The sequence below is a fragment of the Akebia trifoliata genome, chromosome 8 (assembly GCF_017979445.1).
Source record: "Akebia trifoliata isolate Shusen 1 chromosome 8, ASM1797944v1, whole genome shotgun sequence".
NCBI classification, from domain to species: domain Eukaryota; kingdom Viridiplantae; phylum Streptophyta; class Magnoliopsida; order Ranunculales; family Lardizabalaceae; genus Akebia; species Akebia trifoliata.
Genome location: NC_141382.1, coordinates 19,986,147 through 20,058,235, shown reverse-complemented (window position 1 = coordinate 20,058,235; position 72,089 = coordinate 19,986,147). Strand labels below are relative to the sequence as shown.

At 37.2% G+C, this 72,089-nt stretch overlaps 2 protein-coding genes across 4 annotated transcripts; one reads left to right on the top strand and one right to left on the bottom strand.

Annotated features, from left to right (window-relative positions):
- The first annotated feature begins 44,137 nt into the window (after positions 1–44,137).
- On the top strand, positions 44,138–53,930 carry LOC147396352 (Protein kinase superfamily protein). Its single transcript, XM_086450004.1, has 2 exons — positions 44,138–44,276; positions 51,259–53,930. The coding sequence occupies exons 1-2, from the start codon at positions 44,270–44,272 to the stop codon at positions 53,373–53,375; spliced, it is 2,124 nt and encodes a 707-aa protein (XP_086306130.1). The 5' UTR covers positions 44,138–44,269; the 3' UTR covers positions 53,376–53,930.
- A 1,644-nt stretch (positions 53,931–55,574) lies between these two features.
- Positions 55,575–71,326, bottom strand: LOC147396351 (proteasome subunit alpha type-3). 3 transcript variants are annotated; one of them, XM_086450006.1, is made up of 10 exons: positions 71,141–71,326; positions 71,008–71,047; positions 70,830–70,913; positions 65,971–66,044; positions 64,937–65,023; positions 64,734–64,818; positions 64,474–64,520; positions 59,064–59,090; positions 58,274–58,364; positions 55,575–55,884 (listed from the first exon to the last, which is right to left on the bottom strand). In XM_086450006.1, exons 1-10 carry the CDS (start codon positions 71,242–71,244, stop codon positions 55,813–55,815), a joined length of 711 nt encoding a protein of 236 aa, XP_086306132.1. In that variant the 5' UTR covers positions 71,245–71,326; the 3' UTR covers positions 55,575–55,812. The 3 variants fall into 3 exon arrangements, with proteins under 3 accessions (XP_086306132.1, XP_086306131.1, XP_086306133.1); XM_086450005.1 differs by having other exon boundaries at positions 59,064–59,129; positions 71,141–71,324; XM_086450007.1 differs by lacking the exon at positions 59,064–59,090.
- Positions 71,327–72,089: the final 763 nt, after the last annotated feature.

Genomic DNA, 72,089 nt, shown 5'->3' with positions numbered 1-72,089 from the left:
GATGGTGTTGGGAGCCATGATTTGACCCATTGTTTGTTCTAACTATGCTGGCGAAGTAGTTGTAGGTACATGCGATTTTCCCAGAATTCTCAACAGTGGTTCTTGATGTTCTTCTGACTTTTGTAGCAGACCCAAGATGCTGATCTGAGCTAGTTGTTTGTTCAGTTGATCCACGACATTGTGTTCACTTTTGCGAATGAGCCTAATGAAGTCTGATGCTTCCTTGTCTGTCACCTTCCCTATTTTCTCTTCCTTTTCCTCTTTGTTTATCTTGCCCTTCCCCTTTTCCTTTTTTTCTCCTCATCCATTGTTTCTTCTGCCTCCTCCTGATGCTTACCCCTTTTATCGGTACTCTTTGACACTTTCTTACTCTTGTCATATGGCCAATGTCGACCACCATTGCCCTTTTCATTGTTTCGACCCCTGCAGTCGTAGTGACAATGGTTTCATAGCTCCAGGGAACCGCTTGGTTAGAGCTATATGGGAATGGTTTTGGTGAGCATATAGTTATTGGGGATGGATCAGGCTTCACATTGAGGATGAGAGGTGGTGGTTGCGATTTGGATGTCATAGGGATGGGAGAAGCTACTTGAAGAGTCAATGGAGTGTATAGAATGACGAGTGGTGGACGTAAGGATGAGGTGTTGAAAGCGCCCTCGATCCGCTGGGTGCGCGGATCCGCTTTGGACCCTTGAGGTTTGGGAGTCGCCACCTAGTTATTGTGGTCTAGGAACCAAACTGACTCTAAAACGGATAATGAACTAATCTACTACAGAAAATCTGAATCCGGGGATCATGTTACGGGGTTGGAAGGTGTTAGGCACCAACCCCACCCGGCCATTGCCGGTCTCTATTTATCCCAAATAAATCTACATCGCTAATGACAAACCTAGATTAAAAAATAATGAAAAATCTTACCTTCGATCTGCAAAAGTGATATTCTCTCAGATCTGGTGAAAACGGCTCCTTGTACCGTATTCCTCACTTCGCTTTATCTCCGGATCTGATTTCTGATCTCCGTGGTAAGGTATCTCCTTCTTGGATTTAGGTGCTTCGAATTTGTTGTGAATTTTTGAGATGTTTTTGAGAGGTTTTTGGGTGTTTTTTAGGCTAAAATCGGAGTAGGGGTGTTAGGGAAGGAGTTGGGGCTCCAAAATTAGGGTTTTGGAGAGGTTGTGGAGGCTTTTTCACCTACTTTTTCTAGGGTTTTTTCTTTGATACCAAAATAGAGTGTGGAGGCTCCTATTTATAAAGTTTTTAGAAGCATTAGGGTTTGATTAGGGTTTCTTTTAAGGTTTCAATTAGGGTTTTGACTTAGTCTTTAGGGTTTTAATTTAGGGTTTTGACTTTAGTCTTATGAGATTGATTTGATTAGTTTAGATTAGGGTTTTGATTTAGGGTTTTGACCTTGGTCTTATGAGATTGACTTGATTAGATTAGGGTTTTGACCTTAGTCTTATGAGATTGACTCGATTAGTTTAGATTAGGGTTTTGATTTAGGGTTTTGATTTTAGTCTTATGAGATTGACTTTAATACTTGACTCTAGTCTTACTTAATTGACTTTAATTTTGACTTTGGTCTTATTTGATTGACTTTAGTATCTTGACTTTAGTCTTGCTTGGTTGACTTTAAATTTTTGGAGAACCCCCCTCTATTATATCTTTGATTCTTTGGACCCCCAAATGGAGGGGTCCTTAAAGAAATATCTTGCGAACCATCAATTTTTTGGTTTAAATTTTATAATTAATTTTATTAATATTTCACTTTACATTATTTAATGATTTATTTATTAATTTCAAAAATTTTAATTACTAAAATTGTGAAATTACCATTTTGCCCTCGGAGAGGATTTTTTACGTTTTAAGTCATTTTTCAATGTTCCAGGATGTTTTGGAATCAGTTTTTCGTAAGGAATTCAATGGGAATGTTGGTTTTTGTCATTTATGAAAATTTTTTGTATGAAATAGTCGTGAACTTTATTAGGGGTATTTTCATAATTTTGCCAAATTTTGTGAAAATTGGCGAAGTGGTTTACTTGGTTTCGATTTGTTGTTTTATGTGTTTGAGTGGGTTTTCCTAAGCGTAATTTAGGCTCTAGGGTTGTTTTGATGTTAGGGGTATTTTGGTAATTTGGTCATTTTTAGTGATTTTTATCGTGAAGCTTCTTTTTGGTTTGCAAGATGATGATTTATATGTTTCTGGGGTCGTATTTACCTAGCGTAGCGTGGTTTCTAAGTTTTGTTAGTTCGAGATACCTCATCCGGATTTCTGAAATATATCTGGTAACAAAATAAAGCATTAGAATAGACATCCATCATTGGCAACCTTTGCGATCGGGTTGACGACTTGATTAATCAGGCGGATGCAAAAATGGGGTGTCTACAGATGCCTCTCTTTGGTAGAGGATTGAAGCAAACTAGATAGCAAATCTATTTTGGTAGGTAGTGCGATATCCGAATGTCAAAGCTAGTGACAGTTCATTTTGCAGCCTGATTTAGCAATTCGTCCGGGTGTTCGGATTCTTGAGCGTAAAACTCTCCCCGAACTAGAAAAATGTCAGGTCCTTGAGCGCGAGCTCTCACTGACAGTATCAGATCCTTGAATTTTAGAAAATTCTCCTTGACTGATGTAACAACTGTGCAAGTGTGTGGGCTCAAAATCTGAGATAGATTTCATAGAGTTTGAATTGGAAATAAGTCAAAAATGAAGTAAATTTAAACTGAGCATAAATCCAAGAAAAACCTTAGCGGCATCTGAGCATAATTTCGAGAAAACCCTCGGCGGTAACTGAGCATAGTTCCGAGAAAACCCTCGGCGGCATCTGGGCATAATTCCAAGAAAACCCTTGGCGGCATCTGAGCATAGTTCCAAGAAAACCCTTGGCGGCATCTGAGCATAGTTCCGAGAAAACCCTCGGCGGCATCTGAGCATAATTCCAAGAAACCCTTGGCGGCATCTGAGCATAGTTCCGAGAAAACCCTCGGCGGCATCTGAGCATAGTTCCAAGAAAACCCTTGGCAACATCTGAGCATAGTTCCGAGAAAACCCTCAGCGGCATCTGAGCATAATTCCAAGAAAACCCTTGGCGGCATCTGAGCATAGTTCCGAGAAAACCCTCGGCGGCATCTGAGCATAATTCCAAGAAAACCCTTGGCGGCATCTGAGCATAGTTCCAAGAAAACCCTTGGCGGCATCTGAGCATAGTTCCGAGAAAACCCTCGGCGGCATCTGAGCATAATTCCAAGAAAACCCTTGGCGGCATCTGAGCATAGTTCCGAGAAAACCCTCGGCGGCATCTGAGCATAGTTCCGAGAAAACCCTCGGCGGCATCTGAGCATAATTTATGAAAACCCTTGGCGGCATCTGAGCATAGTTCCGAGAAAACCCTCAGCGGCATCTGAGCATAATTCCAAGAAAACCCTTGGCGGCATCTGAGCATAGTTCCGAGAAAACCCTCGGCGGCATCTGAGCATAATTCCAAGAAAACCCTTGGCGACATCTGAGCATAGTTCCGAGAAAACCCTCGGCGGCATCTGAGCATAATTCCAAGAAAACCCTTGGCGGCATTTGAGCATAGTTCCGAGAAAACCCTCGGTGGCATCTAAGCATAATTCCAAGAAAACCCTTGGCGGTATCTGAGCATAGTTCCGAGAAAACCCTCGGCGGCTTCTAAGCATAGTTCCGAGAAAACCCTCGGCGGTATCTGAGCATAATTCCAAGAAAACCCTTGGCGGCAACTGAGCAAAATCCAAGATAACCCTTGGCGGCAACTGAGCAAAATCCAAGATAACCCTTGGCGGCATCTGAGCAAAATCTAAGATAACCCTTGGCGGAAACTGAGCAAAATCCAAGATAACCCTTGACGGCATCTGAGCAAAATCCAAGATAACCCTTGGCGGCAACTGAGCAAAATCCAAGTTAACCCTTGGCGGCAACTGAGCAGAATCCAAGTTAACCCTTGGCGACAGCTGAGCAAAATTGACAAAGGAATGAAGGACTTTTGGGAAAGAATGAATGAATTTGGAAAAGACTGATCAGAGTGAATTGGATAAATCTGGAAGATACTAAATCTGGAAGAGAAATGATCGAATCCGGGAATGATTGGATCTGGGAATACCATATCAGTTGATCTCTGGACACAGTCAAATGTAAGATCCGAAGTGCTTTTGTTTGAACCTCAAGGATTTATACAAAAGTTTTATGAATTTAAAACCTCAATTTTTATTTCTTTTGAACCTCAAGAGTTTTTTTTGAAGAACTGTTATCAAGAGGGTAACCTTAAGTTTGAGGTTTTTAGGATTAACATTGCTCCAAAATAAAATGTCCCTAGTTTGACAATAAACATGGCATTGAACACATCATTAAAAAATGCCCCTAGTATAAGGGGGAGAATTACATATTTAGAGGAAAAAGAAAAATGCCCCTTATATGAAGGTTTGAAATATTTGATTACCACAAGCGCAATAAAGATCCAACTTTTAATTTTGATTAATTTTATTGAAGATTTTGAGTCAGGCTCAAGAAAACAAAATATTTCCTTTTGAGACTCATCATAGAATTCACCCTTTTCTCCATTGGTTCACTTGGGGAAGTAAGAATTTTCAGATCGATCATAGACAAGATACTTGTGGCTTCTGAATCTATGCCTGGTTTAAGTCGAGTATTGAACTTGATGATTCGAACTTCTGATGTTTCAGCTCGGGCCGCTTTCAACTTGGGATTTTCTTCTATTTTTCTTTATTGCTCTAAATTTTGCCTAGATCGCCTTTTCAGGTTTTCAATCTAGCGAGCTTGCTCTAGCTTTTGCCTATATCGCCTTTTCAGGTTTTCGATCTAGCGAGCTCTTTCTTTTTTTCTTTGCTCTGATTGTTGCCAAAATTGTCCTTTCAGATTTTCAACCTTGCGAGCTTGTCTTAATTTTTGCCTAAGTCGCCCTTTCCGGGTTTTCAACTTAGCAGGCTTCTTCATTTTTTTTATCTTTTTCTTTTCTTCTGAAGTTCTAGAATTATTGTCTAATCATGCTTCGCTACCCTCCTTGACTTTTTCACACGGTACTTAGGAGGACTTTTATAGGTAGGCTTGGGACTAGGCATAAAAAGAAAGGAATTTTGAGGCTCAAAAACCCAAATGCCCCTTGTGTGGCATTTCATTTAAAATTTTTTCTTGAACTTTCTTCCCCATTTTGGATGATATTTCTTTTTCTTTTGAATTTTTTTCTTTTTAGATTTTTCCTTTGTCGGGGAATCTATATATATTTTTTTATTTTGATGTGGTCGGGCCTGAAGTAACTTCTCAGGTTGCCTACGTACCCCAAATTTTTGGGATCAGACCAAAACGTAGTTCAGATATTCCCTCCCCTAGGTTAGGTGATCGGGCTAAGAAATAAAAGGCACAATTTTTCTCTTTTTGAACAGACTGCAAAAGGGGTTGAGAAAGGAGAATAAAGAACTAGGTAATAGAAAAATTGATTCGACCAAAAATGGCCTCCTTAAATGTAGTACCGTTTGATTTGGTCAAAGTTAGTTGGTTCTGGTAACTCGATTCATCATGATCTTGAAGTCTGACAGCTTTTCCTAACAGTATTTCCTTAATGAATGAATTTCTCCAATTGGGTTCAGATTTTCTCCTATAGTCGAGGAGGAGTGTTCAATTTTCTTTGAAGTCTGATAGTTAAATCCTTGACTTGTAAATGATGAGCTTTGACCTTTTTGTCAAATGCACGGGTGACTCTTCTTAGATAAACTTGCACATGGTACAGGACTTTAACTCATTTTCTTCGATCAAGTTTAATTCTTCATACTGCTGTCGAACCCAATCTGTTTCTAACAAATGATTTCCCAACAAGATCCTGAGAGACGAAATTTCAATTTCAACTAGCAAGACTACTTTCATGCCATACACTAAGGAGTAGGGAGTAGCTCCAGTAAAGGATCGAATTGAAGTTCGATATGTCCATAGCGCGAATGATAATTTTTCTAACCAATCTCGATGTGATTGACATATTTTCCTGATGATAGTCTTGAAACTCTTAATAACTGCTTCAACCGTTCCATTGATCTGAGGATGGTAGGGGGATGATTTATGCTTCCGGATCTTCAACTTTAAACATAGAGTAATGATTTATGCTTTGAAGTACGACCCATTATCAAAGATCAGTTCAAAAGGTACTCCTATATCGACTGATAATATGTGATTTGAAACTCGAGATGTAGTAAGGATAGTGTTGATACATTTTATAACATCTTCTTTGATTCCATCGATATAGACGAGTATCTATTCCTTGTTGAACAACACCCAAGCTTGTACCTAACAAACCCTCATATGATCACACGAACAAGTCTTTTGAAATTTCTGAGTAAATTCATTATCCCCTCGTGTTCCTTTAGGGATAAGATGGTTTCTATTTGAATCTCTTTAGGAATTATTTTTTGTTTCGAGGTCAAAGACCTTCCTTTCTCGATTAAAGGTTGAGCCCGACTCTTATCTTATTGTTCAGAAACGAAATCTATTAAATTATTAGTTAATTCGTTAATGCGCTCCAGGTATTCAAAAATTTCCTTTATCCGATCAATTTCAGATGGGGCAACAGACACCTATAGACTCGATGAACTATCCTGACTCAATAGGAAATAGTAGACTCAATCTAAGGAAAACATGACCTTGCTGGAAAAAAAAGACTCGAGCTAACCCAAATGACTCATGAAAACTCAAGACAAGTACCCACACGAGTTTGATTAGGACTGAGGACTGAGATATTACTTACAACCGATAGGATTGAAGCACTATAATCTTCAAAGAATAACTGAACGATGTTGAGAAATTTTGAGGTCATTTCTAACTGTTGACTTGATATTGATGTTTACTCTAACTGACCGGATTTACAACCCTAGCTAGACGATAGACGATTGAGCTTAGATACAATGATAACCCTTAAAACCTCTTTGAATGTGAATTTAACCAATTTCAGTGTCACCCCCTTGGTAACATTTTAAATGAACCCTGAGATTTTATAGAATTTTGTACACCAATCCGTTAAACAATTCATCCATTCAATTATCATTCAGAAGAAAAATAATTTTATTGCACTCTTGAAAATAATGTTTTTATTGAATAACAATTTTCACAATACTGATTATTTTTTGCAATCATTTTCTTTTTAGAAAAACATATTTTGATAATTTTATAAGGTTTATGCAAAAAACATATTTCAAAAAAATTTCATGCAAACATAGATCTTTTGTAAATCATTTTCTTTTCTTTTGGAAAATATTTTCTTCTGAAAAATACTTTTTTATTTGGAAATCATTTTCTCTTGGAAAATCTTGTTCTTATGAAAAATATTTTTTGCTGGGAAATATTTTGCCTTAGTAAACTATTTTTCTTCTTTGAAAATTTGATTTCTATTTCGATTTAAATGGCCCGGTCCATCAGGACTGTTCGATCGGGATGGACTGGGTAATTATTATAAAAGAATGGACTCTTTATTGGGTCGGTGCACCCATTTTGATTTTCAAAAACAATATTTTTGATCCTTGAGGACAATCATACACTCTGATCTCACCATTCACATCACTCACATACATTCATCAATCAACGGACTCCATTCAATAAACAACCCGGGAACACCCACGATAAGTTCGAGTTGTGACCTACTGGGAAGGTTTCTAGACTCTAAGCTTACTACGTGCAATGCATTTTTATCTAGCCACCCTTGCCCAATCACACCTATATACCTTTCGATACGTGGTGACTTGGTTTGATATACCTTATAGGTGATAATCTAAAACCTCAATTCACTTCTCTAAAGCCAAAAACAGCCAGTTTGATCTCCAGTTGAGAGGTGGCGCACAATGCTGAGCAAGGGCCCACTTAAATACCTCTCGTCTAGAATAGACATAGTCTATCCCCCTCGTACAGTAGGGTACAGCGGGGCAAGATCTGCTTAGGCACTGGTTTTGACCAAGAAGTGCAATTGATACACTTAGATTATCTTCTTCGTACTAGTACTACGTTGGCAATCGGGACATGTGACTGTGTGGCTCACAATAGGTCAAAGGCTCAGGTCGCTCCAGCCTGGGTGCATCAATATACCTCTCAGAATCACCTGATCAGACGGTATTGATGCCCCCAGTTTGATATACCCTAAGGTACGTGACTGGAGTTGTGGTTTTCATGAATGACGTCGCATCTCCGAAGAGACCGGGCCACGCACTAGTGCCACGTTGGTTATATGGGACGTGTAAGTGGGTAAAACAGTAAACGTGCTTGTGGTGTGTGCAAAATAGGGTGGGGTGTGCCCGGGGCCTTTTTCAAACACGTGGGCCCATGGGCCAGATTATGTCATCACATATGGATATCAAATGAATATTGATCAAGAAAATAATCCAAAACCCATCACATCGAAATTAAGATGAAATCAAACCCATCACAAATATATCTTCAAGATCATGGCAAATCAATTAATGAGCATGGCATATAATAATTGATCAAACAAACATTGCAATAGGCATAATTTTTATAATTTTTAAGGTCCAATCAATGATCACTTTTGAGTGATCCAAAATAAATCGAGATTCCAATAGTTGTTACATTGATGATAGAATGACAATGGTTGAGATGAGCTCACTCTCAAGAACATTAATTGTGCCAACATTAGATAAATTCAGATTTTCTATGAATTAGGAAAATACAATCTGAACTTGCATCCATGATATCTAAGGCTCCCGATAATGAAATCGAGTGAACTCAAGTTCTAAATTAATCTACGCGATGAGATCTACATTTTATTAATAGGTGTCCAGACTTAGTTCTCACTAGAATGTTCTGTAAAAACGTTTTAACGTTGCTGTCCCAACCTTCATTCAGAAACAATTCCAGATTTACAGATTGAATTTGCATCGATGATATCTAAGGCTTCTGATAACGAAATTGAGTGAACTCAAGTTCTAAATTAATCTACTCGATGAGATCTACGTTTTATTAAAGGTTCCCAGACTTAATTCTCACTAGAATGTTCTGTAAAAAAGTTTTAACGTTGTTGTCCCAACTTTCATTCAGAAATAATTCCAGATTTACAGATTGAACTTGCATCGATGATATCTAAGGCTTCCGATAACGAAATTGAGTGAACTCAGATTCTAAATTAATCTACTCGACGAGATCTATGTTTTATTAATAGGCTCCCAGACTTAATTCTAACTAGAATATTCTCTAAAAATGTTTTAATATTTCTATCCAACCTTCATCATTCCATCATTTTCATAGGTCAATTTGAATCTTTCATTATTTAGGGTCATCAAAAAGTGATCCTTAATTGGAGAAAAAAAATGCAATACCCAAAATCAACTACAATCAAGATAAAAAATAAATAAACAAAAAAAATAAATAAAATAAATCCAACTAAATAATAAAAAAAAACTAGGTCATCTTGGCAATGCTTCCATACTTGGGGTTTTTCAAGTTTGATCCTCAATAGTCCCCAGTGGAGTCGCCACTGAAAGCGCCCTCGATCCGCTGGGTGCGCGGATCCGCTTTGGACCCTTGAGGTTTGGGAGTCACCACCTAGTTATTGTGGTCTAGGAACCAAACTGACTCTAAAACGGATAATGAACTAATCTACTATAGAAAATCTGAATCCGGGGATCATGTTACGGGGTTGGAAGGTGTTAGGCACCAACCCCGCCCGGTCATTGCCGGTCTCTACTTATCCCAAATAAATCTACATCGCTAATGACAAACTTAGATTAAAAAATAATGAAAAATTTTACCTTCAATCTGCAAAAGTGATATTCTCTCAGATCTGGTGAAAACGGCTCCTTGTACCGTATTCCTCACTTCGCTTTATCTCCGGATATGATTTCTGATCTCCGTGGTAAGGTATCTCCTTCTTGGTTTTGGGTGCTTCGAATTTTTTCTGAATTTTTTAGATGTTTTTGAGAGGTTTTTGGGTGTTTTTTAGGCTAAAATCAGAGTAGGGGTGTTAGGGAAGGAGTTGGGGCTCCAAAATTAGGGTTTTGGAGAGGTTGTGGAGGCTTTTTCACCTACTTTTTCTAGGGTTTTTTCTTTGATACCAAAATAGAGTGTGGAGGCTCCTATTTATAAAGTTTTTAGAAGCATTAGGGTTTGATTAGGATTTCTTTTAAGGTTTCAATTAGGGTTTTGACTTAGTCTTTAGGGTTTTAATTTAGGGTTTTGACTTTAGTCTTATGAGATTGATTTGATTAGTTTAGATTAGGGTTTTGACCTTGGTCTTATGAGATTGACTTGATTAGATTAGGGTTTTGACCTTAGTCTTATGAGATTGACTCGATTAGTTTAGATTAGGGTTTTGATTTAGGGTTTTGACTTTAATCTTATGAGATTGACTTTAATACTTGACTCTAGTCTTACTTAATTGACTTTAATTTTGACTTTGGTCTTATTTGATTGACTTTAGTCTTGCTTGGTTGACTTTAAATTTTTGGAGAACCCCCCTCTATTATATCTTTGATTCTTTGGACCCCCAAATGGAGGGGTCCTTAAAGAAATATCTTGCGAACCATCAACAATTTTTCTTGAAACCCTGATTGATCAATTTTTTGGTTTAAATTTTATAATTAATTTTATTAATGTTTCACTTTACATTATTTAATGATTTATTTATTAATTTCGAAAATTTTAATTACTAAAATTGTGAAATTACCATTTTGCCCTCGGAGATGATTTTTTACGTTTTAAGTCGTTTTTCAATGTTCCAGGATTTTTTGGAATCAGTTTTTTGTAAAGAATTCAATGGGAATGTTGGTTTTTGTCATTTATAAAGTTTTTTTTTATATGAAATAGTCGTGAACTTTATTAGGGGTATTTTCGTAATTTTGTCAAATTTTGTGAAAATTGGCGAAGTGGTTTACTTGGTTTCGATTTGTTGTTTTATGTGTTTGAGTGGGTTTTCCTAAGCGTAATGTAGGCTCTAGGGTTGTTTTGATGTTAGGGGTATTTTGGTAATTTGGTCATTTTTAGTGATTTTTATCGTGAAGCTTCTTTTTGGTTTGCAAGATGATGATTTCTATGTTTTTGGGGTCGTATTTACCTAGCGTAGCGTGGTTTCTATGTTTTGTCAGTTCGAGATACCTCATCCGGATTTCTGAAACATATCTGGTAACAAAATAAAGCATTGGAATAGACATCCATCATTGGCAACCTTTGCGATCAGGTTGACGACTTGATTAATCAGGCGGATGCAAAAATGGGGTGTCTACAGGTGTATGGTATATGAAGGGGGGTCGAGTCATATTTTGAGGACTTGGCAATGTGTACGGTATGATGAGAGGTGGCCTGGTAAAAGTATTTTGATGAGTAGGATGGATGGTGAGATCAGCCATTCTTACTGGCGGTTACAATCTTTGAGGTGGGTTTGTTGTGTACTGGTTGGTGGTGTGGACTGTTGGTATCTCTATTTTTTTATTAAATGGATCCTGATTTTCAACCTAATGGTAGCTATCAAAGTTGATGGGTTAAAATCGGATTCCTCAAGAATGACATTTACCCTATGCCCACTTCCCCCTCCATTGTGGGTAGGTAGGGGGTTTTGATTGATATTCTGTTTTTGAGTGGGGTTTGCAGGTCCATCCAGTATGAGTGCTTTCTTGTCTATCAAATTTTGTACCTGGTGCTTGAGTTGCCAGCACTGATCTGTAGAGTACCCCGATACATCCATGAAATTCACAAAACAAGTTGGGGTTATACCCTGGTCCTTTCGCAGCCTCTGAATTTGGTGGTCGTTTTGTGAAGTACTCTCCTCGGAGCAAGATCGGAAGCAATTATGTCAGCGTCATAGGCAATCTGGTGAATACCCTGTTTACCCTGTTGGGTCGTGCTTGTTGAGTTTGCCCATACTACGGTGCTGGTTGTACTTGCGGAGGAACTATCCGAAAGGGATTCTGTGGTGTTGGGGCCCAGCCGGCTCGAGGTACCGACATCCAAGGGACTTGTGGTACCGGTGGTCTTTGAATTGGTGCCTGAATAAAGAGAGGTTGGCTGGGTTGTACATTGTTGACCTGTATCTCTTCTCTTTTATTTGTCACAGGCACTGGCTTTCTCTGAGAGGGGATCCCTGTCGCTACCCCCAAACTTGTAAAATCAAATATCAAATCGGTTCAGATCCCGTCCTCGACCCGATCTGCTACTTGTACCAGATTTGAAAATGTGCCCGTAGTGTGCCCCACCAGATGGGTATAAAAGGCGTGCTCTAGGGTCGAGATAAATGTGGTATTCATCTCTTGTTCAGTCATTACGGGGCTTACTTGTGAAGTAGATTCCCACCACCTCTGGGCATACTCTTTCACCGTCTCCCTTTACTTCCGTGTCATTTTGGCCATGTCATTTCGGTTTAGACCTACATCCGTATTGAACCGATAATTATGCCAGAACATTTCAGTTAGGTCCTGCTAGTTCTTAATGAGTGTATGGTCCAATCCAGATAACCATTTGAGGACTGATCCCGTTAAGCTTCTTTGGAACAGCTGCACCAGTAGCCTGTCATCTTCACTGTATTGGCACATAGATCCGCAGTATAGTTTTAGGTGCGACAAAGGACACCCCACCCCCACTGTACTTCTCAAACTCCGGACATTTGAACTTGGCCGGTAATTAAGCATTGGGGTAAAAACAGAGGTCCTTGAACCGAGTTCTACTCATAGTATTAAGGCATTTCATCCTCCTCATTTCTTCTTGCAGTGACTCGATTTGCTGAGCCAATTTTTCATCTGCTACATTTTTAGCCTCTGTGGCCCTGTATTCGCATTCGTCATCAAGAATGATCCCAGGGGGGTGTAGACACCCCATTATTGCATCTGCCTAATTCGACAATTCGTCACCTGATTTTGGTGGATTCCTAATGATGAATATAAAAGAACTCGAAGGCTTGTGAGTACTGTTTGATTCCTTCTGTTTCTAGTTTCTTTTCATCCCCCCTACTTGTCACGACTCGACCTAGAAATTTACACATGCTTAGGATCGCTACATCTTACACCCGACTTAGCAAGCACGTACGCATAGATTCGCTACACAGTTCGATAACATAGAGATCTCGCTACGCTAGGAAAATATGGATTTGAGACTTAGAAATAAACACACAGGGACTAAAAGAAATCTCACGCTGAAATCCCTACAAATCTGTAAAATCACAAACATGATGAAAATACCCTTCATAAATTTTTGATGTCCGATAAGTCTCAAAAGTAACCCCATTGTACTCAGAACGTGATTTCGAGTCTAACGAGACCCAAATCGATGAAAACAAAGAAATTTGTAAAAATTTGTAAAAAAATCATCAAAATGACGAAAATACCCCTCATAAATTTTGGATGTCCGAAAAGTCTCAAAAGTACATCCATTGCACTCAGAACGTGATTTCGATTCTAACGGGACCCAAATCGATAAAAAGAGAGAAATTCAAGAAAAATCGTCAAAAATCGTAAAAATGACCTTGATCCCTAGGAAAATAAAATTCAAATAAAAAAATTAAACCAAAATAAAATTCAAATTGAAAATTAAACAAAAATCCAAAATTTAAAATTAATTTAAAATCGTCAAATCAAATTAAATTTCAATACAAAATAAAAATTACATTTTCAAGAAACTGATTAAAATACAAAATCAAAATCAAAATCAAATTGAAAATCAAGTTAAAAATCACTCAACCAATCAAAATTCAAAATTGAATTAAAATTTTAAATCAATCAACCAAATCGACCAACCAAAAATGTAATTAACAAATTAAAATCCATTCGATCACATTTAAATCGAAATCCAATCAACCGACCCATTAAAAATTAAAATCAATTTAAATTTCAAATTAAAACGCAAATTAATCAACCCATTCAAAATTTAAATTAAAAATTAAGTTCAAATTAAACAATTAAAACTCAAATTAAAATCGAATCACCCAACCAATTAAAATGTAAAAATAAAATCGAACGATCAATCAAACAAAAATCAAAATCAAATCAACCAACAACCAAATTTAATATCAAAATTCAAATTAAATTCTAATCGAAATTCAAAATTTAAAATCAAATACAAATTCAAATGTAATTTAAAACATCAAATTAAATTTCAAATCAAAACATCGACTAAACTAAAAAAAATTTCGAAATCAACCAATCGGAAGGAAAATTAAATCGACCAATCACGACTCATTGGTGAAGAGTTACCGTAGTACGAGTAGCGTAGGATCCTCCTCTCTCATTCTTTTAAAAAATAAAAAATAAAAATTTTAAAACAAAAAAGAAGAAACCACGTTAATGGCTGTCAACCATGAAAATGTTTTTTCTTTTTTTCTTTTTTTCTTTTTTTCTTTTTTTTCTCTAAAAGAACGTGAGACAACAAGGATAGATTTGGAGGGAGGGAAATGAAGTGAAGATGAGTGAGATCAAGTGAAGATGAGGGAGGCTACAACAGATTTTTAAATGGAGAAGAAGAGTTGCAGGTTTTTTTTCTTCAATGGCAGCTAAGCAAAAAAAAAATCTCTCTAATTCGTTGCTTCCCTTCTCTTTTATAATAGTGTTCCTCATCAAAATATGATAGAGGGAGAAAGGGAGAGAGTGGGGAAGAAAGTGGGTGTTGTGTGGGTGAAGAGAGAAGTTGGAGAAGAAGAAGTGGAACACGTGGGGAAGAAGCAACTCATCTCTTTCTCTCACGTCTTTGATCTCCACGTTTCCTTCTCTAATATTCCTTCCTCTCTCTACCTTGCACCTCTACCCTTCCCTATCTTCTTCCTCCCCATAAATTAGAAAAAAGAACGTTTTTTGGGCTGCCTCCATTAAAAAACAGCACCCCTTCATGTCCATAAAAAAAAAATAGCAACTTCTTATTCTCTACATAACTTGCAACATTGCTGATTCCTAAACGCACCTAACCTTATTGTAACGATTCAACTCTTCTGTGAAGCTTCATTACATGTCCAAATACAGCCCCTTAAAACGTTTTACATCGTCTTCTTAACTCACTGTCCATTCCATCACCTCCATTAAACCTGCAACACAGCAACATTCAGCCATTGCTACAGCCCTATAGCAACCCCTTATCATTTCTCTTTCACGTTCCTCACTTCCTATAACATCTTCTCCATCTCCAAGCCTTTCTCTAATTTTTGCATCCCCTACAAATAAACGATATTGCCTCACTCCTCGTCAGTTCAAGGTCCGTTGCAGCCTCTTCACTACCTTCATCTTCCACAGCTAATAGTCACGAGTTTTGGAGATCATACCTGAAGGAATCGACCCTTGTCATCGCCACTTAGGTGAGTTTATTTTTCTAGTTCTTATTTATTTCTATCTGTTTTTCTTTTTCTTTTTCTTTTTCTTTTTCTTTTTCTCTCTCTTTTCATGTTCTCCTCAGTTTATTTTTCATATACGGGTAGGATTAAGGATGTAGTGTTTCTGTAATTTTTCTCTTTTATTTATGTTGCTTATTGGTAGGATAGAGGTTATATATATTTTATGTTTTTTTTTTAATTTTTAATTTTTATTTTTTGAATCAATTCACCGATTTTTAGGGTAGGCGTGGCACTATGGCAATCTTTACGATTTCGAATTATTAGTGGATCAATTCGCAAATTTTGTTGATAAATTGATTAGTTAACTTGTTAACATCAAGATAGTGAACCGGCTCATTGTTGATATTTATCCGGTCGATTTGTCGATTTTTGAGGTTTTTGGGTCAACTCATCAATGTTGACATTAATCAACTCTTTTTTTTTTTTTTTTGTACATGTAAAATTAAATCGAATTTTCCAATAAAAATCAACAAGTTGACTCGCTGATTTTTTGTGTGCATTGAAAATTTCAAATCGAAATATTCTATGAAATTGGGCATTTGAGTCAACTCATTGATTTTAATGTACATGGCGATTTTCAAAAAAAATCAAGATCCTTTTGATTAACAAATTGCAAGTCGATTCACTGATTTTAGGGACATTGAAGATTTGAATCGAATTTATTTTTAAATTAGACACGTGGGTTAAATCACATATTTAATACATGTAGCGATTTTAAAAAATAATCAAAGATTATTTTGATTAATAATTGCGAGTCGACTCGCTGATTTTTGGTACATTTGAAATTTGGTTCGATTTTTTTAGAAATTGTGCACGTGGGTTAAATCACATATTTAATACATGTGGTGATTTTAAAAAATAATCAAAGATTATTTTGATTAACAAATTGCGTCGACCCACTGATTTTAGGACATGTGGCAACTCAAAATTTGTGTGTTAACCCACTGATTTTAGGACGCATGACAACTCAAAATTTATGATTTAACCCACTGATTTTAGGACACGTGGCAACTCAAAATTTGTGAGTTAACCCACTGATTTTAGGACACGTGACAACTCAAAATTTGTGTGTTAACCCACTGATTTTAGGATGCGTGGCAACTCAAAATTTGTGAGTTAACCCACTGATTTTAGGACACGTGGCGATTCCGAAAAAAAAATTGTGATTCTTATGATATAAAAATTGCAAGTCAACTCGCTGATTTTAGAGACATTGAGAATTCGAATCGAATTTTTTAAAAATTAGGCACGTGGGTTAAATTACCAATTTAATACACGTGGCGATTCCAAAAATTAGGATTCTTTTGGTTAACAAATTGTGAGTCGACTCGCTGATTTTGGGGACATTGAAAATTTGAATCGATTTTATTTTAAAATTAGGCACGTGATTAACTCACTGATTAAATACACGTGGCAACTCAAAATTTGTGAGTTAACCCACTGAATTTAATACACGTAATGGTTCAAAAATCGAATCTCTTTGATAAAATATCGTCAATGAGCCAATTCACTAATCTTATATATGCGGCATTAAAAATCGATTTTGTATTTTCAAAATATGATCGAATTGATTCATAAAATTGTTGTGTCATGTATGCCTCATTAAATCATGTAATTATTTTAACCGTAGGATTTGTTTAGTAAATCTGATGCAATTTGATGATGATTGGACCCTAGTTTGACTTTTAGTCTTTGAATGTTGACCGTAGGATATTTTTGGATCGCAGTAGAGACTGATTATCTTGATCAGGCGGATTCGGTGCCTAACACCTTCCAAAATCCGTAACCTGACTCCTTACCCATTTCTCTGATCCACGGACCGACTCATATCCATTTGGAGTTAATTTTGGCTCCTAGACCTAAACTAGGTGGCGACTCCCTATTCTTTTAAAAATTCCCGAGATACATAGATCGGACCCCTAATCTGCTATTTAGCGGACTGTCGCGGGGGTCGAGGTGATTTCAGTGGCGACTCCGCTGGGGAACTAGGGTCAAACTTGACCCGATCCAAGACTACCCTTAGGTTGACTTTTTCCTCCAGTCAACCCAGTTGACTCAATGAGACTCTTATATTCGGTTAGATTTGGTCTTTTTTTTCATTGGCATGTGATTAGATGTATTCAATTATTTATCTCTGTTGATTGGTTTGATGATTGGATGTATTTAATTTGAATGGTTGGATATTTGCGAAAAACGCCCCGGGTGCACTTTATCCTTTTGCACACACTCATGAGCATGCATACGCACATCATGTCATGTCCTTATAAACCCAGTAGTCGGATCTAAGCTAACCTGGTCCTTCGGGACACGGGGGACGCCCGTGAACGCTACAACTTCAGTATAGCACCTTCGGGTATATCAAACTGGAACACCACGACTGCTTGACTAGGTAAAACTGGAATAGTATATCGGTGTTTCAGACTGAAGTGACCTAAGCTTCGTCCTAACCTAACCTCAATCATATAGAAAGCTTAGAACTTAGGCATGGTCCTACTAGGCCACGACTCGAATCGACCATAAGTGCTCCCTGGTTGCTTTTCTCTAAACTAACCAAAATGTAAGCAAGTGGACCGATCCACACCACTCAAATGGAACCCGCAATATCTGTCCAACCCAATAAATGTAATTGAAAAAGTTACGTTGGCCCATCATTTTTCAACCCATTAGCCCAATTGGTACGTTGATCTTTTGGATTAATATACAAGCCGATCGAGTTAATTGGTTCAATTAAATGTTAATGAGGTGATGTATTATTTTTTTTAATCCATTGGATAGAATCAGTCTGAATGTGATAACTGAATTTTTTTTCTGACTAATTCTATTCAATGGATCGGACCTTTCTTTAAATTAAAATGGTTGAATTACATTAAAGATCGTACCAAAATATAGACGTGACTTAATGTGTCAGTAATGAGAGTTAGTTTCTTTTGATTAGATGACTCATGATGATGTACAAGTGTTGATGAAAAGAGCTTTAGATGCGTGCACCACCGTCGAAAAGTACAATTTTGGTGCATATGGACTTCAAAGTGTATTCTCTCTCAAGTCAGTAATTGTCAATTGGAACCTTTTATGTGCTGCAGCCAATTTCTAAGATCCGAATTACCATGTATTCGTTTTGGTTCAGTCACACTTTATCCAACTCACGAAGACTATTGTAATATTATGGGGATAAGCACATTGGGTCCGATGATTCGTCTTCCATCGAAATCCAAATTCACAAAAGAACTCTCGAAAAGGTTAGGAGTTAAGCCAAAAAAAAGTAGGAAGATTCACAGATCATGGTTTACTAAACATGCAGAGACTTCTAGAAGTACACCAAACTCCTGAACATGAAAATCCTGGGGATTTCACTCCAGAACCTCATAGGAAGGCCAGGGATTTTACTTTATGTCTGGGGGTATTGTCAACATATTTTTTAGTTTCATTTAGGATGGGTCATCAGTTACCGAGCTTCTTCGTAGATATTGCCAGATAACTTAAAAACAAGGTTAACCCAGTCCCCATAATACTCGCTGAGACTTTTGAGGGATTATCAAATGAGAATGCACCAGGAGGGGCAGGATTTCGAGGAAGTCCACATTTGCTTTATCTGTGGTTATGTATCCGATTTCGCATCGCAGAGTTCCCGCAAATCAAGGAAAGTAAATGGGAAAAATTCACAAGAAAGGAAACATTGGTGGACTTTGCATCCATAGAAGACTGAAAGGACTGGCTCTCAAATTTGACTACACAAGATGTAAATTGGGATAGATTAGGATCAAGAATAGATGAAGGCACCGTGCTTGCTTCAAAAGGGTCTGATCATGTACTGCTCACTGGTCTGCTAAATACATCTTTTTATTGCCCAAGGATGATATCAAGACAGATAGGATTCCCTTCATGGATCCCAATGCTTCCTAGGAATCGACATCCTATTAAAAAGCTGACTGTGCACTTGGTAGAACATATAGCTACCGCTTAGGACCATCGGTTACTTATTGAATCAGAAGATCAACAAGCATTCAAGAAGCAAGAGAGAAGTAGAAGAGCATGTAGAGTCCTAGATCGAGTCATCTTTGCTTTAAGAAGAGAGTCTCCTCATTTCTTTTGTGTTCGCATTTGTCTCATTGGTACGATTTTTAATGAGATGTCTTTTTTTATAAGGCCCTAATTAATAATAAATCACCTTATCAGACATAAGTTCGACCAACACAACTCATCAATTATAATAATAAAAGCAAATGCTATCAAAAGGGACCAATTCTTAATTCACCTTTGATGGGATTTCAGGATACTATTGGGCCCAAACTTAAGCGTCCGCCACCTGGTTGGAGTCGAGAGTCAGGTCGTTTGGAAAGAACATCAGCGCCAAGTGAACCATCAAAAATGGCTTCTCAATATGAACTCGTGAAAATTCGTAAAATCCTAGCAGTTTTTGCAATGGATATGAACAACATAAAAAGTAAGGTAGAAGTGCTAGAACAGATCTCTGAGTCAACAAGAGACCAGCCTGATGATCAAAGGGGCAAGGGATCGGAAGGTAGCACAGCTAAGAATCTAGATGAGGTTTATGAGCTTGATGGAAATAAGGAGCATTTTTATGAGAATCCAATGTTGGCCAACAGAATGACTCAGTTGGAAACAACCGTGAAAAACATAAAAGGAATTGATGAAATCGCAGCAAGAATAGAGGCTTTGAATCAAATTCTTAAGATCCGTCTACCAGAAAAGTTTGTAATGCCGAAAATGGAAAAATTCAATGGAGTGGGCTGTGCAAAAACGCATCTCAAGGTATATGTCACCAACATGCGCACAATGGGCCTCAGTGACGAACAGATGACATAATTGTTCCAGCGTACTCTATCAGGATCAGCGTTATGATGGTTGATGTCCCAAGATTCAGTTGTAATTGAAACATGGAAAAATATGTCAAGGATGTTCTGGCACCAGTACAAGTACAGCACTGAAATCGAAACTTCTCGAAGGGATTTGGAATCCACTAAGCAGAAGAATGGGAAAACATTTACCGATTTTATTAGTCGCTGGAGGGCTAAGGCTGCACAGATGTGGGATAGACCATCAGAAAAGAAACAAGTGGCAATCATCTTAAAAAATCTCTCATAAGGGTATGCTCAGCATTTAGTTGCCCAGTATCTCCCCACATTCGAATCCCTGTTACAAGCTAGAAGCCAACTTGAGGATGCCTTTGCCTTTGGGATCCTTTCCAACTCTTCTGACAACAAAGCCAAAAAACCCTTCATTAATTCCAAACCCAACATCAACCATGCCTATATAGCCCACACTTCCACTACCCCAGCTCAACCCCCAGCTCGAACCAATAATAATGGCAAATTTGGGTAAAGCCCTCCCTCGACAGTTCACAAATCTAGGGATGAACCTTACTGCGGCCTTCCAGAAACTGTTAAAAAAAGGACTCCTCACCCCTCTCCAACCTCGACCTCTGCCAAATCCCCTACCAACTTCACATAACCCTAACGTCTTTTGTGAATTCCATCAAAGCCCTGGTCATCATACTGACCGTTGCATCTCTCTCCGTCATGCCATCCAAAATCTCATCGATGATAAAAAAAAAGTCATTATTCCTACCCCAATACCGCCAAATGTCACTACCAATCCATTACCCGCATATCAACCTCCACCAATACTGAATATGGTCTCCAACACCCAACTACCATTCGATCCAGTCTCTCTCATCCACCCAATCTACGCCAAACCGCCTAGTTATTCTCTTGTTGGAATAACTTTCAATGATGAGGTCTATGCCACAAGCCATGAGCCATTTGATCTAACTGAAGATGAATCATACTGTCTATCCCCACCTCGCTACGATAGTCCATCATATACTAGCCACCTCTAGGCACAAATGATCTCAAAAATTCCATTCTCTGTAACAGATGAAGATCCTTACCTATTGGTCGACGAAGACGAGCCATTTCCACTCTCTTGTGATGAAGTTAAGCATATGACACGATGAGGGAGAGTCTTTAAGCCACCAGAACTTAGTGTTGACAATCCAACGGCCTTGGCAAGGAAGGAAAAAGTAGACCCCATTCAGGAAACTATTGAAGAGGATGATATCGTGATCAAACAGCTAAAAAAGGCAGGGGTCAACATTTCAGTTTGGGATTTGCTCATGGCCTCCACAGCTCATAGGGAAGCTGTTCTCAAAGCACTAAATGCAGCCCAAGTTTCCTTCGACACATTTTCGGATCAACTAGCTAGTATAGTAGGGGCAACCCATGCTGAAAATAGTTTATCCTTCTCAGACTCAGATCTCCTGAAAGAATGGCCAAGCCACACAAAGCCGCTGCATATCACTGTTGACTGCAACAGAATGAGAGTCCCTCTAGTCTTGGTAGATAATGGAAGTGCATTAAATGTCTGTCCTCTAAAGACTGTGACTTGCCTCGGGTTCAAGACAGACGACTTCAAACCAACTAGTCAAGGCGTCAGAGCTTATGATAATACGAAAAGGGATGTACTAGGGACTTTGCAGCTACGAATATCCACGGGTATAGCAGACTTCCCTATGGAATTTCAAGTCTTGGATATTCAGTCATCCTTCAACCTATTACTAGGAAGACCGTGGCTGCATCAGATCAAAGCCGTACCTTCTACTTTGCATCAGAAGATTAAATTCATCAAGGACGGTTTGGTGATCACACTTCATGGGGATGCCAAAATTATGGGGATTGTGAACGAAATAGAAACCAAGGATAAATCGTTGTCTGAAATTCAACCCAAACAAAAGAAATACAACTCAGCGGGTTTGAATTTGAAAATATTCATGATGTTCAGTGGGATGATTCTACGAAAGAGTTGGTACCTATCGATAATACGTTCAATTGTTGCGTGGCCAGTATGTTCAAAAGCATAAGATTTTTCCCAGGCATGGGCTTGGGTCGTAGACAACAAGGGATTAAAGCTGCACCAGCCATTCAAGAAGTAGTTGGGACATTCGGATTGGGGTACGATCCTACCAAGGAAGACTGGGCTCGATATTGGAAGATAAGGAAAGATAAGGCGAATGCGAGAAAGCAAGGGCATGTCATCGATCTAATCAACATGAAGCCTTATTGTAAAATCCTTAATGGACGCTTCGTGAAAGCAGGAGAAGATTTTTCTTATTGTGATTTTTCATAACCTTTCATCGATCACCTCACGGGTACCCGTCAGTCGGGATTTGAGATTTTCTTTGGAATGAGTTAGCCTGACAAGGAAGAAAATAAAGCATCTAAAGAACTCGAAGGAGCAGATGATTGGCAGACAACTGTGGATTCACTCAATATTACTCAGATGTTTCTCGAAGAAGGAAACGTGTCAGTCTTGTCAGTCAAAAGTGGTGCTCAAAACCCACAGTCTGTAATCAAACCCACAGTCGGGTCTCTTTACAATTACCATGTAATGAATCATTTGCTGTATGTCGAGTCTGGTCGTGCTGAGTCTGTCGGGTCTGTAGTAAGTCCTGTCACCCCGTCTATCTTTAATGAAATAGAATAAGTTTCTGATTACCCCAAGTACAATAATGATTTAACTGATAATCTGACTTCGAATGATGAATCTTCTAATGAAGAAACTTCTATCAAATTAATTAAACAACTTGAACAAGAAGATGAACATCGGGCTCAATCTGTAATGGAAGAAATAGAACTAGTCAATCTCGGGACTAAAGATATTCCTCAAGATATTCAAATTGGAGTCACCTTATCTCTCGAGGAACGCGAAGGGATAGTGGATTTGCTCAGAAAGTTCAAGGACGTATTTGCGTGGTCATATGAGGACATGCTAGGAGTAAGTACGGATATTGTTCAACATCGGATTCCATTGTATCCCGATGCTCGGCCAGTAAAGAAGAAACTCCGACGTATGAAGCTAGAATGGACTTTGAAGATTAAAGAAGAGGTCACTAAGCAGATCAATGCTGGATTCTTGGAAGTGGTGGAGTACCCAGAATGGATTGCTAATGTAGTCCCAGTTCCCAAAAAAGATGGGAAAGTGAGAATGTGCGTAGACTTCAGAGATTTAAATAAGGCCAATCCAAAGGAAAGCTTTCCATTGCCTCACATAGATGTATTGTCGATAATACAACAGGGCACGCCATGCTTTCATTTATGGATGGGTTCTCAGGGTACAACCAGATAAAGATGGACCCTCGTGACATGCAAAAGACATCATTCATCACGCAATGGGGAACATTTTGCTACAAAGTCATGCCTTTCGGTTTGAAGAACGCTGAGACTACCTATCAGAGAGCAGCTACGACCTTATTGCACGACATGATATACAAGGAGATCGAGGTCTATGTGGATGACATGATAGTGAAATCTAAAGAACGATCGGGACACGTCGTTGCATTAGAGAAGTTTCTTACAAGGATCCAAAAATACCAGTTACGCCTTGACCCTCAAAAATGTGTATTCGGAGTGACTTTTGGAAAATTACTTGGATTCGTAGTCAGTCAAAGGGGAATCGAAGTAGACCCTGGAAAAATCAAAGCTATACAAGAAATGGCACCTCCTAAAACTGAAAAACAGATACGGGGGTTCTTAGGCAGAATTCAGTATGTCAGCAGATTTATCACTCAGCTCACCAATGTGTGTGAACCTATATTCAAGCTTCTCAAGAAGAACGAGCCGACAATATGGAATGAGCAATGCCAAAAAGCTTTCGACCAAGTTAAGGAGTATCTCTCAAATCCACCCATTTTAGTTCCACCTACTTGTAAACCTCTCATCCTTTACTTGTCAATCACGGAAGAAGTTATGGGATGCATGTTGGCACAGTACGACAAAGACAATCACAAAGAAAGGGCCATCTACTATATCAGCAAGAAGATGTTAGAATATGAACGAAAGTATTCAGCTCTCGAAAAGACTTGCCTAGCACTACTATGGGCTACTCAAAGGCTTCGGCACTACATGCTCTCTCATTCAATTATTCTGTTATCTCGGATGGACCCTTTAAAATATCTCTTCGAGAAGTCGGCATTGACAGGTAGAACTGTACGCTGGTTGTTGTTGTTATCAGAATTCGATATTATGCATGTTACGCAAAAGTTTGTCAAGGGAAGAGCAATAGCAGAATACTTGGCTGATCACCTAGTGGTAGAAGGAACAAGACCTATCGATCAATTCCTAGATGAAAATATCCTGAACCTTGAAGAAGAATCGCGAGATAGAGTATGGCAGTTATACTTTGATGGAGCAGCGATTCAGAACGGGTACGGAATAGGGGCAGTCTTGTTCTCTCCTGAAGGATGTCACATTTCGATTGCTATTAAGTTAGCTTTCAACAATACTAATAATACAGTTGAATACGAAGCATGCATTGCCGAGCTCAAGGCTGCTTTGAATCTGGGTATCACAAAAATTGAAGTATTTGGAGATTCAGCCTTAGTTATACATCAATCGTTGGAAGAATGGAAAACTAAGGATGTGAAACTAAAGCCCTATCACGAGTATCTGCTAAATTTAGTAAGGAAGTTCAAAGCCATCTTGTTCCAACATCTTTCAAGAGAAAAGAACAGATTCGCTGACGCTCTGGCTACTCTTTCCTCGATGATCTATTTACCTTTAGGCATGGAACTGATGCCTATCACAATTAAAATCAAAGATAAACCTGCATATTGCCATCAGGTCGACATCGCTGCTCGACTCCCTGACGGAAAGCCATGGTACACTGACATTCAGAAAGTATTGGAAAAACAAGAGTTCCCAGTTTAAGCATCAAGGAAAGAACGACAAATCCTACAGAGATTCGCATCCCAATTCATCCTGTGCGCAGGAAACTTATATAAGAGGTCTTATGACGGAATTCATTTGTCATGTGTTGGCGAAAATCAAGCTGAACAATTAATGGAAGAGTTGCATTCCGGAGACTGTGGACCGCATATGAGTGGGAAGATGTTAGCCAAACGAATCATGAGACAGGGATATTATTAGCCAACAATAGAAATAGACTGTCATCACCTGGTCAAGACCTGCCATAAATGTCAAGTACATGCTAACTTCATACATGTACCTCCATCTCAATTAGTTGGTTTGACTTCGCCGTGGCCATTTTCTGTTTGGGGTATCGATATAATTGGCAAAATCACACCTAAAGCATCGAATGGACATGAGTACATTCTCGTGGCCATTGATTATTTTACAAAATGGGTGGAGGCCACTTCATATGATGTTTTCACTGCATCCAAAGTTACCAAGTTCGTCCAAACTCATATTATCAGTCAATATGGGGTACCTTCTGAATTGATCTCTAATAACGGGTCACATTTCAAAGCTGAATTTATTTCCCTATGTTCAAAGTTCAAGATCTGATACCACAAATCATTACCCTACCGTCCCAGACTAACGGAGCAGTTGAAGCAGTCAATAAGAATCTCAAGACAATCATCAGGAAGATGTGTCAATTGTATAGGGATTGGTCTGAAAAATTACCATTATTTGCGCTCTGGGCATACCGTACCTCGATACGATCTTCCACCGGAGCCACCCCTTATTCACTAGTGTATGGAATGGAAGCTGTCTTGCCAGTTGAAATGGAAATCCCATCCCTCAGGATTCTAATGGAAAGTCAGTTATCAGAAGCAGATTGGGTTCGTCACCGGTATGAAGTGTTGAACTTAATTGATGAAAAACGGCTTAAAGCATTGTACCACGTGCAAGCCTATCAGAGAAGAGTCGCTCGGGCATTTGATAAAAGGGTTAAAGTTCGCGACTTACAAGCTAGAGACCTCGTACTTAAAGAAAATCGAGCACCCATCTTCAACCCTAGAGGCAAATTCAAACCCAATTGGGGAGGTCCTTTTATTGTCAAAGAGGTACTGCCTGGGAAAGCTGTCAAACTCCAAGATCACGATGGCATCGAATTACCAGAACCAATAAACCTTAACCAGATCAAGCAGTATTACATTTGAGGAGGCCATCTTCGGTCGAACCAATTTTCCTGTCACCCAATTAAATATCTCCTTTCTCAGTCCCTAGCAGCCATTTTGAAAAAAAAAAAAAAAAAAACTTTCTTCTTTTTTAGCCCGTTCACCTAACCTAGGGGAGGGAAATGTTTGAACTACGTTTTGGTTTGATCCCAAAATTCTGGGGTACGTAGGCAACCTGAGAAGTTACTTCAAGCCCAACCAGTTCAAAAAATAAAAAAATATATATATTCCCCGCAAAGAAAAATTCTCAAAATGGGGAAGGAAAAGAAAATTATTTTAAAGGAATGCCACACAAGGGGCATTCGGGTTCTCAAGCCTCAAATCTCCTTTCTTTCTTAGCCTATTCCTAAGCCCACCTATGGAAGTCCTCCTAAGTACCGCATGAAACGGTCAAGGAAAATAGCAAGCGTGATCAGACAGTAACTCCAGAACTCTAAAAAAAAAAAAAAAAACGAATAGCCGAAAGGGCGGCTTCGGCAAAAATTAAGGCAAGCTCGCAAGGTTGAAAATCCGAAAGGGCGGCCTTGGCAACAATCAGAGCAAAAAAAAATTTGTAAGCTCGCTAGATCGAAAACCTGAAAAGGCGGTCTAGGCAAAAGTTAGAGCATGCTCGCTAGATTGAAAACCTGAACAAGCAATCAAGGCAAAAGATAGAGCAATCAAAAGAAAATCTCCGTCGAGTCGAGAATCTGAAAAAACGAGCCGAGTCAGAGCATCAGAAATCTGAAATGACCAAGCTTCAATATCCAGTTTAAGACAGGCAAAGACTTAGAAGCCACATGTATCTCGTCTACGACTTATCTGGAAAAGTTTACTTTCCTAAGTGAACCAAAGGGGAAAGAACGTGATCTCCAAGATGAATCTCAAAAGTGAATATTTGTTCCCAACAGATGAGCTTGACTCATAATCTTCAATAAAATCAAAATTAAAAGTGAATCCTTATTGCACTTGTGGTAATCTAAGACTTCTAATTTTCATATTTAGGGGCACCTCTCCTTTTGTTTGGAAGCATATTTATTTTCCCCTTACAGTAGGGGCATGTCATTTCAAAATATGTTCAATTATCCCCAGTGTAATGTCTTATCAAACTAGGGGCATTTTTTTTTGTTCTTAAGCCTGATCAATTCCAACCCCAAAGGATAAGGAAAATCTGAAATTAAAGTTTACCCTTTTGATAGCATTTTTTGAAAATCCCTGAGGTTCAAATGTTGACCTGACCATCTAAAAAAAATGATTCCTGTGGAGTGAGATTTTTATTCCAGTATTTTACTCAGACCTGCTCAGATTTTGTTCAGACCGTCGAGATTCATTCTCGGATTTTGCTCAGATACCGCCGAGGGTTTTCTCGAATTTTACTCAGATTTTGCTCAGACCTGCCAAGATTCTTTCTCGGATTGCTCAAACACCGCCGAGGGTTTTCTCAAATTTTGCTCAGATATCCCCGAGGGTTTTCTCGGATTTGCTCAGATACCGCCAAAGGTCATCTCGGATTTTACTCATACCTACTCAGATTTTGCTCAGACCTGCCGAGATTCTTTCTCGGATTTTGCTCAGACACCGTTTTCTCAGATTTTGCTCAGATACTGCCGAGGGTTTTCTCGGATTTGCTCAGATGCCACCGAGGGTCATCTGAGATTTTACTTAGACCTACTAAGATTTTGCTCAGACCCGTCGAGATTCGTTTCGGATTTGCTCAGATGCCGCCGAGGGTCATCTCAGATTTTAATCAGACCTACTAAGATTTTGCTCAGACCCGTCGAGATTCATCTCGGATTTGCTCAGATGCCGCCGAGGGTCATCTTGGATTTTACTCAGACCTACTCAGATTTTGCTCAGACCCGTCGAGATTCGTCTCGGATTTGCTCAGATATCGCCGAGGGTCATCTTGGAATTTACTCAGACCTACTCAGATTTTACTCAGACCCGCCGAGATTCGTCTCGAATTTGCTCAAATACCGTCGAGGGTCATCTCGGAATTTACTCAAACTTACTCAGATTTTACTCAGACCTACCGAGATTCTTTCTCTGATTTTACTTAGATACCGCCGAGGGTTTTCTTGGATTTGCTCAGATACCACCGACGATCATCTCAGATTTTACTCAGATCTACTTAGATTTTACTCAGACCTACTCAGTTTATTCTTAGATTTTACTTAGTTTTATCTGATTTTCTACAAAAACATGTTGCACGGATTTTATGTTGACCTTACACAGTTTGCTATCCTCTCAGCATGAATGTGCAGAATGAAGATGCGCATTTTCAAAATCATCATTACACAATGGCACACACGTGCACCCACATTGCATTTGCATTAGTCAAGGAAATTTTTTTTTCAAAATTCAAGGATCTGACATTTTTCCAAAGAGAGGTTATCTCAAGGATCTGGATACTTTGACAAATTGTCGAATTAGGCTGCAAAATGGACTGTCACTAGCTTTGGCATTCGGATGTCGCACTATCTACCACAATAGATTGGGCATCTAGTTTGCTTCCACCCTCTGCCAAAGAGGGGCATCTGTAGACACCCCATTATTGCATCTACCGAATTCGACAATCTGTCACCCGATTTTGGTGGATTCCGAATGATGAATATAAAAGAACTCGAAGGCTTGTGAGTACTGCTTGATTCCTTCTGTTTCTAGTTTCTTTTCATCCCCCCTACTCTTCACGACTCGACCTAGAAATTTACGCACGCTTAGGATCGCTACATCTTACACCCGACTTAGCAAGCACATACGCATAGGTTCGCTACACAGTTCGATAACTTAGAGATCTCACTACGCTAGGAAAATATGGATTTAAGACTTAGAAATAAACACACAAGGGACTTAAAGAAATCTCACGCTGAAATCCCTAAAAATCTGTAAAAATGACGAAAATACCCTTCATAAATTTTTGATGTCCAAAAAATCTCAAAAGTACCCCCATTGCACTCAGAACGTGATTTCAAGTCTAACGGGACCCAAATCGATGAAAACAGAGAAATTTGTAAAAATTTGTAAAAAATCATCAAAATAACAAAAATACCCCTCATAAATTTTGGATGTTCGAAAAGTCTCGAAAGTACCTCCATTGCACTCAAAACGTGATTTCGAGTCTAACGGGACCTAAATCAATGAAAACGATGAAATTCAAGAAAAATCGTCAAAAATCGTAAAAATGACCAAAACACCCCTTAACATCTAACTCTAACATAGAAACCTTGATCCCTAGGAAAATAAAATTCAAATAAAAAAATTAAACCAAAATAAAATTCAAATTAAAAATTAAACTAAAATTCAAAATTTAAAATTAATTTAAAATCGTAAAATCAAATTAAATTTCAATACAAAATAAAAATTACATTTTCAAGAAACCGATTAAAATACAAAATCAAAATCAAAATCAAATTGAAAATCAAGTTAAAAATCACTCAACTAATTAAAATGCAAAATTGAATTAAAATTTTAAATCAATCAACCAAATCGACCAACCAAAAATGTAATTAACAAATTAAAATCCATTCGATTACATTTAAATCGAAATCCAATCAACCGACCAATTAAAAATTAAAATCAATTTAAATTTCAAATTAAAACGCAAATTAATCAACTCGATCAAAATTTAAATTAAAAATTAAGTTCAAATTAAACAATTAAAACTCAAATTAAAATCGAATCACCCAACCAATTAAAATGTAAAAATAAAATCGAACGATCAATCAATCAAAAATCAAAATCAAATCAACCAACAACCAAATTTAATATCAAAATTCTAATTAAATTCTAATCGAAATTCAAAATTTAAAATCAAATACAAATTCAAATGTAATTTAAAACATCAAATTAAATTTCAAATCAAAATATCGACTAAAATAAAAAAAAATTCGAAATCAATCAATTAGAAGGAAAATTAAATCGACCAATCACGACTCATTGGCGGAGAGTTACCGTAGTACGAGTAGCGTAGGTTCCTCCTCTCTCATTCTTTTAAAAAATAAAATTAAAAAAATTAAAAAATTAAAAAAGAAGAAGAAACCACGTTTCTTCTTTTTCCCCACGTGTTCCACTTCTTCTTCTCCAACTTCTCTCTTCACCCACACAACAACTACTTTCTTCCCCACTCCTTCTCCCCACTCTCTCCCTCTCTCCCTCTCTCGCATTTTGATGAGGAACACTATTATAAAAGAGAAGGGAAGCAATGAATTAGAGAGATTTTTTTTTTTTGCTTAGCTGCCATTGAAGAAAAAAAACCTGCAACTCTTCTTCTCCATTTAAAAATCTATTGTAGCCTCCATCATCTTCACTTGATCTCCCTCATCTTCACTTCATCTCCCTCCCTCCAAATCTGTCCTTGTTGTCCCACGTTCTTTTAGAGAAAAAAAAAAGAAAAAAAGAAAAAACGTTTTCATGGTTGACAGCCATTAAAAAAAAATCAGCAACTCATCTCTCTCTCTCACGTCTTTGATCTCCACGTTTCCTTCTCTAATCATTTTTTCTTGCCTCTCAATCATTTCCAATAGTGTTGCTATTCTTACGTCAACCTCTGACGTTTAGGCCGTTGTGGGCTGTGCTGCTCCGAAAGTACTTATGGTAACAGTTGAAGATCTTAGGAAATACGGAGGTTCCTCTGGCTGCTTATAATTTTTTCGTTTGGCCACCTTTGGGTACAGAAGACCAAGCGTTACTATCTTGTTTACAAAAAGAAAATGCATGACGTTTTATTAGGTCGGGTAAAGTTATTTATTTTAAAGTAAACGAGTTTTAAATAAAAAAGTTCTTCAACATGAAGCTAACATTAACGCGAAGTTGGCATCAACATGGGGTTGGTAAAACATTTTGAAAAAAAAATTACATCAGCTGGAGCTGGCATCGACACATAGTTGGTAAAATTAAAAAAGATTTCATCAGCACGGAGTCGGTAAAAATTAAAAAAGATTTCATTAACACGGAGCTGACATCGACACGGAGTTGGTAAAATTAAAAATGATTACATCAACACAGAGCTGGCATCGACACGAATTCGATAAAAATTAAAACGATTTCATTAGCACGGAGCTGGCATCGACACGGAGTCGGTAAAATTAAAAATGATTATATCAGCACAGAGCTGGCATCAACACGGAGTTGGTAAAATTAAAAATGATTACATTAGCACGGAGCTGGCATCAACACGGAGTCGGTAAAATTAAAAACGATTACATTAGCACGAAGTTGGCATCAACATGGAATCGGTAAAAATAATTTAAAAAATAAATTTTATCAGCACGGGACTGGCATCGACACAGAGTCGATAAAATATTTTGAAAAAGAATATTACATCAGCACGAAGCTGGCATCGACACGGAGTCGGTATGACATTTTGTAAGAGTAGATTAGCTGAAACAAGTTGAGTTGAAAAAACATTTTTTTTTTAAAGATTGAATTTTTTTTAGTTGTTTGATTGATTGTCATCCTTGCTAGATCCATGATGGATCATGGATTTGATTCAAAATTAGATATGGGTTGTGGACCCATTTCAAAGTGGATTATCAATTTCAGTTTTACCACCTTGATAACACTTTAGTGAATCCTGAGATTTTATTGTACACCAACCCATTAAATAATTCATTTATGCAATGATTATTTACAAAGAAACTAAAGGAGATTTTATTGAACTATTAAAAATTGTTTGACAGATAAGATTTTCATTGAATAACAACTTTCAATAACTCTGACTTAGATTTTTTTATATGGACGCTTGGGTTTGTTTTGATCGTCATCAGGATTGCTAGGACAATTAGGCTTGTTTCTCTTGGTTTCAACGACTAGCTCTTTGAACTCTGTTGGTCTATCTGCATATCCTAAGGTGCGTTTGTTCCAAGCCTTCTCGACGAGATGAACTAACTTTTCAGTCAATGATTTGGGAGGAAAAAACTTTTTGTATTGAGGCAATGAAAACTCTATAGGCACTCCATACTGTTCTAGGATCAAGGCAGGTTGGCAAAAAGATGTCTCCTCCAGTCCAATCAAACGGACATTATAGGATCCTTTGGTGCCTAAAACAGGGTAGTCAATCATCCACCAAGGGCATCTCAAACTAATATGACGGGCAAGGCAAGAATCCAACCATTTGCTCCAAGTCTTAACGAAGTTGTGACGTACTAACATGTTTCTTTTGGAAAAATGCTCTGGCCTATACTCGAGGGTTAAAGGAATGTCCACAATTTTAAAATGATCGCAAAGCTACATATAAAGTAGGTGAAGGCTTCCTTTGAAATCTCATCCCTTACCATTTTGTATGGCATTTAGACCTGAGAAAGTTTCAACTAGAATGAGAGGTACATAGTTGGCTTTTCTGCAGAGTTGGGAAGTTATGTCTATGAAGGACTCAGGGACAATTTGACCATCACTTTTGGAGGTCAGTATGTATTGGGCTAAGATTCATAAACACAACCAATAGTCTCTAGTGGCTCGTCAAGCTTCTGGTTTTACATTGATGGGATGACTGCAGGAGTGGTATAGACTCAATAAGGGTATTAAATCCAATCTCCCGTTATGGACTAAGGCCTTGGCTTCTTCTTTTGAAATGTTTAGGCTTGTGACGAGGTCACCAGAATATCCTGTCTTCAATGAAGACCTTACTAGAGGACCTGAAGTAGATATCCCCATGATGCTACAATAGTCTTCATAAGTAAGATACAAGTGCATATGCCCCTTAGTTGATACAAAAGAATATTTCAGTACATTTCCAAGGTCCATGTAAAACATATCTTTGTAAGTCATTTTTTTTTACAAACAATAAATCTTTTGTAAATCATTTTTCCTTTTCTTTTCTTTTGGAAAATATTTTTCTTATTTTGAAATGGGTTGGGACCTGAATTAGAGAAAAAAAAAATTGAACGCCATTTTGACTTAAATGGTCTGGTTCATCGTGATTGTTAAATCGAGATGAACTGGTTCATTGTGCATCACAACCAAATTTAAAATGGATTCTTTATTGGGTTGGTGCACCCATTGATATAATAGTTTTGAATCAAGTAAAACAAATGATTTGATTATCTTAAAGACAAAATCGTTACTCCCTGATCTCAACAATTTGTAATGTCTATTTCCAAAAAACAACCCGAGAACACCCACTGTAAGTTCAAGTAGTGACTTATGGGAAGGTTTCTAGCCTCTAGGTTTACTACATGCAATGCAATTTATCTGGCCACCCTTGCCCAAATGCACCTATATACCTCTCAAGTATACTCAATCAGATGGTATGTGGTGATTCAGTTTGATATACCGTATAGGTGATAATCTAAGACTCCAACTTACAATCTCTAAATTTAAAACAGCCAGTTTAATCTCTAGTTGAGAGGTGGCGCACGATGCTTACTAAGGGCACTATTAAGTCACCTCTCGTCTAAAATAGACGTCGTCTATCCCCCTAGTACCGTAGTACAACGAGGCAGGATCTCGCTTAGGCATTGATTTTGACCAAGAAGTGCAATTAGATTACTTTGATATACCGTATAGGTACGAATCTAGGATTGTAGCTTTCATAAAAGATTTTCGCATCCCGCGATGGGACCGACCACATACTAGTATTACGTTGGCAATCGGGACATGTGAACGTGCAGCTTACAATAGGACAAAGGCTTAGGTCACTCCAACATGGGTGCATCGATATATCTTTTAGAATCACCCGATCAAATGGTACTGGTGCCCCAATTTTATATACCTTACGGTACGTAATTGGAGTTGTGATTTTCATGAATGACATCGCATCTCCGAGGAGACCGGGCCACGCACTAGTGCCACATTGGCTATTAGGGACATGCAAAAGTGCAATGCAGTAAAGTAAACGTGCTAGTGGTGTGTGAAAATAGGATATGGTGTGCCCAGGGCATTTTCCAGATAAGTGGGTCCGTGGGCCAAATCAAATCATTCATACATAGATGTCACATAGATCAAAGACTACCAAATCCATCACATCCACATTAAGATCATGTAGGCACATTAAAGTATACCTATAGAGACCATGGCTTTTTAGATAATTAGTCCACAAGGATAGCATATTTATACTTAAGCATCGACCAATCCATTTTTTTTCATTTTTTTAACGAATGAACTAATATTAAAAGGACTTCTCTTTTTATTTTTATTTTTTCGTGGTCCAATCGATGATCACTTTGAATTTTCATTTTGATCAATCAAAAAGTGGTGAGCGGTACGCCCTGAGTTTAACAAAAAAAATGATCTGTTTGATCTTTTGAAGCTTTAAAACTCAAAATCAAAAATAAAGTCCAAGAGAAAAGTTGCCAAGACTAACGTAAGGAACAAAATGAGCAAAAAAATTTTAATTTTTTTTCTAAATATTTTTTTTTAATTTCTTTTTGTTCTCATTTTGAGGCATATTGCCTCTAGTTTTTGGCTTGGGTCAAATTTTTTATACTTTTTTTTTCTACTCATTTTGTATCCCTATGCGAAGTCGAACGAAAATGTTAATGGAAACGATAATAAACGAACTCAAAAATTAATTCTGACTTGTCAAAATGTTACTGACTTTGCCACATTTGAAAGAAAATTTTGTTCTACCCCAAATCGATATGTTATAATAGTTAATCAGAGATCAGACGAGAAAGTTATAATCAATTTAAGCTCGACTATCCATTCGACAAAAAAAAGAAAAACGTTTTTTTTTTATACTCATTTTGAGGTACATTGCCTCTTGTTTTTGGCTTGGGCTAAAAAAAATATTTTTTTCATTTTTTTTATTTTTTTGATGATATGCATGCTTAAAAGAAACATATAATCGGATAACTAAAGAAAAAAACCAATTTTTTTTAACTCAAAGGAGTACATAAAGAAAGAGAAACCCACCTAAACAACAAATACAACAAATAATGTTAGCTTGTAAATAAGAATATTTTGTAGTTTTTTTTCAAAATGACCAAGTTAACGCTATGGTAGAGCATTCCTTCCCCAGTGGAGTTGCCAAGCTGTGAACACATGATTTATTCAATTTTGAATATATCATCCACTTTGAGGGGTTTTAGAGTTTCCACCATTCATATTTGAAAATGGGTGTGAATGGTCATCCGATGTCATATTTTTGAAAACTATATTATTTTGTCATTTGATGACTCTCGTACGGATAAGATATATTTGGTCTAACTTTTGATTCAAGATAAGGGGGTCCATTTTATTGAGTAAGGAAGGTGTTAGGCACCCTACTCCATCCACCGTTGGTGGTAACCTCAAATTCGATCACTTCTTGAAAGTAAAATAAAATAAAGAGTATGAGGGACTTTAATGTTGGTTCGAACTATTGAGGGCACCCTTATTGAAAATGGGTCCTTTTGATGATTCAAATCATTGTGGTATGTGCAAAAGTGTAGAGAAATGGATGAGTAGAAGAGGGGGGTTGGAAGGGGTGTTCTTTTGTTCAAACCCACCTTGTTTCTTCCTTGACTTCCTTTGATTTTTCCTTGATGAGTCCCTTTGAATTTCTTTGATTTACTTGAAAGAGTTGAGAGTTGAGAGAAAGTTGAGGATTGAGAGTTGAGGTAAGTTGAGAGTTGAGTATTGAGGGTTGAGGGTTGAGAGTTGAGAGTGGAGAGGATTATAATTTTAAAGGATACTTTTTCCAATTTTCATTAGGTAGTGAGAGTTCAGGATAAGGGGGGTTTTATAGAGTTTGGAAGTTGTTTTTAAGGGTAAAGTTGAGTGAAATGAGGAGGAATGGTAAAATGGTATGAGGTTTAAGAGAAAGGTAGGGGTAATTAGAAGGGTTTGGAGGGTATTTGTGTAAGAAAGTTAAATGGGTTGTTTTACAACCCAAATGGGTTGGATCTTTCAACCCATTTGGGTTGAGTGTTAGGTGAAGGATAATAAATGGTGAAGATGGGGTGTAAGAGAGTGATGGATGGGTTGAGTGTTTGGGGAGTGGTGTTTGAATTTGAGAAAATGAAAGGTGTAAGAGGGTGGTTGATGATATTTTGGGAGGGTATGGGAAATGATGCCATGTGTTAAAATGAGTGTAAATAAAGGGTTGAGATGAATTGATGGGAGAGTATGAGTGTTTGATTTGAGAGGAGGGGTGTGGGTTTAGATTGTAGATGTGGGTTTTGTAAGGAATGATGAGAGTAGATTAGGAGGAGGTATAGGTTAGGGGTATGGGTATATGATGTTTAGAGAAAAGGTGATGGGATAGGTTGGGGATGAGGAAGGTAAATTGGGGTGGTGACAATTGTGTCCCACCTTGATGATTGGTTGTGATGTTGGGTTGGGTTGAGAATTTGGCTTGGGTAATGAGTTGGGCTTGGGTAGAGTGTTGGTAGGTATAGTGTTGGATTGGGCTTAGGTTGTGGGTTGAATATGAATGGATTTGAGTTGAATGGGCTTGGGTAATAGGTATAATAAGAATGGGTTTGGTTGTTGAGTTGAGTGGTCTTAGGTGAGGGGTTGAATAAGAATGGGTTTGGACTTATGTTGGATTGAGTTGAAGAGTGTAGAAGGGTGGTGAGGAATTGGGGTCCATAGGCCACGTGGGAAGCCTTAGGCCATTTATTGAAAGAAATAGAGGGCTTTTGGAGGTATGGATTTTGAGGGCCCAATCCGTTTTTTACTATCTTTTTGGGCATTTTGCATCAAGGGCCCGGTCAAATTTAGGTGTCTACACCTCCAATTCAATTCCTTGAAACCAAGGTCAGCTAGTCAGATCCCCAAGGAAGAAGCGGCGCATAATGTTTTCGCAATGGCACTCTTAAATCACCTCATTTCCTTGAATAGACGTAGTCTATCCCCCTCGTATCAACAAGGCTAGATCGTTTCTAGGTATTGACTTTGATCAAGGACTGCAATTAGTGCTTTTAATTTTTTTTTTAAATACATTTTATTGGATAAAGATTGAGTTCATTTGCATTGATTGATCAGTTGTCAATCTCGTTGGATCACAGATGGATCATGGACTCGGTTTGAAATGGGATATAGGTCATGGACCCATTTCGAAATGGATATGGGTCGTGAACCCAATCTGAAATGGATGAGTCATGGACCCATTTGAAATGGGTACGGGTCGTGGACCCGATTTAAATGCATACGGGTCGTGGACTCAACTTAGATGGATATGGGTCATGGATCCAGTTTGAATAGATATGGGTCATGGACCCAGTTTGGGTGGATACGGGTCATGGGCCCAGATTGGATGGGTTGAGTTGTGGACCCGATTTGAATGGATACAGGTCATTGACCCGGTTTGGGTGGATACGGCTCGTGGAGTTGAATTAAAACGGATATTTCACACACATTTTTGAATTAAAACGGACAAGGTTAGTTTGATTTTGAGAAATTTCACACACATTTTTTTTTCTTGTTTTTTTTTTAAATCCTTGTTTATAACACCTATTTTATCTAATTTTCCAAATTTTGGGGATACTTTTTTTTATTTTGAAAAGTGGCATTGATGTGTAAACCACAAATGGGAGTCCCAATTTGTTCTCAGATTCTTATTGGTCTGTTTTGGAAACACAGGTGAAACAGCCATTGTCATATCCGTACTTTTAACACGGTTGAAGTATCCATTGTTTCATCCATGTTTTGAACACAGTTAAAACGTTCATTGTTTCACTCGTGTTTCCAGAACGGATGAGGCACTCACTGTTTCATCTGTTTTGAACACGGTTGAGATGTCCATTGTTTCATTCGTGTTTTCTGAATGGATGAGACACATTTATGTTTATCTGTTTTATGGACATAGACCAGAAAGAAATCCAATTTCTGCAAATCACAGAAATTGGGTACTTAGTCACTATTTTGAATATCTCTTACTTTTTCTATCATTTTTCACTATTTTTTTAATGATGCAACGCATATCCCTCCCTTTTACCTAAGGGAAGATGGAAATAAATTGAAAATAACAACTTATGATTTAAGTGTGCCTCATTGGGCTTACAACTTGGGCTTCGAGTCCCGACAACAATTTTGAGTAGATACAACTTTGTTTGGGGGTCAATGTGAACTTGAGAACACGTTTCCTAGCTTATCTAATCAAGCACATGCATGAGGTTAATAGGTGGCTTTACGGTTACCCGATCTTCAAACCTCGATGCACACCAAAGTACACACGTCATTGGTTGGTGATCGGATTTGATGTGTTCATCCCCGATACTTGAAATAATGATCTCAAGCCGTAGAACTACTAAGCATCGGAGCTAGATATATTGAGGGTGGGGTAGTTTGTGCAATAGGGCTAGGGTGGAGTGGTTTGTGCAATAGGGCTATGCTCGTAAGTGCACGTGCAACAAGATTTTTTCATTTCTTTTCATTTTCATCAACCCCTTTACAAACATGTAATAAAAGCAACAAAAGTAAATAAATATTACAATTTGGACATGTGAAAAAAAATAAAAAATAAAACATAAGAAACAAACAACAAACAAATAATGTTAGCAAACAGAAATCTGTTTTTTCTTCAAAATGATCAAGTTGTCACGAGGGGTGAGCCTAACTTATCCTTAATGGAGTCACTAGTTGTAAATATGTAATTCTCGATTATGAGGGCCACTTCTACTAAGGTTTGAAGTCGCCACCATTCATATTATAAGTGGGTGTGAATGGTCACCCGGAATGTACATTTTTCGAAATAGTGTCATTTTTGGTGTTTAGTGACTCGATGGATAAGATACCGATCTAACTTTGAGATTGAGGTAAGCGGCTCGATTGGAGAAAAGGAAAGGTGTTAGGCACCATTTTCTTCCCACCAAGTGGTGGTAACTTCAATTCAACTTGGTTATTTTGATTAAAAATGTAAAATAAAGTAAAGTGCCATGTGTCAATAACTTGTACCCTAAGTAGGGATTTATTTTTGGCTTGATTATAGGATCATCCCTTTGATGGAGATGATCCTTATAAACTTTTACCTTGAGGACTACATGTGATTTGGAAAAATATGGGCTAAGGTTGAGGGTTCATTCTCATGAGTTGAGAAGAAATCACATACCGATTGCCTCAAAACAATTTAAGGATCTAAAATCGATTTTGTTTTAAAAGTGATTACAACCCCTATACTTTCAACCAAATCAAATACTGATCTACCAGAGATAAGGGAGGGGAGCATTACATCCTAAGTCTTTCTAAAATAAAATTAAAAAAATGAGGGGATGGTAGAAAAGGGATGTAGAGAGGGTAGAGAGAGAGAGAAGGGGGAGGTGTATTCCTTTGACCCACCTTGAAACTTCAGTCTTTTTTTTTTCTTCTTTCCTCCCTCTACTATGTCTTCTTGAGTCCTTAATAATTTAGGAGAATGTCATTTTTTTTGTGTAATTGAGGGAATAAAGAAGAGATGATGAGAGAGTTAAGTTAAATGTAGTATTTTTGAGTGAGACTTGGTAGGGGACCAATTATTTTTGGAAAGGGATGGGGGGTATTTATAAGTATTAGGAGGATATTTTAGGGGTATAATGGGGTGAATTATTGGAAGAGTAGAGAATGGCATAGTTTTTAAAAATGAGGGATATGAAATTGTGGTTGGAATAAGGGTAGTTATGTAATGAAGGTAAATGGATTGTATTTTGATCCAAATGGTTTGGATCTTATCCAATCCATTTGGGTAGAGTGCTTGGTGAGATGAGATGAGTGATGTGAGATGGAGAGAATGAGGGTATAAGGTGTTAGGTGTTTGATTGAGTGTTGAGTTGGTTGAGGAGGTGAGGTGTTTAGATTAGGAGAATGGATTGTGTAAGGGATTGATTGGTTGGATTTTGAGAGGGTTAAGGAAATGATGACATGTATCAAAAAGAGATGAGAAAGTGAGGTGTTTTGATAGGTTGATTGGTGAGGGTAGGTATTTGATTGAAGAGAAAGGTATGGGTTAGTTTTGTGATAATGGTTTTTGTAAGAAATGATGAAGGGAAGTATGGGTTGTGATGTGAGTTATTGAAGTGATTAGATAAAGGTGATGGGTTAGGATGTAGGGGATATGGGTTGTGATGAGGGTGATTGATAGTGTTAGAGATGGTGAGGTGGGTAGGTTAAAAAAAGATATGGGTTGAGGTGATTTTTGGAGAGAGGTGATATGAGTAGATGGATGGTTAGAAAAAGGTGATAGGGGTAGGTAGTTGGATGAGGGAGGTGAGCAGGGAGGATAACATGTGTCATTTTTTATGAAAAAAAGGGTAATTGGTTGATGTGGGTTATGAATTGGAGGTGGATTGGATATGGGTAATGATTTGTGGGCTTTAGTGTATTGGGCTTGGGTTTTAGAAAGGTTGTAGGTTATTTTGGATTGAGTTTTTTAGGGTGGGTAGGTTTGTAAGGTGATATGGGATTGAATTTAGGTTAGGAGATTAAGGTGAGAAATTAATTTTGTGAGTGTTGAGGGTTTGTGGGCCTTAGACGGGCTTAGGGCTTTTTCGGATTCGAAGGTGGAGCGATGGAGGGTAGTGGGTATCCCAAGTCTCATTTTACAGTTTTTATTTTTTTTAGGGAATTTTGGAACCATTGGATTGATCAAAATGCCACGTGTTGGCAAATTAGGTTTTTTAGGCCCGTTGGCAATTTTTATTGAAATCTGGTATTTTTTGTTTCGAGAGTAGAGTGGTGAAGGTGGGAAAGTGGTGGGTATCCCTATTCTTTTTGGTGGGCCCATTAAACCTTTAGGGGGGGTCTTAGGGTTATCCCAATCGATCAAAATGTTGTATTTCAGTTATTTGGGACTTTGAGGCCTATTGGCAACCTTTGTTGAAAAATCTGTATTTTTAGGTCCTTTCAAGTAGGGGCACGTTCAAATTGGGGTGTCTACACAAGGTTTTGAAAATGGATAACTAATGACCTTCAACTTAACTTCAAAATTTAGAATGAAAATTTAACAGTGAAAAATAACCTTTTTTTTCAAAATTCGTAGAATATTGTTCTCTATGAAAATACGTGCTTCGTACCATATCTAGTCCTAGAGGGGGGGTGAATAGGATAATTAAAATTTCTTTCGATTTATCCAATTTTAACTTAGATTGATAATTTGACTATGTGTTCTAAGTTATTCACCTAGCCTCGATTTGGCACTTATGTCTCTAAGATGCATTTAATGAAAATACACTTGAAATTTAATCATTCATTTAATTATGTCATTCAATGACACATTCATATACGATTTACCTATTTGGCATTTTATGATATCGCATGACATTCAAAACATTCAAGTGTAAATTGCGGAATTATAAACACATGCACAAAACATACGTCATCTAATGGATCGACAATGTGCTTACATCCATTCTTATAGCAAGTCTCTAGTTTGTAATGCAATTGAAATTTTCTTAGAATATAAACATTCATCGTATGACATACTTAGCATAGTATTCATTCATAGCATACATTCATCTAAGTATAAACTAATAGAAGCATTTTCACAAACACGAGACAAGCGTTTTATAGTGGTTCGGCAACTTGCCTACATCCACTCCCAATGTTCCTACCTAAGAACTTGGTGTTCACTATCAAAGGGGTTTATTGTTCACCTCAAACCTTTTACATAGAATTTTTATACATAGGCTAAATTCTAAAACCTTAAGATCAAGAGAACGCATTCTCTCGAAATTGTGAGTTTTGTTCCTCGGAAACTCACAAACCTCTACTATTGTCAAGAATCCTCGATTCTAATCAAGAGCTTGGTTTTTGAGGGCTGAACCAAGTAACCACATACATATATTTTTAAAATTAAAAACAAAGTCAAAGACTCACTCAACTTCATAAGATTTGTCAATGGAGATCTTGAGTTCTTGGAGTCCTTGAGCTTACAAGTACGTCTCGATGGTTGGATCTTCCAATCAAGCTTTCGAGTTCGTCGGCTACTTATAATTACTCCTACCATCATCTCATTTTTGCTCCTTGCTCCATGAATGTACCAATGTGTGTGCAAGGTGACGTTTGATGGGCGGAGAGGGATCAAATGAGAAGTCTAGGAATGTTGAAGGGTTCACCTAAGTTAGACTCTCATGAAAGTAGAGAAGACTTTCAAAATGTGGAGAGAGGAGAGGCAATCTTCTCTAGGATTGATCCAAAGGAAGGGCTAAGGGTCAAAAGGATTTTCAATGAAGTTTGAGCCCTTCCATGGCTAGAGAGAGGGTTAAAAGTATGTAGAAATGGAGGGTTTACTTCTCTCAAGCTTCAACCCACCCAAATGAATGAGTTGGAGTTGTTATATATGAGAAGAGAACAAATTCGTGGCTCAACGGTCATAAATATGACCGTTTGAGCGCTTGCTGTCGGTGGCACCGTCAGCCACAAGTGAGGCACATCAGTAAATTACCAAAATGCCCCTACAGAGTGTTTTGACCATAACTTTCAAACGGTAGCTCCGTTTTGTATGCTGTTCGGGGAGCTGATAGATATTACTATTTAGAATATCCCCAAACTGCCACCAAGGGGTGGGTCATGATAAAAATGGGTAAAATAACCAAAATATCCTTTTTATCATTTTTGGTCAAAACGAGCTTTCGGGAAGTCCGATGTCGAAACGGTTCGAAGGTGTGCTAGATTTTACCTATATAATAACACCTATAAAACACCAAGGACAGAAAATGATTTTAGGGTGGTCAAATCTTTAATGTCCCCTCTATGTCCATATTCGATTCCCAAAAGGTCCGATGAGCGAACGGGTCGAGGAAAGAGTTTTCCTAGTTACAACGGGTCGACCAATCAATCATCTAAGTGTTGAAAAATGGTATTAGGTAGTCTCATTACCTCTTAGGCTTTGTGCACACACATGGAAGCTTTTTGTCGAGGTATGTACGATTGAGCAGCTTTAACGGAGTCTTCATATGTCTTCAATGGTAAATCGATCCGACACTCAACATGTGTCTCGGGATTGACAAAATATGGAACTTACACTCTACAACCTTGAAGCATCATATCTTATTTTTTGATGTTACAAGGTGAGGCCAAGGACCCTTAGTAAGGGTGAATCCTTACAACTTAATAAGTCTAGTCAGACTCTTATTATAACAACCAACAAGTTAGCAACCATTAACGTGTAAACTACAAATAGTGAGAGTCGTGACAAATCATTTTCCGGAGGGGGGATGCACGAGAAAAAACTTTTTCTCCACATTTTTCAATTTATTTTGTTATCAAACACTTGGAAATATGAATTTTCCACGGCAAATGATTTGTCATGGGATTTGCAATGCAATCAAGCACACCCTCAAAATTTGTGGAGGATCAAATACCAAATAACAGTGCAGTCCTAAGGATGACACAACCATCACTAAAAAAAGTGATTGGGTGAGTCTAACATTAGGACTTAAAACGAGTCAGGTTCGGGCCAGATATGTGTCTACCCATATTCATATCCTGATTTTTAATTTAGGTCCAAATCCGGATCCAGATCCGACTCGGATCATACTAGCTCAAACCATGTCCGATTTTTTTTTTTTACTTTAATTAAACCCATATTCGGATCCGAATCCGATTGAATTAATTGGTTCAGGTCGGTTGGGTCGGATAATTTCAAACCATTACAAAGTAATTTATTAAAAAAATGTGATTTGAATTATAAAGACCTCTTCCTTTTTGAAAAGAAGCTTTGACCACTACATCTAATACTCATTTGTTGATGAATAATAAATTATAAAAATATAAAAATATAACATACAACATACAAAATAATATATCATTTGGATGTAGGGATGGGTACGTATCCGACTCAAGTCAAGGGACATCAACCCATATCCGACCCATATTTTAATTCGGATATACTTAAAGAAATCAAATCCGCTAAAAATCGGATTCGGGTCACTCGGATTTCGGATAAAATCCGGCCCATTTTAAGCCCTATCTAACCTAACGTACATGTGCATACACCATATCTTTTCTTTTATATCGCGATAAACTAAAAAGACGAGAACTTGCGGAAATAAACACATTAGTGAGAGAGAATTATTTTATTTAAAATATTTATAAATAAATTGAGAGCGAAAGAAAACGAAAGCGATTTTTCTCTCTGAAAGCTGTGAAAAAAAAATCGAATGTTTTCGATCTGAAGAGTTGCTCCAAAGCCCTAACCCTAATGGACGGTAATGTCACTCGATCAAACTTGTAATTATTTTTTTCAGTAGAAATTCTTTAATATTTGGTTGTATTTCGGATTCTAGTAAGAACTAGTGTTGCTCAGAATTCACAAAACTGTGATTTTTTTTCGGATTCATTGGCTTTGGGTAACCCGAATTAGGGTATCAATCTTTGTGTTAGAGCTGAGTTTTGATTTTTGTTTGTTTGGCGCAAAAATGGGAACTTTATTTTTGGGGCATAATTTTGAACTAGATAAGCACTTAATTTTATAGAAATCCAGTTAATCTGAGGAAAACCCGATAATTTATCAACAGAAGTGATAATTCTAATAAGTAAATTTTGCTAATTTTGATAGAATTATAACAATTAGGGGTTGTTTGGTTCGCATTTGTCTCTAAAAAGTATTCTTTTTTTTTTTTCCCACAAAACTGCCGATCTAAAGAGTGTCTTAAAGTTTAACAACCTTCATAATTTGAGAAATCCCTTCTTTTTTATTTTGAAGGCTATGAAATATTTGATGAAGAGGTGAATCCAGGTCTCATATTACCTGTAGGGCTCTTTGAGTGATAGATGTGTTTTTAATATTATGTATGTATGTATGTGTGCTTGTATGTACATACATTCTGACAACACCTCTATTGATTTTGGTGGTTATAATGGGTTGAGGTGAACTTCATTTTCTTATTAAAAGATTGGAACATCTTTCTCTCTACACTTTGGTTGACTTTTCTTGAACCTTGTTCGCTTTGTTTCTCCTTTGGGGTTTTAGGTCACCTTGACCGCCCCCATTAATTAAAAATAAATAAATAAATAAAAATTTCTTGTGTAAACTGTGAACCTATCTATGCAATTAAGCTTCTCCTTTTTTAGCAGTTTTCTTTGTCAATGACATTCCAAATAGTTTTATTTTTATTTTTTTGTAAGTATAAATTTTCTTTAAAGCCAATAGGGAGAACATATAAGGAAAAGGTCAAGAAGACAGAAAAAAAAAATGAATATTACCTGCTACATGTCGTCCTAACACACAAGCTCCTGTATAAAGGTGAAGTTGTCAAAGAAAAATCCGTTAAAATCTTTGACAAGCTGACACCAAAAGAAAGAAAAACATAAAATATTGGTGATGACCCTGTTGACCGGGAGCTCCTTTCCATCAAAAGTTTGGAAGTTTATCTCGTTCCAAGACCCAAACAAACAGGAAATGGGATAAGACTACATAGAATTATCTTCTAAGAGTTAGGATGTGGTCTGTCCAACTTTGGATGATATCTTTAATTACATGTTATTTGTCCATTTAAGGTTTCCTATGATTGGAATTTTTTCAAGTCATTCCAAAGCATGATCTCTTGGTTGTTTTGTCACCTTTTTTTTTTTTTTTTGAAGCTATTATTGATTTGGCTATCTTTTTCCCCTTCTAATAATATGCTACATACGTACAAACCTGGGGTGATTTTTATGAACCCTAATCAATACACGTGAAGCAAACAAATCTTCAACAGATTTTGCCTATACCTTAGTAAACTCTTTATTCATAAGGTGTTTGAGGCATTAGATTCGTTTTTTTTTTCTGGTTTGGTATAGCCATATGTTTATGTTTCTGTTTAGTATCATGCACAAACACTATGCCTAGGCTGTCTGAAATGCAGTTCTATTATTCCATGGTAGACTCTTACAAGGTGAAGGTGTGGCATGCACGAAAGGTTGAGCAGTTTCTTGTTCTCCATTTTTTTTTATAGATAAAGAGTTTGTGGTTAGCAAGGTGAAGGTGGGTTCAAGGGGGTTTGAACCTAAGACATAGGAACAACACACTACACATCTTAGCAACTTAGCTAAGTTGGCACTTCAGTTTCTTGTTCTCGTCTTAGTTGGCTTATTTATTAGGTACACAATCTTAAATAAAAGAATTATTATTGTGTCCATATAAAATGAAGTGGTGGGTGGTTGATGCAACACTGATCAAGGAGATGGATCCCATAGACAAAGTTGAATTGATTTTATTTAGGTAGGATTTGCTTGCTAGTTGCTTATTTCAATCGAGATGTTTATGTTTTTTTTAAAGAAAGGGTAAAATTGACCTAGGAAGTTTAAATTTTGCAATTAAAATTCAGAGGAGATAATTCATAAATATATTGTAAGGGAGTGAGCTCCTTACATTTTTATTGAATTGATTAGATTTTATATTTTGGGTGTGAAATCCAAACTTTAGAAGAGTGATTACTCAACATGATGGAGTGATTCCATCACAAATATCTTGATTATGGAATGAAGTTCTATTATTGTTCCCATCGAATATGGTGTTAGAAACAAAGTTCCTTGCCATTGTTGAACTTCCAATTCTCACCAACCCAGCATCACCCTAACCTTTTCCATGAAACCATTATCACCTTTCACTCAAATTCTCTCTGTTTGACATGTCCATCCAGCCTCCTTGTGGATAGTTTTCTAGTCATACTCACCAAGTTAGGATTTGAAAATTAAGTTGGCTAGAGAAAATTTCGGGAAAAAATTAGGCTAAGCTTAGGGTTATATAATTTTTCCTAGTATGTTGTGTTGACGTAGGTCCTTTAGAAGAAACAAGGGTTTTCCAAAGTTTAGGGTTAGGGTTGAATAAATATGAAAGAGCTTAAAAAAATGTTATAATTATGAAAGAAATCATAAATAGGTATTGGCTTAAACAAGTAAAAAAGGAAATAGGAAAAGGTTTCTCGTGTTTCGGTTATGTTGAAGAAGGAATAGGTGAAGAATCTAGGGTTTGTAAAGAATAATGGTAGAGAATAGGAAAAAGTCATAGATCTATTGATATCACACCAATATTTTCTTAGGAATCACACCTATGGTTGAATAGATACACCTATTGGTATCACACCAATAGTATCCTAGGAATCACCCATAAGGTTTCTTGAAGCATTACGCATCCAAGATAGAAAGAGCAAGCTGTGTTACCAATTTCAATGAGCACACTTAAATGTAGATGGGGAATACAAGAATGTACCCCTTTCAATGCTAAAACAAGAATGCAACAAAATCAAACCCTAGACATTGAAGTCCCATATGCAACAAAGCGAATGTGAAACTAGGGCTATGAAGTGTAGTATCAAGTAATAAAATTGGTTGAGCACCAGAGTTGAACAAAGTATCGGGAGTTGGATCTAAGACCTAGGGTTACTACTAAAGGTGGAGGGAAAATTGATAAAATAAAATAAAATAAATGATGTGTATGGAGTGGTGAATGTATTGTACCCAAAATCAATTAGTGTGCTTGAAAATTTAAGAAGAGTCTTAAAAAGTAAAATAAGAATTCGAGAGATGAAGTGCTAGAACCTCAAGATTTGGTCCTCCCTTCCTTTTTGTACTTGTTGCGATGCGATTAATGTGAGGGTATTATGGTCATTGACCAGCCCCACTTATTTGATATAATTAGATGTAGAAAGGGTTTTGGTACTTTTTTGTGCCTCTCTAATTTTTTGCCCAATCTCTCTCTCTCTCTCTCTCTTTATTCTTTTCTTCTATTTATACCATAGCATGGTATCAGAGCCATCTCCTCTAATACCTTGATTTGATCTAACTAAGCCATCTCTTCTTTCTCTCCTTATTCTTTGTTCTTTTCTCTACATCGCATGATTTGTTGAACCCTTGTAATCTGATTGCAAACTAAGGTTCTAGGATTTTTTTTTTAACATTCACCACTAGGTGAGTATGTGGGTGATTGTTGGTCCATGAAATTTGTTGTTTGGCTCAGCCATGTTTGAAACAAATTATGATTTAATCACGATTTTTTTTAATAACTTGCCAAATTTGGTGACTATGTTCTTACATTGAGGAGTGACATTACATTAACGGTTTTGTAAAAACTCTAATCATTGAGTTCAATTCGAGGTTTTGGACAACCATCCAGTCTTGGAATTTAAATCTAAATTTTTCTGGCACAGGTCTTTATTTTTCTTGGGCTTGAGTAAGTCTGCCCAAAGCCTACCTTCATAAATCCAAGACACCATCCAAAGATAGCACAGTCCAAACTAGTCCTACAACTTGTATCAAAACAAGGTCAAGCTTATATCAAAATGGCTCCAAACCTATACCAAAGCACCTTAACTTTCTTTAATTCAACATGTAAATGCCCTTAAACCAGCAACCAAATTATCTTTCTCATCCAACCAGTCCAACCCGACCCTCCATAGTTCACCAATCCAAACTGATTTGTCCTAGTTGACCTGACCGTTGAGCTAACGTGGTATGGTTAAAAAAGAAAAATGTAAATATACACTATCTCAAGCCAAGTTAAACAACAGTCATGCCCAATCACCAATTCACCAAGATTATTTGAGAAAGAAGTTACCACAACAATAGTTGCTACATGATGTGAGTTCCAAGAGGTGAATCCTGGGATGGTTCTTTAGGGTATCTTGTCAGTCTTGTTCTCCAGTTAAACAAAATCTGCACCAAAGGTGTGACATATTTGATATTGCTTTTGGAGAAATTTAAGTCTATCAATGAACATGGGTGAAAGATTTAGAACATGATGAGAAGCCAGAAGGATGGATTAATAAATGGAGGAATAAATGGCATAGCAAGACAAGCATAAGAAGCAGTTCCCTCCTTTCCCACCCCTTCATTCTCTTTTACCTGGTCAAGGAGTTAGTTATGCAACAAAGAAAATGTATTACTACAATTCTGGAATATTTTTTGATTATAGTAAAAATGTAGAGGTAAACTTCACAATGTAGTCATTGATAGAGATAGTGAAAAGAATATTGTTGCAAAAAGAGTAATTGAAAATTGTGATTGTCAATGAAGCCACATCAGCGTCTCTATATGATATTTTGGATGAATGGCAGATTCAAATTTGTTGCAAGTCAAAAGTGCTTTACCTCACTGGACTTGTAATTCAAAACAAAATTGGATTGATGATTTGTTCCGATGACTGAAACTAATTGTGTTGGGTATACCTTAGTTATATCAATCGACTCATGGTTCATAATGGAAGAGAAAATACAGACTCCTTCAAATTCTATAGAGAAATGCATCATGTTACGAGTCTTGAAAATCTAAGGAAGGTGTAGCATTGAAGTGTAATCTGGGATTGGTTTTTTTTTTCCTTGTAAAAATAGATTTCCACGTGACACGTGTCTAACTATTCCCTTATAAAAATAACGCAAGAGAACCCCCTACAAAAAACGTGTTTTCGCTGAGACCCTTCTCCCCTCTTTGAAAAATTGATTTTTGTTCTTGTCTCTCTCAGTTGACAAACACTTCTTCATAAAAAGAAGGTTCGGATGTATCCCCCTCATTTGATATCAGGTGTACTGGTTCGGAAACAAAAATTTCACCCCTCCTACAATTTCTTCCTCTTTTTTTTTTTTTTTGTAATTGATGATATGTAGTGTACTGAAAATCAGGTTTTCATAATCCTCATAAAATCTGAAAAAGTAGGGTTATGTTTCAAATCATAAAATAAGCTGAAAATATGGTTTTTTTAACCACTAGGGATTTTAGGATGCGAAGCCCAGATGTATTTGTTGCTAGTTTCAGAAACTTAGTTATCTGTTTCGGAGGTTTTTTTTCCCCTTACTCTGTTGGGTTTCCCACACTAGAGTTAATCTGATAAGCCAAATCTCCCTTTTATTGTATTTCACTATTTTATCTGAGGATACCCCTAGAGTTCAAATCAAAGTGCAGTTTTGACACAAACTTCTTGTTTGTCACATAGAAGTAAGTACCAAATTAAACTGGATCACTCTTGAGTCTTGAAGCAATGACTGGGACGAAGTGAGAACATGATAAGGAAGGTCTCCTGAGTTAGACAATGCGTGGGAAGGAAGGAGCTTGGGCTATAGAAGAATAAGAAAAAGCATCTGGGAGGAAATGAAAGGATTTGGAGATATGATGGCTTCAACTATGTCATTATGACTGTAATCATTCTTGTAGGTTGTAGCAACTATTACATTGATGCTGTTTAGGGTTTTGGAGAATGTGAAAGACAAGAAGAATTGAAATTCTCTTTTAACAGAGGAAGGGTGTCGACAAAATATCGTTATTTTTCAAGGGAGCTTACTTTGTTTTTTTTCTAAGATGAATTTCATATGTGACGCATCCACGATAACTCGGTCCAGGATCTCTGTGGACCTTCGGTCCATGTGACCACTCCTCTCTCTCTCTCTCTCTCTCTCTCTCTCTCTATATATATATATATATATATATATAGGGAAATGTTCAACACCTGACACTTTACCTTACGCTTTACCAAACGTGTTTTGTCCTACATGGGTTAGAAGTTTTGGAATGGGCTGATTTTTGGTGAGGATGATCTCTACGATTAGAAGATCCTCCTCACCAAAAATCAGCCCATTCCGAAATTTCTAGCCCCATGTTTACAAGTTGAAAAATCGTGGACCGTCCATTTTTTGTAAACCATTTTTTATGGGGTTAGAAGTTTTGGAATGGGCTGATTTTTGGTGAGGATGATCTCCTCACCATAGAGATTATCCTCACCAAAAATCAGCCTATTCCAAAACTTCTAACCCATGTAGGACAAAACATGTTTAGTAAAGCGTAGGGTGGTGAACGGGACCCATATATATATATATTCCGATTATTCTGGAAATTTGCTTATCGATATTAAACTCTATTGTAGGATAATTATGTGGAATAATTTATAAAAAAATTTATGTTCCATGGTTCTGCTCTGCCTTTCTGTTTCCTTCGTTGTTGATCTAGAAAATCTCCTGTTTCATCAATTGCACTATGTTTTGTTCTATGGACTTCTTCATGCATTCACAAACTCTTGAACTGCCCTTCGATGGATTGCTTGCCCACAAAAACTCTGAATTCTCTCTATTTGGTCATGTTTGCACTGTATTTGTAAGTCTTTCACCTTACAAAATATATATATATATATATATATATATATTTAAGTCTTTCGATGTACCTCTTTGTAGGAGGGGTTTTGTAAAACTTAACAACTTATATACATAAACGCTTTCCAATTGGCAGGGGGATCCCCAGACCGAGGATCAGTGGAGTCTGGAACAAAGCAGTCCAGTGTATCATCAAGTGGTAAGGCTCGAAGTCGTAAAGACTTTCTCCGGAAATTTGTGGACAGTGAAATTCTAACAGCAAAGCTTGAGGGGTGGTTTTCTGCAATAGCAGAAAAATCAGCTAGTAAAAAACCTGTTTTTGATGTTCCATTTGAGTTGTCAGAAATTCAAAATTTTGACTATGCATTGGAAGGGGTTTCATTTCAACAGCTGATTCGAATGCCCAATGCTGTTTATGCTTCAACATCAGATGCTGTTGAAGAAACTGCTTATCTTGCCATTGAAGATTTCTTACATGCAAGTGCCAAGGGTTTGTGGGAGACATTTTGGAGTAGTAGTCAGGGTGGGGCCTTACCTTTCTCTGTTGCATGTCTACACAGTTCAAGTTTAAAATTCTATCCTGCTGAGAAGGCAATTTCAAGTGGCAAGATTGGAGGTCTTTGTGCCACGGCTATAATGCTGAAGAACACACGACATTCACATGGGAAATGGGAACATCTTCTTGAACTAGCACTACTGAGGCCTGATGTCAGGAGCCTTGCAATGGAAAGTGACCAACAACAGCCTTCTCTTTCTGTTATGGGGGAAGCTCTCTTCTTTGCTCTTCGTACACTTGTGTCAAGAAGCCTAAGCAGCAGCAGATCTAATGCTGCTCTTCACAGTTCCAACACTGTGTTTGTGCTTCTTGTTGATTCTCAGTATGGTGGAGTTGTTAAAGTTGAAGGGGATGTGAATAAATTGGACTTTGATGTGAGCAGTGTTTATGATTGTGCTGCTGAATGGATTACAAAACATTCACAGATTGCAGTTTCTTCAATTGATAGAATCTGGAACAAGCTTGGGAATGCCAACTGGAGAGATATCGGTGCTCTACAGATGCTCTTGGCAACGTTTCATTGTATTGCTCAATTTGCTGGAATGCCAAAGCTTTCAGTTGAAGATTTAGCTGCTGACCATGGTTTTCGTCTCCAAACCTGCAGAACCGAAAGACAATTATTGGGTGATACCAGAGTGAATGGAAACGGTTTATTCCGGTTCCAGCAGCGCAGTGTTTCCCCTGAAATTGTCGAAGTATTCCAGGAGGATGAAGAATCCAAAGAGACACTAAAGCTGGAACCAGGGTCTGTTTTGTGGTTAGAGGATTCAGAGTGGCAGAAAGGTTTTCAGATTAAAGAAGTTTTGAGTGATGGTGAACAACTCCCATTTTACAGTGCAACTTCTGTCGAAGAACCAGGAATGTCGGCTCTATTTTTGTATGTCGGTTCTCATCCTTCTCAGCTGGAACCTGCATTGGAGGATATGAACTTATGGTATCAAGTTCAGAGACAAACTAAGGTATTGACTCTGATGAAACAGAGAGGCCTTTCATGCAAGTATCTTCCTCAGTTGGTTGCATCCGGAAGGATAATTCACCCTGGTCAGTGTCGGAGACCAAGTTCTGGTGTGAATTGTGATCACCCATGGTGTGGGACCCCAATACTCGTTACTAGCCCAGTTGGTGAATTAGTGACCGATCTTGTAAGAAATGGTCGATTTGGAGTGGATGAGGTTCTCAGGTGTTGTCACGACTGCTTATCAGCTCTGTCAACTGCAGCAGCCAATGCTGGAATCCGGCATGGAGACATACGTCCAGAGAATGTGATCCGTGTGAGTTATGGTGTGAGGAATCCATATTATGTGCTAATTGGGTGGGGGCATGCCATTTTAGAAGAGAGAGATCGGCCAGCAATGAATCTTCATTTCTCTTCAACTTCTGCTCTTCAGGAAGGGAAGTTATGCTCAGCTTCAGATGCAGAGAGTCTGGTCTACTTGCTTTATTTTTCATCTGGTGGGGTTTTTCCAAACTTGGATTCGATTGAGGGGGCACTGCAATGGAGAGAGGTGTCGTGGTCAAGAAGATTGATTCAGCAGAAGCTTGGCGACATCTCAGCTGTACTGAAAGCCTTTGCTGATTATGTGGATAGTCTTTGTGGTACACCATATCCTATGGACTATGAGATATGGCTAAGAAGGTTGAGGAGAAATATTCATGAAGAAGATGATCATGGAAAGGGAATCGATACATCAGGTTAGAATTTTTTTATGTTTTTTTTCTTCTAAAAAATAGCCACAATACAATACAATGGCAGACCTTAGCCCTCTAGAGCATCTGGAACATTCATTGTCACTGCCCTTGATTTGTTTGGATTTTCGAGAGGTCTTTGATGGTTGAACCAAATAAGATATCTAGGGAGAATGAATGGTTTGAACAACCTATCATTAACACCCTACCCTGAGGACCAAGACAAATTTGTGGATCATTGATTATTCTTGAGGTAAACATCTGCCAGTACTCCTCGGTTTTGCAAGCAAGACAACATCATTCTATGATCTGGAGATTATTTCTCATGTGTAATGGGGCTCATATAAACCATCTTTCAGAGGATCCTTTCAGAGAATGTGCTGAGCCCACTTCATGTTATAGTGTATTTATTGCTTTTTTTTGTTTTTTTCCCCTTGTAAAGATATGAGTTCTTCCGATTGTCTTGAACTTGTTTGTTTTGAGGTTCATGGACCAGTGCTACGAGTTGTTCACACTGCATCCAGGACCCTGTCATTTAATGTGAAGTGTTAAGAGTTGTTTTTTTTTGTTTTTATGTATTTCTGGGTTTCCAACTAGATCTGTTTATGATCTCTCTCTCTCTCTATTTTTTTTATTGGTCCAATAAAACACCAACAATTGGTTCTTACACCCTAGCCATTTTTTCTCGATTTTGAATTCCATGGAAAAAGAATTTTTATGCAATCAAAATTTCCTTAAAAGATTTAGGTTATAGATGTTTTGTTTAGGTTAATAGTGCAGAATCACAAAGAGAAGACAAATCAGACAAGAAAATGTTTTTGAAGAATGAAATGGCATTGTGATGTTGCTAACAGTATTTTATTTTATGGATTCAAGGGGACTGACAGAAAATTCCTTGTGTTCCAACTCATCTCATCGAATCTGCTTGGAAAGTCGGTGGCCTAATCAAGCTAAAAATGCATAAGGGTTAGAAGATTTTTCTTCCAAAAATCCATTATCTTCAAGCTCTTAAACCTATTCACCCCCATTAAAAATCCATTATCTTCAAATTCTTGAACCTATTAATATTAACTTCAATTCATTGAAGAAAACCCTATATTTTTCTTTCCAAAAATCTGTCTTCAAGCCCTTAAAACTTATTCAATCCATCCGTTTCAACCTCTTGAATAAAATCATTTTCTAACCAAAAATCCCATTTGGGTTGAAGGAGAGATCTTAAGATTAAAGAAGAGGGGGTGTTTTGATGACTGGTTTTGTTTTGGGGAGACAAATCAAGGGTATTTATTTGGCTAGAGATTGGAGATTAGGACAGTTTAAGTTATTTGATATTTTAATTCGGCTCATTTAAAGGCAAATCATGAGTTTTTTTTTTTTTTTAAATACTTAAAGACTTGATAGAGTAGAACAACCTAAATACTAAAACATAATCATGGCGTTCAGTGTGGACTGCATCACAGTATCCTTGGTTTGAAAACTCAAATGCTTGGGATGTGGATTAGACTTGGATTGAAATCCTGGTAATAATGCCATAGTGTTGGTTGAAATGTAGACGAGCCTATAAGACTGAATTTTATTTTATTTTTTTTGAAAAAGAAAGGGTAATATGTTTGCCAAGCAAAACTCACCCAAATCTTAATCCTAAGAATATTCTTAAAATTCTCCAACTACAAGGCAGTAGCTTTTTAAATCCGTAAATTGATGAATTACTCCATTAATCACAGAATTTCGTAATATTTTCACCCTCAAAATTTTATTTTCAACATTCAAATCTCAATAAGAAAATAGGATTTTTGCGGGAGGTGGATGATGATGATGATGATTATGGGTTTTGGTAAGACAATAAAAAAATATCATTTGCATAATCCTGAAATTTTCCCAATTGCATTTATTTTTTTAGAATTTAACCAAATTAAAGTGTAGCCAAATATTAACTGAATCCACAAAACTCATATTAAAATTATCATCATCAAAAGTCTTAGTCTCAAAGATTTAGGATCAGCTAAACAATTTGTCCCTTCAATCATGTCTAAATACCCTTGTTCCATAATCGCAAGTGTATTCACATCTGCTCATAAAAAATATCCCATCTCACCATCTAAATCAATTTTTGCTTTTTTTTGTATATCCTTCTAACTGGACATACGTTCATAGATAGATGGGATATATGAATCCAATTAGATTCACTGATCAACATAATTGAGTCAAGGACCTACCAACTACTAATCTGACCAGGTGTTTGGCTTTTTTGACATAATTCATCTCATTAACAATAACAACAGTAGACGAGGGAGCTCATCATCCAATAATGTTGTACATCTATTTCAAGAATACAAAATAAAAATAAAAAAACTAGTTCAACAAATTTTCCTTCTGATCGATCCCCTTTTAAATAATCTATCCATCCTGACATAAGAAATCACTTGTTAAAACAAATTGAATTCTGCAGTATCAATCTGCATCCATTTCTTCCAGTGCCGCTTTGGCTGCTGCCTTGGCTCCCTCTAAAAGCTCTTCTGGAACCTGAAAATCTCACCAAAATAAGTAAAAAAAAATTAATCAATCATTATCAAAATGTATGGAACCAAATCAGTTCCTTTTTTCGATAAGTAACTTTCTCATACAACATGGTATTACGGTGGGGGCACTAGTGAACTAGTTCTCCTCCACAAAAATATGTAAAGGAGCTTTCTTGGATGTGGCAGCCCAGCCAAGAAGGGATCTGTGTTTGTCACCTCATTGCAAACCAATCTTCAGAGACATAAAAATAGGCACCCTTCTTCATGCATGGTTAAAAAGGATGCATTTTCAAATTTACTGCACTAGTAGTGTTTGTTTGCTAAGATAATGAGGTCTTCCACACATTTTTTGTTCTTGTTCCACTTAATGTTTTAATATTATGAATCCACCCTAATTTGAGTACGATATGTTCATAATCTTTACACACTGTGTCCACTAACAATCAAATAACTGAATTGGGAATTTCAGTCATCTTTTCTCGTGTGCATCCAAACACCAACATTTCACTTTTTCTTTTTCTTTCAGGCAAATCATTTCTGGGAAAACAACTTCTTCAGAGTGTTTTCTTAGGCATAAAACAGGCCCCAAGTAGGAAAAACACATGTAAGAAAGCCCCCCAACTTGCAGAATTCCTATGTGCACTTTAATATAGAATACTTTTTCCCTTGAAAGAAACCCGACTAAAAATTTCCTGTCAAATAAAGTCGGAAGAGTTAATAGGATTAAATCTATGGTCCAAAGTCCTTTACACCTTAACAGGGTCGGAGCCAGGATTTTTGGTCAGTGGGGGCTAATAAGTGCCAAGTGCTAGCGATGGTCGACCCATAATCTTTCTTTCCTTCTATGTAAATGTTGGGCTCATTACAAAAAATGATGATTGTCCACTAATCATCATAATTGTGACAGAAGATTCCTACTAAATCATAGATGTTAGGACTTGTAAAAAAATCTTAGCTTAGGCATAATATTTCAAAATTTTATTTCCTTCAACATTAAAGTCTGCATAAGAAAGGATTTGTAGGAAGTAGAAGACGATAGATTTTGGTAGGAAACTCAAAAACAACATTTTTATGTTCTCCAAAACATGGGGGATGGCTCTACTATCTATCAAAACATGGGGGATGAATCACCAACTTGTTTTTTGAAGTTCAGTGGGCTCCTTGCGACAGATGCAAACATAGACTTATCTCTAACATCGATCAAAACAGGCAGTTTAAATTACCAATAGTATAAAAAAAATTCAGTTTTGGTAATTATTCGACAGGGGGTTCGATTTGGATAAGTCCAAAAAAGTTTCATTTAAAAATGGGAGAATTTTCGAAAAAAAAAATGCAAGACACATCATCATCTTCAACCTCCCTCAAATCCCTCTGGCTTTTTATGTTTTAAGATTTGAATGTCGAAGAAAATAAAATTTTGAGGATGAAGGGTAAAGTTTTTACCATATTAAATGATTAATTGAAAAATCATTTATTAATTCATTGATTCACCAATTTAATGGGTTAAACTTAATATTTAGAATTTTACAAAATTTTCAAAAAATTAAAAAAAAATCGAGTCTAATACAAAAACAAGAATATCCAGGCCTCTAATATCGATACAAAATGTGGGGAGCTAAATCACCCTTATTTTCCAAAAAATTTTAGAGCTGCTATTGACACCCCAACTTTTACTAATTACACCATAATTTCTTAAATTAATTATCACACCCTAATTAAAGATTAAAACACACCATTCAAGCATTACAAAGGTTTTGCTCAACATTATAATACCTGTTCAAACAATTTCAGAGGTTGTTTACAATTATGATTAGGCTAAAAAATAAGAGCTTCTATTGGCACCCCAACTTTTACTTAAACCTCAACCATTAACTTATTTTCTTTATTTTTAATTGGGGTGTAATAAGTAAAATTTGGGGTGCCAATAGCAGCTCTCATTATTTTAAATAAACTACAAAGGAACATAGCAAGGATGTATGTCGTCAGTTTGAAAAAGGGGGGAGGTACATCTAATATTAATCGAAACATAAGGGCTAAGGTCAGCTTTTATATCTTTTACAACAACATCAGTGCTTCAATGGGGGTAAATCTAATATTTGATCAAACAATCAGCACTTTTTTTTCAAAAAGTTCAGTAGGGGCTATAGCCCCCGCTCATCCCAAGGTGACTCTGCCCCTGCACCTTAATCAGTAAATTTACACATGGAAAATCCATGCACCTATGTCATGGTTCAGTACTGCTTGGTCGAAAACCAGATGTCGTATAACAAACATCCTACAGTGGAATTATGTCTGCCCTACTTATTTTTCATTTTTTGGATCATCAAAAGAATGCAATATTTGGGAGTTTATGATCACCCTATCGATGTTGATCACATTATAATTGAGTTTACCTTCTGATGTTGACGGTTCGATTCATCACATATCCAGCTCATTTCCAATTCAAAAGCTTTGTCTTTTGCTTCATCATGTACTCCGTAGATGCTGAATAACAGAGAAATAGAGTGTCATTGTTGCATTTAAAAGTTGGAACAAAAATTTTGAGGAAGAAGATTGTACCCGAATCAGAAAAGTTTAAGGATTTAGGAGGATAACCTAAAAATACCTCTTTCAAGTATCAAAGTTAACATGGCCAAGGAATAACGCTTTCAATTTTCTTCAGTTCTTTTGCTTGCTTTCAAAGTGTGTAAAAAAAAGCTAATTGATTTGAATCCCAAAAGGTATGTTGTACAAAATATTTATTAAACAAACAGAAAGCTTTAATAACTAATTCCAAAAAAAAAAAAATTACAAATTCAAATAGGTAAAGCTACAAACATGTCACAGAATCAAAGCATCAGCCAATGTGGCATATTTCAGCCCAACACTCCTCCAGGTGGAAGAAAGAGTGATGTTTCTATTTCCTTGTTTAATTTTCAAAGAAATTAGTCAATGATTCTAATGTGTATGGGTAAGTAACAAATAAATTATAGGTATAGACATGGCACTATCGACATGGCCAATCCAATGGTCATCTATCAGGTGGACAGTCTAGATTGGCCACATCAGCCCTCCACATGTAAAGAAAAGAAAAGAAAATCACGCTACTTTTAATAGAGTTTCTGATCATGAAGGTTTGCAAGGCGATGTGGGGGCAACTTGCAGAACAGAGAAAAAAGAAAGGATGTCAACAGAACCACTCACATCTTGGCAACTTCAATAACTCCTTCCCTGCAAGTCATTTCAGAAAGCTTCAACTTTTCGATTTCTCTGTCCACAGCTTCCATTTAAACGTATCAGAACCATCATTAAATGTGTTAACATGAGAAAAAACAAATACAAAACCAGTGGGAATTAAATGGACAAAGTGAAATGCCAGAAGGGATATGGATAAGTCCCCTGTAAACCATTCAATGAAATACAACATTGTCATTCATCATTTACATCCAACCTCATTATAAACCAACAAAAGTGGAGCAAATATAAGCAACCATCAAGTAGAAGACATGGCAGTCTTAACAATGGATACAAGCATTCATAGTGCATTGTTGCCACGATAAGATGGCTCACTTAAGAGATTGTTATAGGGTGCACAGGATCCACCATAATAGTCCAATCTATCTATTTCTTTTTGGATGCTGCAAAAATGTGGTGGAATGATGTCTAAGAGGTCATCAGAGAAAAAAGATTCATTACAAGTCGTACTAGAACAGATAATTAAACCAAAGAAAACTTGGAAAAAAAACTCAAAAATGATTCAGAAATGAGCTGAGCCTAAAGCACTACGATGACCTATAACAAATTTGAAAGGACATGAGAAAGTTGTCTACAAGTTGGAGCGAATTAGAGAAAGGAAAACTAGAGACTTTGATAATGCTAGGTGCATTAAAGGCGAACATGAGTGTCTTGGCAATGATGTAACCAGACTCAACACTTTGCCACCCAAATCTCCCGTGGAAAATAAAGAAAAAACGACTAGAACGGAGGTTAGTCAAAGACTTTCCACATCATAGAAGCAAAAGAATTTGAGAAAGAGACGAAGGATGAAACTATCATTTATGCATTGGTCACAAAAGAGGACTCCCCTGCCTCAACTATGGACCTGAACAAGTGGGGCCCGTGCTTAAAGAATTTAGAGACATCTTTCCTGATGATCTTCCAAAAGAGCTTCCCCCAATCCATGATATCCAACATGAAATTGATCTCATCCCCAGGGCGACTCTTCTAAATTTGTCGCACTATAGAATGAACCCTATTGAGTATGGAGAATTAAAGAAGTAAATTCACAAGCTTCTAAAAAAGGGTTCGTCAGAGAGAGTATGAATCCATGTGTTGTGCCTGCCCTCCTCACACCTAAAAATGATAGTTATTGGCGAATGTGCAAGATTACCATCAAGTATAGGTTTCCAATACCGAGGCTTGATGATATATTGGATATGATGGCAGGTGCCACTATCTTTTCAAAGATAAATCTTAAAAATGGCTACCATCAAATTTGCATCCGTCTAGGGGATGAGTGGAAAACCACCTTCAAAATGAATGATGGTTTGTACGACAGTAGTTGGTCATGCCCTTTGGGCTAACTAACCCCTCGAGAACCTTTCTGAGTGTTATGACACAATAGTTGAGACCCTGTATAGGTAAGTTCCTAGTGGTTTACTTTGATGATATTGTACGAGTTGTTAGTCATGCCCTTTAGGCTAACTAACACCCCGAGTACCCTTATGAAGGTTATGACACAAGTGTTGAGAGCCTTTATAGGTAAGTTCCTAATGGTTTACTTTGATGATATTGTGATTTACAGCCTTTCAGGAACAACACCTAACTCACTTGAGACAAGTCTACAATGTTCTTAAGAAAGAACAACTCTATGCTAATCACAAGAAGTGTTCATTCATGTCCAATCAATATCTTCATAGGTTTCATAGTTTCCTCTGACGAGGTCTGTAGATCCTAAGAAAATCAAAGCCATAGTGGAATGGCATAAACCACAAAACATTCATGAGGTTCGTAGCTTTCATGGTCTAGCTACATTTTATAGGTAGTTCATCAAAGGATTCAACTCCATTATGTCCCCCATTACATAGTGCATACGCAAAGAGGAATTCAAATGGACGAATGCCACAACTAAGGCATTTAAGGAGATCAAGTCAAGGATAACCGAAGCTCCTATCATGCACCTCCCTGACTTTTTAAAAGTCTTTGAAGTAGCCTGTGATGCTTCAGCGGTAGGTATTGGTGGAGTTCTGAGCCAGGAAAACCACTCGATTACATACTTTAACAAGAAACTAAATGATGCAAAACAAAAGTACTCCTCCTATGACAAAGAATTCTACGTGGTAGTCCAATCCTTGAGATATTGGAGACATTACCTATTGTCGCAAAAGTTTGTTTTGTTCTCAGATCACAAGGCTCTGAGATACCTTAACTCCCAGAAGAAATTAAACCCAAGACATGCTAAGTGGGTTGAGTTTATTAAAGAGTACACATTTGTACTTGAGCACAACGCAGGAATTGAGAATAAATTTGCCGACACAATGAGCCGCAAGGTTGCACTACTGCACTACTGCACTCCATGAGTGTAGAAGTGACTTGAGTGGATTAGAGGTGATTATCCCATGTGCCCAGATTTTGAGGAGTTATATGCATCAGTCTCAAGAAATCAGATTAGGAGTAATAGAGAGTTTGTCTTAAAAGATGGATTTTGTTTAGAGGTAGTAAACCGTGCGATCCCCGTGCATCCTTACGAGACTTTTCTAGTTTGGGAGCTCCACATAAGTGGAGTACCCAGTCATTTTGACCGAGACAAAACCATTGTTCTCGTTGAGGATCGTTTCTATCGGCCAAGTCTCAAGCAAGACGTAGCTAGGAGTACAGCACAATGTAGGACATGTCAGCTGGCGAAATAAAAAAAGCAAAACACGAGTTTGTATATTGCTTTGCCAGTGCCACATTCCATGTGGCAAGACATTAGTATGGATTTCGTGTTAGGCCTCCCAAACACTATTCGGAAGCATGACTATATTTGTGATAGTGGACCATTTCTCGAAAATGGCTCACTTCATTGCTTGTTCCAAGACCTTCAATCACACCCAACTCACTCTCGAGACGATCACGCCCAGCTCACTCTCTTGGAATGATCACATCCAAATTCATTTGTTGGGACGATCGCACCCACTGTTCTACCCTGGGACAATCACGCCCACTAATTCTACCCACGTGGGACAATCACACCCAATATAGCTCCCCTGGAACAATCACACCCGTTCCACTCCTCTAGGACGATCACACCCAATTTCACTTTTTCTAGGATCATTCGCCATTACAACATAACAACAGGTACCTCTATTACCCCAATGTTCATCACAAACAAAAATGAATAAAATTCCACATAAAATCATCCTTTTAAAAGAAGTGAATAACACTCACTCATTGGCCAATGCGTCATTTAGTCGAATTTTAGAATTCAATGTTCGTGATATGCACTGGTCAACCACCCATCACCAACTCAATATTATCATTCCCTCACATCCATCATGTCAATATATAAAATAAATTAACTTGGAAAATAGAACACAGTCATCATCACTAAAAAAAAAATTGAAGTTGAAGGGGTATTATTATTATTAAAAAAATTGAAGTTAAAAGGGTAAAAGATAAAAAACAATAAAGTGGGTTAAAGAGGAAATATAGTAAAGTTAGAGGGAGTGAAGAATAAAAGTTAATAAAGTGGATCCCACTTGAAGTTCGATGTGATGTTAATCCATTAAAATTGTAGCCTGATGGAGGTTTTGTCTCCCACAAAATTGTAGCAAGTATAGGCCCTACAGTTGTGTTTTATTATATAGACTAAAGTTCGTTTTGTACCATACGCAAAGGCATCCTCTTTGGGATTAAGGGGATAAAAGAACATAAAATAAAATTAAGGGGCATTATTAAAAAACATTGAGGTTAAAGGGTAAAAGATGAAAAACAAGAAAGTGGGTTATAGGAGTAAAAGAGGAAATATAGTAAAGTTAGAGGGGGTAAAGAGGAAAGGAACAAAATGCGCCCCCCAAAAACTATAGTTGGATGGGATGTTTATCCTAGCTTGATGCCTGGATAGAAGTTTGTTCCCTACAAAAGTGGGCCCTATAATTGTGTTTTATATATATATATATATATATATATATATATATCGGGTGGCGTTCGGGAGCCAACACGTTTGTCCTATGTGGCTTAAAAGTTTCAAATTGAGATGATTTTTTGTGAGGGTGATCTCTATGGTGAGAAGATCATTCTCACCAAAAATCAGCCAAATCTGAATCTTCTAAGTCCATCAAAAGTGGTTTAGAATTGTGAACCGTCGATTTTTTACCAAAAATTTGTAAATCACTTTTGATGGACTTAAAAATTTCAGATTCTGCTGATTTTTTGTGAGGACTTTGATCATGTATGTTAAATGCTTGTTCAGTTAGTTTGCTTCAAAATTTTCATTTATAATTGTTTAATCTTGGTTTATATCTTGCTTATAATGGTATGGGGTTTATATCATGACTCAAAATCTAACACCAAATCATGGGGATTCGTGTTAAATTTTGGGGGTGTGACATCACTAATGTGAGAGCAAATGATGAGGAGACATGAGTTACTAGATACAATTGGTTTACATCAAGGATCGGCTTCGAGTCCATAATTAGTTTTCTCTAGTTATAGATGAAGTAACTACTCATATTCAAAAGCAAATATCTTAGTACATGTTATTTGTAGATGTAGTATTAGTTGATGAGATTAAAATGGGAGCCAATGCAAAACTAGAATATGTACAAAGGTGTTGGAATCCAAGAGATTTCTAATAAAGACACCAAGACCAAGTATGTAGAGTGTAAATTTAGCACTAGCATCCATGAAGAGGAACATCCAACAAAAATTGATGGTCTAGAATTATCATAAGGATGGAAAGATCGGATGATGCTGCCATAGAATCAAAGCTAGATGATTTAAGTGGAGGTGCGCTTCTGAAGTGCTATAAGACCTATACATACCAACCAAATTTAAAGGAAAATTTTATAAGACAATAATGTTGAGTGTTGTGTTATCCTCCTCCACTCCCGGGTGTCACATGCCCATGCATCGTGCCCTAATTCGACCCATGACCCTCTTATATTCATAGTTGCGCCTTCCCCATTAGATTAGTCTTTTGGGGTAAAAATGGTTTGTCAATAGACCAGCTATGTTTAATAGAATGATGGAGTTCAAGAAGTATCATGGAGATGAGGACATTGATGTGGATCAGTGGAAAGAATAAGAAAGACAATTAGAAATGGAGGCATTCAAGATAAAGTTAATTGAGATGATAAGAGCACATTCAACAAAGGCTCATTCAGACCTAGTTAGAAGAAAAAAAACAAGTTGAAAGTTCTAAAATGGATAGAGGAAGGCCCAAAAGAACGTGGGAGAATATTAAAGTGGAAATGAACACATTTCCAATAATATAAGACATAACTCTAGACAAAATTGAATGGAGGAATTGGATTCGTCAAGCAAAATACAAATCTTTGAGAAAAGGCCTTGACATGGCGTACAATCAAGATAAGTACCATAAATAAAAGTATAAAACAATTGCAATGCTTACGTTTTTGCAGCTTGCCTTCCCTTTCCAATCGCAGCACCGAAATATCTCTACAAAAAGTTCCAAGGCAATTAGTAAAATGAAAAAAGATAACATAAAACTTGATCATAGAAAATGTGATGTTCTAGTCAGAATATTCCACTATGTTGCAGTTAAGATTAGATCAAAACAAAACTTACAAGTGTTAGATGCAGGCAAAAGAATTAAGCATCAAATGTATATGTTCTTCCCTAAAAAGTTTGGCTTTTGCAGCATTAACTCACATAGGAAATACCAGAGGGTTCAACCAAGTATAATTGCGGTCCATCTCTGTCATAACCTCCAAGAATTACTCCACACCCAAAAGGTCTGCACCATCATCAATTCAAGTGTTCAAGAAAAAAAAAATTAGAAACCATAGTAATAAATTAAAAAAGGGAAGAAAATGCTTCAATGGGTAATAAGATAACACTATATGCTCCCAAACCTCAGCCACCAATAAAGTGTGCACAGATGCACATAACTAGCAACACGGTCAGCAAGTTCCTTCACAGGTATGGGCTCCCCATAAACCCTGCATAACGAGTCTGTCACTAACACAAGAACATACGAAACAATAATAAGTTACTATTAAGCAGTTTATCTTTAAGATTTTGTTAAAGACTTGTCCAACATGGCAAGCAAAGGTTATCATGAAGTTGTCAAGTTGCATGTGCAACCATGGTTTAGCATCTTGGTATCACTTGGTGCATTGATAAACCCTTTTTTATATAGGCATCATACATTAACGGGTGGAACAAGGAATCTCATATGAGCCCGGTACAAGACAATAAACTGTGTGCAACTAATGTAGCCTTAGCTTAGTTGTTCTGAATCTTTGGTAGGTCTTCTCTTTTTTTATAGGTATAAGGTTAGTGGTTAGCAAATGAAGTTGGGGTTCAAGAGGGTTTGAACCTAGGACATGGGAACAACACTCAATGTGTCTTACCACTTAACTAAGTTGGCACTTTAGTAGGTCTTCTAGAACACTTAATCAGTAAATTTCATTATTGGTCAAAAAATGAATGTCCATTGTGATTTTTCATCTGTGGTAAACCTTAATATTTCTTTCCTTTTTTACATATTTTTTTGTTATTTGAAGTATGAAAGTGATTATGATATGTGTGTGTGTGTGCATGTGTGTATTTATGCACTAAGGAATTCCTTGAGTTTAGAAGTTTTGCTGTATATACATATAGAAATTTGTATCTAAAGTTGATATGCTTGGGATCAAACCAATGCTCTGGTGGTAGTCGTAGAGAAAATCAACTAGTTGACCCACACAAGATCAAACCCTTGATTTAATTTTTTGGATATTGTGTACTGGCTGGCAAGAAGAAAATAAAAATTCAGCTGGTTGAAGTATACATGCAACCATGTGCTGTCCTAGATTTTTTAGAGTGGCTGAATCTAACATTTATATTATTGTTGACAAGCAACACAAATGTCCCACTCTACTGAGCATTGCTTCACAATGTTAACCTTTCATAATTAGTCGCTTCGGACTTGGTTCGTGCGACAATTTGCCTCCCATCAGCAGCTAATCCAGCCACAGCCTACAATTGAGAAAGAACCAGGGACTTAGACACAAGTTAGCAAATAAGAACAAAAGAACAGAAGATCACAACTGCATAAGAGCATATTCAACTTCCATAACAAAAAATGTCTGCAATATAATAAACCATGTCATTCTTTCGTATGTGAATGTGTTGGTGAGGTAGTGAGTTGGGCATCACAACCTATCTACTACCCTCACCAAGTTACACTCAGAAAGTGTTGTATGAGTGGAAGTGAGTTGGAATAGTGACCTTGCAAGTGGAACAGCAAGCTCCACCCAGTTGCACTATGGGACAAACCCCAAACAATTCCAAAACCCATTTGGGAAGAAAATATAAGGAAAACCATTCCACTTATATTACTTTTATCCGGTTGCAGGAAGGGGTACACTTTGTTTCCTAACATCACTATTCTTTTTCCATACAAATCATATCTTAGCTTTAAGTAAATTCCTGGTTTATCAGTTGGTTCAATCCACATGGTTTACAGTTTGCCACACCTTCAATGAATTTCAGGGAGATACATTGCAAAATAGGTTTACCATTCATCGGATTTTAGGGATCTAGGAAACCATGCAACAACACAAACCCCAAGCATGTTATCATGTCTCAACTGGCCAATATTGAAAGAAATGCTTTGGTACTGCATAGGGAAGTAATTACCTCACTCCCTTTAACTTGAATAATTATATCTAATATCATATTGCAGATCCTTCTTACAATGCCCTGCTCTATTGGCATGGTTCAGTCTCATTCCATCTTGGTTGAGTTGTCTCTCATTCAAGGAACCAATACATGAGTAGTTATCATCTTGTAGGAACCTAATCGAAGTACCTCAATCCATTTTTTATAGTATGTTTATTCTAAAAACGTATGAAAAATAAATCGCTTAAAATTTAATATCCAAATCTTTGCATATTGAGTTATACCTTTATCGCCAAAATATCTCGTTCTACCTCCTTGTGTCTCAGTTGAGACATTTGTATCATTGACTTATTAAGACATAGAACGTGACCAAGATTTAAAACTTTGTTTAAGAAATAGCAAAACAATTAATTAGGGATGTGGCCATTAACAATATATAAAAAGGAAATGTTAACACACGGATATTAGCGACCTCCAAAACCTATTTTTTCCATAGAAATCTTAGAAAGCTATCATATTATTTCTAGTGGGAAAATATGCAATGGCAGTAGTGTGTCCAATGGCATCTTGCGAATCATATATCTAGTCCCTCTAGAGATACTCCCTATTCTTACTCCTTATTTTTACACCCATTATCAGCTATAGATTTTAAAAAACTACATGACACTTTATTTACTTTTAAGCTAATCTTTTGAGCCAATCCATTTACTTGAAAGCATTTATTGTACGAATCCAAAACTCCATCAATGTTGAGGAACAACAAAACCAATAGGGAGGTTCATGTTTTGTTGAAAATTTCAATGTCCAATGAGAGTTGAGGCATTCCCTAAGGAAATTGATCCCTAGGAAACCTACATTGGTCCCTAGGGAAAATGTATCAAATGCAACAATGGACCCTAGAAAAAACGATCTAAAATATGACTCATTAGCCATTCAAACCCAACAATTTTTTTCTTTTAATAATTCAAAGATCTTTATTAATAGCATGGTCGAGGAGACCATGAGGCAAAGTACAAACAAGAGGAAAAAGAAAGTAACAAAAAGAAGACGAAACTCAAAGCAAACTACACATCACTGCTACAAACCCAATCCCATTTGGCTATGAAGTCTTCAAAGAAGACCCCCTTAAGACTCAGAGAAAATCTTGCTCCAAATAAAGATTGACCCCAAGATAGAAAAAATAATGTTTTGGACCCAACAACGGTTTGGTGGAGTACAATGTACACCCTCTTTCTGGAGATGAATTCCAATAAATGACCTCTTTTATGCTTGGCTCCACCAAATATTTCTTTTTCTTTTGTGGAACTTTTACAAGTCCATCCTTGACCCATGAGAGAGTCAACCAAACAATCTTTCTAAGTTCTAATATAGATCTAAAGTTCAAAATTAAGAAAACTAGTTTTAGAATCTAAAAAAAATAAAAATAAAAATAAATAAATAAAATGTAACCACCAGTCTTTAAACATTCAGCCCCACAAACTCACAAACATAAAGAAAAAAACATCACATCTTCACTATTACTCCAAATAAGTCCTCCATATCTCATCTTCACCAGCATTTGCTCTCATTATTTCCACTTTTCTTGTTCATCCAAGGCAACCTTATTTCCCTTTTTCTAGCATCTTATTTCAATGTATGACCTATTTTATGCCTAGCTCCATCAAATATCTTTTTCTTCTCTGGAACTTTTACAAGTTCAATCTTGACCCATGAGAAAAACAAGCAAACAATCCTTCTGACATAGATCCACAGTTCAAAATTAAGAAAATTAGTCTTAAAATCTCAAATATAAATATAACCCTACCTTTTTAACATTGGCCACCAAAAACTCACAAACACAAATAGATCACATCTTCACCATCTCTCCAACTTCCCCTACATTCTCACTCATTATTTCCATTTTTTTATTCATGCCAAACAACCTTATAGGAGAAATGATACCACATCTTATGGAAATAAAGATGGCCGAAATTATGATCTTGAATGCACTTGTAATTGGCAAAACACAATTGCCACGCTAACCTAGTATTAACATGTCAACCCCATTCACCTTGTTTCTTCCATCTCTATCTCTAGACATTCGACCTATTTTGTCTCTCTCAAACTAACTCAATTTCTAAGAATGCAACATTTTAAACAAACATGGAAATGAATGATTCTATCAACCATTCTTGTTCAAGTGAGCACTACCAAGAAAAATCATCCTATGTATTCCACACAAAATACATTTGCTTGATTGTATTAAAAGTCATTTTCCATGGAATTTAAAATCCCTGGGAAAATGGTAGTGGAAAATGATTAGGGTGGAAAAATGAAATTCCATTAATTGATTGCATCTACAAAACACCAAGGAAAAAATTTCAGAGGAGGTGGAGGAGGAGGAACAGGAAGAAGAAGAAGAAGAGGGTGGCCGACAACGACAAAGACGGTGATGTTGGTGGAGACGGCGACAATAGTGGTGGTGGGGAAGAAGGGTGGATTTGATTTTTCAATGGAGATAGATGGAAAAATGAAATCCACATTATGTTGGATTTTTGGATGAGGGTGGATATCCATATTCCATGGAAAAAATCAATCAAACATGATGAAAATTTGATTTTCCATGAAAAATGGATTTTCCACCCATTTTCCATGTGCACTCAAAAACACCCTTATTATTTATTTATTTTTTAGAGAAAAGAAGACCTACAAGGTCATTCAACCAATTCCAAGTTCTCCAAGATCAAAGCCAATTATTTACTAGAAACGCATTGCACGAGTACCAACATATCATTCCTCTTAAGTGTGTTTGTCCTACAAAGAATCAAGTCATGAAAGGATGACTTTTTCTCAAGTTTAAGTTGAGGTTTGGTTTAGATAGTAGGAGGATCCTTGAAGCTAATGAGCTTTCTTAGCAGGGTACAACATTTGTCCATTTACGGCCCTCTTTGTTCTTCTGCAAAACCAACAATAGAGTTCTCAAACAATAACACCAGCATCACAAATCTCTTCCCCACCACAAATTCCTACTCTATCAACTAAAAATAAGAAAACATGTGTTTATGTTACCATAGGAATTACAATGGGTACTTTTGTGTTGGTTGCTTTTGGTCGTTGTTTTTTGCATCTTCTTCCATAAAAGTAAGAGCATTATTGATCCAATTATAAGCTTAGAGAACTTCGAGAGTTATCACATACAACTTAAGACGCTAGAGGAGGAACTAGAAGATTTTATTGTATATTGCTCAATCCATGAGAGTACATCGATTTGAAGAACTGCAACCAGCAACATATAAGAAGAAAGTGTGAAATGGGTGCTTAAGAGAAAGATAGGGAACGTGGCCAATTGTGATGGCAACAAATGCATCAACTGCAGTAAATGCTCTCAAGATTTGGCTTGGCCCAATCTAAGCCTTTTTGAGAAGTAACTTAAAAGTAAATAAATTAAGTGTCATCTCATCACTCTTTGGCCATAGATTTTTAAAATCTACGGTTGATTGGGTATAAAATAGGGAATCAGAATAGAGAGAATCCCTACAAGTACCATATATGTGTGTATCCATATGCGCGCAATAGATACAAATTACAAGACCCCACCAAGGCCTATGGGAGCATCAACCCTCCCACGCAAAAGTTGAACACTCTTAACATCACATATTTCCTTGTTCCTAAGAGGACAAAACCCCCCATTCAAATATTTGTTCTTCCATGGGAAAAGAATCTCAAAAGGAGTTCATAACAGCAAATCTCATCAGAAATGCTTCAGTTAAACTCTACGTTACTCAAATACTTCAAGGCAGGGTCACATCCATAATACATTTCCTATCAGATAATTCCACATTAAGTGAAAATGTGGTTGTCATAGGTTGAACTAGTTCGAATTTTTTCACCCGTTCTTCAAAAGTAATCATTTCTTCCTTCAATCTCCAAATTAACATCTGATATATCTGACAACTAGTAACCAATAATCAATAAATACCTTGACAGTTCTCTGCAAAGATGCATTTTAACACTAGCACACTCAAATTTTAAATTTGGCAACCAATTTGATCTATCTTTAATCTTGATGATATATGAAATATATATACCCTGAGAGAAAATATTTGATTCTCTGAAACCTCCTCGGAAACAACGAAAACAAAGTGAACCCATGAAAATTACCATGCCAGAGTGGCGATGAACTGAGTGGATTCTCCTATTCGAACCTGGCAACATCATCTTCGACGCTATGAGCTTCTCTACACCCTATGATCGATCAAAACCAACATCAGGTGAAGATAAAAAACAAAACCCTAAAATAAAAAAAATAAAAGTGGATTAAGGGCTTCAATTCATTCACCATAACAATCCCATCCTTGCATTTGATCCCAATAACAGTTCTGCAAACAAGAAGATGGAGGAAGAAAAACCAGCCAATAAAATTATTAAAGGAGAAGAAATTTTCATTTAAAAATGGATGATAATATATATACCCGCTGTTATCGACGGCTTTGGCAGCGTATTCGATCTGAAATACGCGGCCGTCTGGAGAGAATGTGGTGACAGAAAGATCGTAACCAGTTCCAATGCTGCTCATTCTCTCTCTCTCTCTCTCTCTTCCTTGTACTCAAAATTTAATAAATAAGCTCCTTTCTTGGATCACAGGAAACTGAAGAAAGAAAGAAAGAAAGAGACGGGACTCTCGTCACATGGTTTAAACTCGGTATCTCGTCTCGTCTCGGCTCGGCTCGTTCAGCTCTGATACCGAGTCATCTCAGACGAGTTTTCCATTTGAGACATCTTGTGCATGGTTTTTAAAATCGGTATCGCATCTCGTCTCGCTCAGCTACAATACCGAGTTGTCTCGGACGAGTTTTCCGATACGTTTGAGACGTCTCGTGAGATAACTCAAAAAATTACACTGTGAGACGTAAAACTCGATCAAAAAATGACTTTGTGAGTTAGTCTCGTTCAGCTCTGATATCGAGTGTGGACATGGGATTTTCTTCATTTTTTTTTCACGGGTCCCTCCACTTTTGGGTGTTTTAGAGTTGCCACCATTCATGTTTGGAGATGGTGCGTGAATTGTCACCCGATGTCATATTTTTGGAAATCATATCATTTTGACATTTGATGACTCTCGTAGGATAATACACATGATTTAACTTTTGATTCAAAGGTAAAGGGGTCCATTTATAGAGTAGGGAAGGTGTTAGGCACCTTACTCCATCCACCGTACGTGGTAACCTCGGATTCAGTATTTTAAAATAAAAAAAGAAAAGCAAAATCGGAAAGAGTCGATGTGTGCCCTCAAGTGTGAGGGGGCTTTCGATGTTGGTTCAAATCATTGAGGGCACCTTTATTGAAGAAGGGGCCCTTTGGTGATTTAAATCATTGTGATGTGTGCAAATGTGTAGAGAAGAGGGTGAGTAGAGAAGGGGG

What these genes read in the sequence shown, in the direction of transcription:
- LOC147396351 (XM_086450005.1), bottom strand. Translation starts at nt 71,244, where the DNA reads ATGAGCAGCATTGGAACTGGTTACGATCTTTCTGTCACCACATTCTCT. An exon ending in TTCATCGCCACTCTGGCATG is followed by an intron (nt 66,045 to 70,829) that starts GTAATTTTCATG and finishes TCTCAATTGTAG; the next exon opens with GCTGTGGCTGGATTAGCTGC. An exon ending in AACCCTCTGGTATTTCCTAT is followed by an intron (nt 64,521 to 64,733) that starts GTGAGTTAATGC and finishes AACTTTTTGTAG; the next exon opens with AGATATTTCGGTGCTGCGAT.